Source organism: Epargyreus clarus, unplaced genomic scaffold (assembly GCF_041222505.1).
Source record: "Epargyreus clarus isolate Ecla_fem2 unplaced genomic scaffold, WU_Ecla_fem_2.2 ptg000019l, whole genome shotgun sequence".
Taxonomy (NCBI): Eukaryota; Metazoa; Arthropoda; class Insecta; order Lepidoptera; family Hesperiidae; genus Epargyreus; species Epargyreus clarus.
In genome coordinates this window covers 13,882,955-13,955,043 of record NW_027332227.1, presented here as the reverse complement: position 1 = coordinate 13,955,043, position 72,089 = coordinate 13,882,955, and the positions used below count along the sequence as shown (strand labels likewise).

Genomic DNA, 72,089 nt, shown 5'->3' with positions numbered 1-72,089 from the left:
GACTGCATGCTCGTCTGCTACTCCTATATTATAAAAAAAAAAACTAGATTTTAGAAGCTCAGTGGCGCGTGAGACATTAAGCGTTTCAGCAATTACTTTACCTTTACCTATTCTACCAGGCATTGTTCAAAATAAGGTTCAAATCCCAGGCACGCACCTCTGATTTTTCAAAGTTATGTGCGTATTAGAAATTAATTATCACTTGCTAAACGGTGAAGGAAAACATCGTGAGGAAACCTGCATACCTGGGAGAATTATAAAAAAAATAATAATGTGAAGTCTACCAATACGCACTTGACCAGCGTGGTTGACTATGGCCTATACCTTCTCATTATGAGAGGAGACCCGTGCCCAGCAGTGGGACAGTAATGGGTTGTTGATGATGATGATTGTTCAAAATAAAGTAAGAAAAACCGTTAAACACATGTTCCCATCTCTACCCGCTATCTGAGGCGCCGTATTGGAAGATATTGTTTGTTATTGCCTCCGAGACTGCTGGAATTCATCCTCTCAAATTGAACTTCTTTCGCTGTTTTAATACTTGATTGAGTTATTTTCTTACATGCCACAAAATAGAATTTTGTATGTTCAGGGAACAATGTATTACTTGTGATTATGAACCTGCATAGAGTGAAAAATGATATACTTCTAAACGTGGTGGTAAAAAGCATTTACAGTCTAGTGGTTAAGAAATTCTGCGTCTTTGATGGGTCCAAGGTTCAAGTCCCAGGCACAAATCTCTGATTTTTCAAATTTATGTGTGTATTAGAAAACCGCGAGGCAATCTGCATACGTGAGAAATGTTAAAAATAAAAGTTTGCAAAGGTATGTGAAGTCTACCAATACGTACTAAGCCAGCGCGGTGGACTATGGCCTAACCCTTCTCAATTTGACAGGGGGCTCGTAACCAGCAGTAGGATAGTAATAGGACGATGATGATTAAGAGTGGTAATACACACAGTAGACGAGTCGTCAGCGTGGGTTGTCGCTCATATATTAAAACCTTAAGCAGCAGCTAATTAGCACTAATTAAGAGATCTTATAAGCAAGCAATCAATGTAGAAATTACTCTACTTAAAAGCACTTTCTAAAACGTAATGCATATTTATTAAACCCCAAAATACAAAAAAAATAAACATTTTTTTAATTATTCATATTTGAAAACATTTTTGATTTAGCGATCAAAGATTGCCCCTTCGTATTTGGCTTTATCAAAACGAGTAAATAAGTTACATCTCATTTTTGTGATAGGCATCTACATGAAAAAACGTTGCTCGAACACGCGACTGTGGGTAAATAAGGCTGCACACACACTGGGCGGAGCTGACCGCAGTTAGGCGCTGGCTTTGGGATTAATGCAAAAATGTGTTGGGTACCTATCCATGGCTACCTAGCCATAATCACCTGAAGATATAAAGTAACTTAGGAGAGATTGTGAATTGAAAATAGAAATTTGAGGAGACAGCCTAAAATACGAATATTATAGCAGTGATTAGATAATAGCTGGTTGAAAGGCGTTCCAGCTTAGTCCTCAGCGGCGCATGTGTGGACGACATTTGGTAGGAATATAATCTTATCTGGGTCGATATACAGCAGTAGCCACTGACTATCAGGCAAGTTTGTCTGCTACTCCTATATTATAAAAAAGACGAGTTTCACTTTCCTAACAGTCGTTTCACCACGAGACGTTTAAGCAATAATTCTATAGCGACTCCTTGCACAGTATGAAACAGTCCCGCAGGACGGCGGTTAGTCAACCGCGGTAATCGCGACACGAAGATTTTGTGTTTACACGAACACAATAGACGCTATATTGGCGTGGAAGAGATCTTATCGGCATGATGATCGATTGTACGCTGAAAGGAATTGGTTGACGGAAGAACGAAAGGACAAAGTGTGGAGATTCATGCAGTAATGAGTTTATCGATGAGTTATTTCGTGGTATTGGAACTGCCTTGTGGAATAAAGTTTCGGTCTTCCAGAATATAGTGTTCTAGTTGCAGTGGTAAGCTGCAGAAAATAAAAAAAATACATTCTATAGATTTTAGAGAGTACTTTAAGGTGTATTAAAATATACTTCTTGTTCTGAGTGATGGGTATTAGAGTACAGAGCAGTGAGTCAGTTGGACAATTTACTTCTAATGTCGCCTAAATAATCGTCGTGATTGCCACATGCCTATGTAGGAAACGCGGTACTACGCTTGAAATGGATGTAACGGTGATATCTCTCTAGTTGTAATATTCTAGCTCTACATTTTTTTATACTTACATGTTTAGTACTTCTACTCGTTGTACTAAACATACAAAAAGTAACATGCACTATTACTTCAATCCATGTTTACTTTGTTCGATTTCATCACGGATTTTTTTATAGTTTAACCTAACGATGAGGCATATGTGCTACCTGATGGAAAATAGTCAACGCCGTCTATGTACATTTGCAACACCAGAGGAGTCACCAATGCATCGCCGGCTTTGTATGCGAGCTCTTTTTGCACCTTTTTTGAAGAGCCCTGTGTCATAGCGCTCCGGGAATACCTCAGGAGGAAGTTCATTCCACATCTTACACGTCCGCGACATCAGGTCAAATAGTTCCTCGGAACACCCATCATTATAAAGCCGGTAGAACACACAGAAGGAACCTATGTCCCTCCGCAAACTCAAAGGTTCTATCCGATCGGATATCATCGGGTCGTTTACCCACACTTGGATAAACACGACATAGCAACAAATCGTGTCCTAACTACTCATTACCACAATTCACTATTAGAAGTCCTTGAACACAACCCTCGCGTGTTGCTTCAAAATTGTTATTGATTCGAAATAATTACAGGCCACAAACCAAACATAACGTCCCCGGACTGTAAACTGAAACCGAATGAGCCAACAAATTACGTTAATCTACGTTCTAGTTTAGTTTTATTGATACAGTTCATACTTAGCTATTGTGAGCTCTGTACAATGTACATAGTTTTACGTTAGTAGTTTGCATTGAGTTATAATGGAATGGTATAATGCTGATGGGTTTAGAGTTGGTTTGGAATTTAAATATCTTGATGTATAAACTAGAGATCTTATTTCATTATTTTGACTTCTTTGGCATATTTGATATCGTATTCGTAATTCGTAAGCTTTTCTGTCACAATTTGTTGTTGTTCAGTGGACAAGATGCGATCTCTAATACAGACTTAGGAAATCTTACATACAATAACTTTTTTTTTATTTGTGTTTATTTTTTGTAAAATTTGAGGAGCAAACGACTATTATTTTTACGAAGATCATCACGTCCAAGTGTGGAACCACTGTATGGTAAGGTAAGTGATGGCTGTCACAAATCTGTGATTAACTTCAACGTAGATAAGAGTGAAACCTGAAGTTGGTCACAATTGCTTTGCTACCTTACACTACCGAGTCGGAACGCATCTTCTAAGGCTTTAGTTTATGATAAGTGTATTCATACAAACTACCTAGTCTAACCAGACGGCAAAACTAGTTCTAAATAATATATAACTTGAAAGATAAGGCCCGGAATTTGTACCTTGTTTTGGGACACGTGCAATAAATCTACGGCCGGCAGATCGAGTTAGCGCGCAACAAATTGCAGCGTCGGAGTTTTGCACCCCCGACTCACTCAATGTCCGACTTCTTCGGGAACAGCTTTTTCAAGTTTAGAATTTTTATCAACTGAAATAGACGAATCTTGACCATCTGTCAGGTTTAAAGCATGGATACTTAAAGTGTGTTTAGATCCAGATCGACGATAACTTGCAAGGGGTCCATGAAAAAGTAAAGAAATAGGGGGTCAGTGAGATGGGGACGGAGGTGGGGTAGTGAATTTCATTTCAGAAGGTTCTGACTTTAATAGTGAGGAAGGCCACCGAGGCTTTGTCAGTGCTGTAAAAACATTTCTAAGGTAAGGTGTAGGTTTGGTTTGAGTAGTACCCAAACCAAAAAAAAAATAGAGCTGTCCAAGTTAGTTTACTTATTATTGTTTAATAAATTAAAACGCTGTATGCTATGGGAATTCTGTTACATTGCATGTTACATTACTGCAGTCTGTACCCACCTTTAGAAATGTATACGAGGTATTCTAGTTTAGTCCTATGGTATAGAACCACCTGTAGCCGACTTATTACTTAATTCCAATATAAACTATAGAACTATTCTAAAAATGAATTCAAGGATATTTCATTTTTTAAACCCGTCAAGCCGTTTGGGCTGCAGGGCGTGGCAAAGAATGAAACATTGATACATAAGGTCAAAGAACATTAGGTACCAGTCGGCTAAATGTATTAAAAGGTAGAAAACTTCGCAAATACATACTCAAATCCGTCCGTTGAAAGCAATCGGATAGCCCTCTATCATCGCGAATTAAGAGATAAGACCGTCAGTTCCCCCGACGCGATAATCCTGCAGCTTTACGTTACGAGTAGATGCAACGATATAATGTGTTTGGAAACAATTGTATGGGATTAAGGTATTACTGAACTCGTCTTAAAGATGATTCAGGTAAAGACACCTATTTCCGCAGAAAGAGCCTCAGATGTTTCGATTATCATTTATCCATGTGGAAGTTTGTGTAGATGTAGATGTAATAACGAAATAATGTATTTGGAACCAATTCTATGATGTTAAGGTATTACTGAAATCATGTGTCTTGATGTGGTAGGTAAAACACCTATTTCTTCGTATTTCACAAAAGTAGACAGAGTGTCAGAAATTTGGTTTTTATCATTTATACAGTAGAAATATTGCGTATTTCATAATAACAGCAGTGTTAAGAGCTGTTGTATTCTGGTTTAAAGGGTGGGGTCAGGAGTATTTACAAGGGGCGCTCCCTTTGTTCTTAGAAATAGCAGTGTAGGTTGCTAGTCTCAGATAGGACTCGAGTTATAATTAAGATTTTTTAAAGTATTTATGCACGGGAGTGACCGATTGTCATCAGGTGGACTGTAAATACGTTTGCTATTCCAACCTTAATACGTTTAGTAACCCAAACTATCAGACTAATTTGCTGGCCGTACATCCTTCTAAACTACTACCCTTGTTACTGCTCTCCGCTATAGATATTTAGTCCCAACCAAACAGTGAATATAAGTTACGTAATAATCCCTCAGAGTGATCCCTCTGAGGAGATGAGTGCCGTTAATGGGGATTTTATGTGCACCGTTTGTCGGTTTGATGGGCATTTACCCTATAACGTATCTATAGTTATGACCGTCCGGGGATTGAATCCTGACACCTCTGATAATAACATAAGATATACATATTTTAGATGTTTCGTATGATTTATAGTTAAGAAAAAAGTAATTTGGTAGTGTCAGCTCTGTATAAAGAATGTGATGGTCATGGGTTCGGACCATAATACATATGTAATGTTTTGAAGTGACATGTATACAATGTATTTCTCACTTTCTTTAACTAATTTCCATTAAGCATAGCTAAAATGCTTAAGAACAAAATACATTGAGAAAATCACATGAGACTTTTTTCAAAAAAACTTGAAACTATCGTTCAAAAATACCATAGCGTAATCTAATCTAATCTCTACGGTAAATACAAATTTAAATATACTTTACCACTTATTTAACCCATGAATAAGTTTAAAACAGCGTAAAATAAGGGCATAAGTTCAATCTACACTGACGGTACACGCCTTGTATTGTAAGGTAAGAAGGTTAAGGGAATCGTGAGTAAGCAAGGTCGACACGCGATTTCTGTGTTATGACCATGGGTTGGTTTTTTGATGGATAATTAATTTTGGATTTACGTAGATATTATGACTTTTTGTTACCTGACTAATATTTATTATTAAATTATTTGTGAAATGTTAAAATAGGTATCGTGTGTAACCTCTTGAGTTATTTATATATTTTGTGATGTAAAAAATACTTATTGGTACATCGAATGCATGCATATAAATATTGCTTTTAATAACTTAATATGTGCATATAAAATAAGTCTAAGTTAATGATAGTGAAACTAAGTCTTGGTTTTTAAAACTCAAAAACATTATTTTTTTTGTTTAAACTAATTTAGAAACCTCTAAGGTATTTTTTAGATCTATTTTTACCGCAAAAATAATAAGGATCTTGTGCAATATGCGTCACACTTTGTAATTCAAGTATTAGCATGTAAGTTAATTAAACCGACTCCATTAAAGGGAAAGTCTCAAGAGAACCAATTTCATAGTCACCCTACACCTTGTCTCGCAACGCCTTGATTGATTGAGATGACTCAGCGCAGACGAGTTACCCTCCTGAAATAACAATTATGTGCACCCTACACTGTTATAAACCATTATACGAGTAACTTGTGGAAGTTTATATCCTGTGTTTTTTTATAATTCTTTCGTTTTGTTGTTTTGAAGTTACGAAGTTAGGTACTTGTTTAAATCATTGTTGTATTAGGTAACATTATTGTAGGATTTCATCTTATATATAAAATTCTCGTGTCACAATGTTAGTTACCGTACTCCTCCGAAACGGTTTTACCGATTTTCACCAAATTTTATGTCTATATTAAGTAGGTCTGAGAATCGGCTACTATCTATTTTTCATACCCCTAAGTGATAAGGCTTGTTCACCCTTGACATTTTTTTATTTATATGGCGACACAACGTTTGCCGGGTCAGCTAGTATATTATATTATTATAATATTATAGGTGTGTTGAAAGTGGTAGAATCCTAATTTTGCCTAATAACAGCAGTGTTAGACGCTACTGTGTTCTGGTTTGAAGGGTGTGGTAAGGAAGACATACTTACCCAAGGCAGTCCAACTTAGTCCTTAGGGGTAGTAACAGGTAATGCATCTGTGGTCAATCTCAGGTAGGAATCTAATCTTATCTGTCGATTACAGATCAGTTACTATACACTGTGCATTACAATATCTCAATTTACCTAAAAGTAACATTTTGTAAAATTTGCATTTTACAAGCTCCATGACTCCGTTGACACAGTTTTTATCTGCGGCTAAAATTTTCCAGTTTATCTTCAGTGGCTTTCGTTGAAAAAATATTATTTTTACATCCAACGGTTATTTTGTAACGAATATCTATATTAAATGTAAACAGATTTTTGATATACCGGATATACGGTGTTTGTTCATTCTAGATAAGCATTTTTTGTCTAAATGTGCCCTATGTAATTTAATTTAGTATGTTAAATCATATTTCTTTATTTTTGGGTTGAGTTTATTAAATATTTTCTATACTCTATACGGGTCCAAAGCAGGATATCAGTTATGGTAAAAACCTTTGTGAAAGAAATAAATACTATTAGATTTATTTATCAATAGGTATTTTAAAATAGAGTGTAAAGATATAATTTTATATATTACGTATTCAATGCCTGGTACATTGAACTAGTTACCTACCTTCTAGATAAATACTAGGTATATACATACATACCATTAAGTATACTTACCACCACTTACTTACTTTTTAGTATACCACTTACTTTTTAGTATACCATTAAGTATACTTTACACTATGCTGGTACTAGGAACTAAGTATTGGATACCAAGAACAGTACTAGGTACTCCTTTAGCTATTGTAACCTTCACAAAATTGGAGTTGAATAAACATCAAAGGCGATAATCGAGAGTACCTCATAAAAACGTCGCACGATAATTTTCGCGGCACGCAACTCGTAATCATTCTATCCACGCTACAATTTTTCTAACTTCATTAATTTACATAATATATTCCGAAGCCTATAAGGAAATGTGGTTAGCTTTATGTCGCGGTGAGCATGTTTAATCGGTCACTTTTCGTGTCGTTTCATGTGACATGCGTGTTGTTACACACTGACTCGGTGATTTTATTGTTAAACGTTACTGTTTTTTTCACAAGCTTGAAGTTGTAAAGCGGTGTGTAGTTCACGTGATGGTAATTGCTATATGACCGTGCACATCTGTAATTAACCCCAGATAGAATGAGTACTCTAATTGCGATCCGTCATTGATTATCAGCTTAGTAACTAAGGGCTAAGTTGGAACGCCTTAGATAAGTATGTTCCTCTTACTACAACACAGTAGCGCTTAATACTGCTGTACGGAGGAAATTGTTGTGGCTGTGGTTCCTCCAGAGTCAAACCGCAAACGAATTTACCGCCTTAAAATTATTCGAGACTTAATTATGATGCACCACCTCATTCTGCGGAGAAAAACAAGGGACTTATGTTGATGGTGACTATTCCGCTTTCAAAGGGAAGGAAATGTAATATTAAAACAGGGAACGGCAAAAACAAACAACCGTTAAGCTTAGCGCCGGTATATCACAGGAGTCTTTATTACAAGAACCACAGAGTAACGTGCTTTGATATTAAACTGAGGAGTTTAATGCTCGTACCGGCTGGGGCTCAGCTCTGATTAGATTTTTTAGGTCGTTCCCTCAGCTATCATTGCGCTATTACGAAAACACTGGCCGTAAAACTTTTTATTTGTTCACACGTGAGTATGTAGAGTAAAAACGTTACTGGATGTCGTAGGGCATAAAATGTTTGATATAAGGTAATAAACGTGAATAGAATTGCTAATGGGATTAGCTTCCCACGCTGTGGCCTGGGTGCAACACCCACGCATATGAGTTACTCAGTCACATATGTACTTACTACTTAAATATCTTTTCTACATTGTAAGAATCTCCTGTGAAAAGTTTCAAGATGCTGCAACTCAAAGCTTTGAGCCGTGCGTTGTTTGTTATCATGTCTGTCAGACAGTGTAAGGGTTTTATTACGTCGATGAGCATATTAAAATCCAATTATAATGTTCGGTATATACACATGCTAGAATCTTGCTTCACATGTTAGTGGCGAATAAAGTCTGCAAGGTGTACTTACTTTTTTATCAGTATGGTGAACTACAGTAAATACACAACTACAACAGCTTACGTATTTATCACTTTGAATTGATCCAGTTTCCAGAAGCATAATTAAGATCATGATGATTAACATAAATACAATTTAATATATTGTGTAAAATATGAATTTAACTATCTCTTAAAGTATACAATTTTAAATACGTTTTCTATTTGTACCGTCTTTTTTTCTATTACGTAAACCACAAAAGGATAGCGGGTTTTTGCGAATTACGAAAGAATTGTGGATCTAGATAAAAGCTTAGAACTTTAGATGGGTGCTATCATTAATCACTCAGCTCAGCTCAAGATGACGCGGCATTGCGGACAGCGCAGACCCTCAGGAATATACATCACACTGTCCAGATAACAAAGCTTTATAAGGAAAATTCAGTTTACGCCAGTGACTATGGGAAATTTCAAAATCAGGTAAATTATGAAAGATTGTCGTTGAAAAGGTACGCTTATTTAAGGTATACTTAAAGGTATGGTGTTACTGATTATTTCTTTAAAATTAAGACCATTACTAAAAAAAGTAAAAAGTCTTAACAAAGTTAGAAATAAAAGCTTAGAAACTTAGATGGATGCTGTCATTAATCACTCATCTCAGTTCAACATGATGCGGCATTGCGGGCAGCGTAGTCCGTTGAGAATATATATCACTCCGTCCAGCTTACAATGCACTTTAAAAGCAAAATTGAGTTAATACAAATTACTTTCAGGAGACATTTCATATTATTTTTCTCTAACTTTTATTAATCACTTCACTTACGTCAAAGTAATACAGATATTGTATTCGTCGAAAACAATAAAAATAATTATGTGTTAAAATATGAATACAAACTATGAGACGCAATGCAGTGGTATTTGACCAGTTAGTAAGTTATTAATAAATTACTTTAAATAAGAAAATCCATATGTAAACTTTAAAATAAAAGCTTAGAACTTTAGAAGGCTATTATCATTAATCACTCCGCTCAGCTCAAGATGACGCGGCGTTGCGGACAGCGCAGACCGTCGGGAATATACGTCACGCTGAGCTAACAATGCTATGTAAGCAAAATTTTACCAAAACCAAGAGAATTTGACGCATTAGAAATATAAAGTTGAATGGAAGATGTTTACATTTTTCAAAAAATATTTTTGTTAAAATTAAAAGTAAAATGTATGTTATGAGTAGATATAAAAATATACGGAAGATTAATAAATAATTCATAGGTAAGAGACGTATAAGCAATAAATAAAGCAAATAAGTAGGTTATTAGCAGTTTTACATAAATAGTAATTCTTAGTCAAATGAAGGATAATTTCCTGTAATCAAGGTTAGTAGTATTTTAATTTTTTATTGTTAGTGGGTTTTTCGGACTTATTTTTGGTTAAGACCTTAATTCACTTTACAGTGGAATAAAATATTTAATAATACAGCTTAAGATAAAATGACAATGCCAACAGTAATAACCGATGTTTACTTACGTTTTACTGTCTGTATAATAAAATAACTAATCTTACTTAGTCTAAGATTAAGTAGTAAAATACTCTTGTTACTGTACGAGAATTATTTATAAAATAATTTTGTCATCAAGCTATAACTGCCAGGCATGGGTCTCCTCTACGGGGTTATGTCATAGTCCACCACGCTGGCCAAGTGCGAATTGATAGATTTCCCACACAACTCTCAGGTGTGTAAGTTTTCTCACGATGTTTCCCTTCATTGTTATAGCTGGTGATTATTAGATGTACATAGAATTGAAAAGTTCCCTGATCATGACTTACTTTAACGATTGGATTATGTCTTCCCAGTAATCATTTTTGTATTCAACACGAATTTTTATTCAATATGAATTAGCATTCGACGGTTTAGAGGTTAATAACAAATACGTTGTTGTCCCTGAGGACCAAGTTAGAAGATTTCGCGTAAATGCTTTTGCCCCTAAATTAAAGACAGATATATGTATAGACATATATAGATATATGTATAAATGAAAGTTGTCCCTACAATTAAACCACGAACGATCATTTTTTGATAACCCAAATACATGGACCCAATCCTATGGATTTCTTAGACATAAAATGGATTCCTTCCGAAGCTTTTCGAGCGTATGAAATTCTTTAATGTTCTCATATAAAACAATATTTTAGTTATATCTGAAAATTTATTGATTACTCATAGGTCAAGTAATTATACATTTTAATTTTCAAAGTCATTAGTAAGTACGTTGAAATAGCCATTTGTTCGTAATAAAAAACCTACTAATTACTCGTCATGAGTTGCCTTTTGCTAATCACTTTTGTTGTAGGCAGCCTAAATTTATTTTCAGTTACATCACAGCCAAAAACAAAGCCTAGATGTCTTGGCGTTAGTTATTTTATGCAAATCACGATGAATTTCAAAATCTAGGATTATGTAGGTACACAAGATCCTCATTGTTTTATGAACAAAGCATCTTAGCATTCGGTGTAGACTCAGATTTGTCAAGGTAATTTCAGTAGTTATAATTTCAGCCACCTGTCTTAAATATGAGTTAAATTGTGTGATTAAGTCAGTAAAACTATGAGTCAAATATATATTCCCCTCTGTATCTAAGTATTTGTATATGCTTTTCCCCACATATGCGTATTATTGTCTGGTATTTTTATTATGTTAGGCCTTAGCATCTCTAATCTAGACCTCAGGGAATCTTAGTGCAAGGTTACTTGTGTAGCAAAGTTGCGTGAAGATCGTCTTTTTAACACTTTTTTTATGTAGGTATTCATTAATTGACAAACACTTTTCGTCAATTAATCAATACATATTTTTATAATACAATACATATCAATACATGTTTCGACTTCCTACGCACATACGCTCATTGTATTTCTGGTTAATAATAGTAGTATTAATAAGCAAGGTTCCTAACAACGAGGATGACTTCAAGATTAGTCCTCAAGGGTAGCAACACCGACCTTGAATAGCAATCCAAATCTATTTCAGTTGATATCTCACTAAAATGTGGACTACATACTCGTTGACTATTTCAATTTCATAAAAAATAGGACATTTAGAAGACGGACGTGATATTACGTCATTTCTTCCAGTGACCGTATATCGTGACACTTGTCAGTCAACATTAACTTGTTCGCTGGCCTCTCATCTGATAAATGTGCCTCTTACGGTCCCCTGACAACGGACATATTATGTGACGCAATGCAGAGAACATTTAAGAGGCGGTAGAATCCTGCCCAGTTGGCGGTAGCTCTGCCTTATAGCAGCAGTACCGCTTCGTGGTGGGTTGAGTGGTGTGGTAAGATTTAGTGGTTTCTTTTTCGGTCTTTTTTTTTAATATAGGAGTAGCAGACGAGCATGCAGTCCACCTCTGCCGCCCATGGACATCTGTAATCAACCCTAGATAGGATTCGATATTCCTACCTGAGGTCGGCCACAGATGCGCCGCTACCCCTGAGGACTAAGCTGGATCGCCTCGGAAAAGTCTGTCTCCCTTACCACACCCTTCAAAACGGAACACAGCAGTGCCTAACACTGCTGTTATTAGGTAGAAATAGGTGTGGCGGTGGTGCCGCCGGAGTCGAACCACAAAGGGTTCTACCACCTTCAAAAGTACCTTTCTTCATAATTTCATATTCTGATTTCATATCATCAGGTGGACTGCATGCTCGTCTGCTACTCTTATATTATAAAAAAATATATATAAATATGTTGTTATGGATACAGATATAATCGTATAATTTCTCGTACATGATGTCTCTGCATTTTCCTCTCTGATAAATGGTCAACCTTTTTCGAGACCCTTAGCGTAATGTCTTTATGAATGTAAACAACCCTAAATATTCAAACATGTTTTTACATGTGTATTGTGTATACGAGTACAACTGTTTGTGTTTTCATCACTACCAGGAATAATCCTTGAAACTGTTGAACAAATGTCGAAATTTTGACTTCATGAAATGAAGACAAAAAGGCTTGCAGAGTCATGATTGAAATTAATAAGCTTTAGAACAACAATATATGTCTCCCTTACCACACTCTTCAAACCGGAGTACAGCAGCGTAGAACACTGCTGTTATTGGGCACAAACAGCTGTGGAAATTGTACCTCCGGAGTTTAACTACGAAGAGATTTACCTCCTTCAATTTGAATTCCCAATCTAAATACGAATACAAATATGAATAAATAAAAACAAACAATCAACATAGGACGACACTTGTAAATCAGCTCACGCCATTTTCTAGAGCTGGTTTGTATTCAGAAAATATGTGTAAGAATAATTGGACGTTTTTATCTAGACTAGATGATTCCTTATAAGTAAAAGGAACACATGGATAATCATGTCACTATCTACTTGCTTTTTTTCTTGCTCCAATTTTCTTTATACGATTCCATAACGTAATAAATAGAACAGACATGAGAACTTTCTTTGTGGGTACAATATTTATAGATGTTAGTCAATATTTATGTATTCCGTATTATATGATCACAAGTATAATATGAGTAATACGTCAGTGCTGTTTTAGAGTGAGAAGGTCCTTCGCGCTATCTAAGTACAAATTGGTAGGCTTGAAACATTTTTTTTAAATTGCTAGATGTTCCCTCACAACGTTTACAACTTTCTTTCATAATTAAAGTGAGTGATAGTTAATTTCTAATGAGCACAAATGGACTTGTCTAAGATTTTGAAACTCGGACTTACTGAGGCGAGTTTTAAACCACTAGTCTATCGTCATCAATCCATTAACCCATTAACATTAACTGCTGGACACGGTTCTTCTCTTATAATGAGAAGGATTAGGCCAAGTGCGTATTGGTAGACTTTACATACTTTTGAGATTTGTTTTATAAATCTTTCAGATATGCAGGTTTCCTCACGATGTTTTCCTTCACCGCTTAGCAAGTGATAATTAATTTCTAATACGCACATAACTTTGAAAAATCAGAGGTGTGTGCATGGGATTTGAACCTCGAATCCCTCGATCGAGAGGCCGAGTTTCTTAACCACTAGGCTATCACTGTTTTTAAACTCTATTCATGATTGTACAAGACAGAAATATACAATATAAGTCATTTATCCAAAACAAGCTTTTGCACTTGCCACACATTTGATAAATGGTTTACCACGTTTTTGCCCAGCGACCCTATTATGTGTATCTTTATATCTAACATACATGATGAAGAGCACAAAGCTTGTCATACTTGTCACTCAGTATTAACTCGGCTTCTAATCTGATAAATTGCCTCCCCGGGTTGGGACAATATCTGTGAATCATCTAAAGACGTGTGTGGTTTCGGATTGGATTTAGGTCTTGAAGTTCTTGAGCTTTTCCAAAATGAGGGTGAAATAACACGAAAGTAATAAGATCAATAAATTAGTGATATTGTTACAAGTACAAGTAGAAGTATGGAAAGTACAAGTAGAACTACTAGAACTACACTTAGTACTACTTGTACCAAGTATGTTTTATGCTACAGACACATACAAAAAGCAGTGATGGCCTAGTCATTAAGAAAATCGGCATCTTGATCGACGGATCCGAGGTTCAAACTCAAGGCACGAACTTTTTCAAAGTTATGTGCATATTAGAAATTAATTATCACTAGCTTAACGGTGAAGAAAAAAATCGTGTGGAAACCTGAGAAATCTTTAAAAAAAGTTTTTAAAGGTATGTGAAGTTTACTAATTCACACTTGGATAGCACGGTGGACTATGGCCTAATCCTTCTCGTTCGGAGAGAATACCTGTGCCTAGCAGTGGAACAATGGTGGGTTGATGATGATGATGATGATGATAGATACATACATGCTTCATTAGATTGATATCGCAAGCACAGAGTAGGTATGCTTTTATATCGTTTTGTTTATATTACGTAAATACTGAGAATGTTACGGACATAAAATTTGTTTTTGGATATATGAAAAATATTACATATATCGACTTCGTATACGGTTACAAATATAAAATTATTTTGGAGTATCCGATACTTGTGGACAGTTTTAATTACGGTTGTAAAAGTAAATAAAACACAAAAAGGTCATGATTTGGTTATATTTACATAGAATATTTTTATATCGGGATCGGTCACGGTTTCGGATAAGTTTTTATTTCGTATATCCAATATTTTGGGTGGTATGGTATCGCCCTGTAACAACCCAGGTTTCATTTGAGAAGTATAAAAATTTAACTGGTTTTCACTAGAATTTATTTTTGTGTAGGTATAATGTGACGCCTATTATTACTCAGCCATAAAGCCATTTAGTCGAACAATGTACAAATAAAGCACCTAATTTATCCTAAATTAATACATGCAATTTAAATGCATGATGTAAATACCATTTTCATTAGTGTTGGAATAAAATATTCATTACAGAATGCATATGAGCTGAAATTTATTCATGAGTGAGTGGTAACTATAATTTTGGACAAGTGGCAATTGTTTTTGTGGAAACTAAATATATTTTGGCCAGACAAATCCTATTGGCAAGGGATTTTGTGTCGGGAACGATGCCAAAACATTAGCTTATCATATAAACCAGTGCTCCGGCTACATTTAAATTTAATCTCAATTATTAACGGGTAAGTTCTGTTATAATAATATATAGTTGTATAGATGATCGTTATCTTATCTATGTATGTTCCACTTGTGGACGCATACTAATGGGGTTAAGTTTCAAATATTTATTAATTCTCCGTAGGTAACATGATATTACGAGTATGTTAGCGCCACAGAACAGTTTCCCTGTACCGTGGTTAGTGCAGAAAGAAATTAAATATTACACGGTCCGCATTGAAGCCCAATTTTTTATACTTTTGTATACCTAAAGACACATACTGACATTTCTTTTAAGCGTTTTATTTTGATTAATGTAACGAGTCTTCTAGATTCTGTTATATATTGAACGCAATCAGTGTAGGGAATGGGCAGAATTTGATTAAAAGTTATAAGGCCGTATTTAGTGATAGCTAAAATTAGTTTATTTCGCGTCTCGACCGCCATTTAAATAGACAAATTCGAAAACACAATTGCAAAGTTGAAACTCATCTAAAATATCGGAAGCCCTCCATTATTAAGACTCCACAAAGTTTTAAGTGAGTTGTAAGCTACATTTAATAAGCATCGGGATTGCTCGAGCGGTATCAGTAAGCGGGCAGTAAAAACTATTACTGGATTAAAACCAAACGTTCGTTTTGTCTGCTGCATCTTTAATTAAAGTTGGAGTCGACGGATCGCTGAGAAAACTCTTGGCTTAAGAAAATATAGAAGTATTAATAATTAAAAATATTGTGTCGAAATTTAGAGCTTGAAATTTTCTTTAGAAAAAACAGGTAGCAAAGGTGTGTGAACTAATGTGCACTTGGCCAGCGCAGTGGACTAGTGCCTAACCACTATCCCGGAGACCCGTGCCCAGCAATGGAGCAATCATGGGTTGACAAATACTTATAATACTTCTTTAGTCAAATCGAATGTTGTATATTAAGCCTACAATCATGACCTATCACGTATTTGTTCGCGTAAAAATGTTATACTTTATAACCGGGTTAGAATATCAAAACAAACATTAATTAATACATAAAATAGCAACAGCAAAAAATACCTAGTTGTAAGTGTTTTTTCTTTAAATATGTTCAGACAAACATATTTTATCAATTTTATTTAAAATACTTTATCATTCTTAATTAATTTATTTAACAATGAAAACAAAACAAAGAAAATGTCTCACTCTTTAATCAGTATAAAATATTCTAAATTTCTTCTGCCGTGTCTATACCTTCATAGCCTTCATTCTCAGTACAGCGGGGTCTTAAGATAAAATCCGTCTCTTGGAGTCATTTAACTCGCTACAGCCGGTTATTCCTATTGACCTTACGTTTTTCTCTCATCCAGGCTTTGAGTGGTTCATTGAATTAAATTAATTAAATTTATTGGTTTATTTATCCACTGATTAGGGTCTAAGTTTGTCGATTGAAATTTCAATTGATTTGTGTTATGCGTATATTTTGTTTAGTAGAATTTTCTACGTTACATTTATGTAATAGGTAAAGTATATTAGTGTTTTATATTTATTTATTTATTTATTTAATAAGGTTTGCCAACAATTGTTACACGAAATATATTATAAATAATTACAAAACAATGGTCTTATGCTACGTGCACAACCTATTACAGGCAAACACAGCATGCACAACAATTTTAGATACATAAGTGCATTGGGTAATCTAGTAGTAAATTAAATTCGATTTTAACAATATTATAATAATATAATTTGATTCTTTTACTACATTATAAAAGAATACAAAAAAAACAGATGTAAAATACATAATAAATTAATTTATTGGGACAGAACTAACATGACAATTTTAACATAGTTTTGTTTCTGGTCTGTTGTCACTATAAACTTAACAATCTTTTTCGAAATTTAGACATGCTATCAAAGTTGATATCTACGTCACGTCATTAATGAAAATATTGAAAAGGATTGGCCCCAGATGGGATCCTTGCGGCACACCTGATGATATTTCATATAATTCCGAGTCATATCCACCTACAACAACATAGAAGTAACGTTTTTTGAGATATGATTCTAACCATTTCAGCAAATAACCCCCTATGCCGTAGTTTGAGAACTTTGATATTTGATATTTTTATTTGATATTTTTTTTGATATTTTTATATTTGATTTATATTTCAAATATAAGAAAAAAACAATGCGTTGCGTCCTCTCAAACGCGTTGTGCGTTGTGTGTGCGTCTCAAATATGAAATCTACAATGCGTTGTAGATTTTTTAAGGCGAGGGCACCACTGTCATACCTATTTCTGCCTTATCACAGTAGTGTTACGCGCTGCTGTGTTCTGGTTTGAAAGATGGGATTAGAGAAACTCTTATACAAACCATTCTAAATTAGCTCTCAGGGATAACAACGCGTGTCTAGTCGACCTCAGATCTTTAATCCAATCTGGGGTTGACTACATATGGCCATGGGATGTAAAAATACCATAGTCTGATAGTAGCTCACGAGTACGCAAGACACCTTGTACCCTTACCAGGAGTTTTTACGTTTCGACAAATATGACTGTTTTGGTATTTGCTTACGTATTTGCCCATACAAATTTTAATCAGCGCCCCTAGTGGATTGTGTCAGAACTAGGAAATCGTATGGGCCAATACGTAAACAAATACCAAAACAGTCATATTTGTTGAAACGTAAAATCTCCTGGTAAGGGTACTGTCTGGCACACTCGTGAGAAACTTTTATTTAATTCAAAATCAAATTATAATCAATTATATTTTTACTTTACAAACCCAAATCATTCACTGCCTTATGTAAATCTAAACTACCGTGAATTAAAATTGTTTATTGCCATCGTTAAATGTTAAAAAGTTATAGCACATAAATTTGGGGCATAATGAAATAACAGTTAATATCACGGAAAGCGTAAACTGTTATAACCTTTTTTCCCTTTTCTTCTTTAATTAACATTTACCAATGAAATAAATCGAATCACAAAGATTTTATGTGACTTTGACTTGTAGTTTCCCATTATATGCTAGAAATGCATTATCATTGTCGAACCTCGGACTTCTTGTAGGCTACAACACTACTTTCTAGCCTTATGATAAAAAGTAATGTAACACTTTTACTTATAACCCTACAGTAAGCTTTTATGAGTTATAAGATACATATAAAGGAAAAAAATGCTATATGTTATAAATAAGAGTAGGTGCAAAGTTGGTACCTCGCCCGTCGAACTACCTATTATATTTCTATAAAAAGTATATACTATACTTGAAATAAATGAATACCCGTGATAATGATCTTCTTCTTCTTCAACCATTGCTCTCCCAATGCTGGGTATAGGTCTTTTCATGGTGTATCCATGTGGCTCTATCACGTGCCATTTTTATCCAATGGCGGCTTCTTATTTTGACCAGGTCACTCGTGCCGGTTGCCTCCCAACGTTTCTTTTGCCTCGTCTTGGTCTCCAGTCGAAGACTTTTCGGGTCCATCTGCTATCATTTCTCCGGCAGATATGCCCCGCCCATTGCCATTTGCGGTGCGCTATGGTTCGAGCTATATCAGCCACCCACCAGTGATAGTTATAACTATGCCAAAATCAAACTATAGGTACATACTATTTTGTAAGCGTGAAACCTAATACACGTTATTAGAAGTTTAACTACTTGTCGTATGTATTCTAAGTTTGTTAATAGTTGTTTTGAAGGGATAATAGAGGAATTTGTAGTAACGATGTAGACCGTAGTTCTGAGCAAACATGTTCATAACTCATGTACCGTGTAACTAGTTAGCAATAAGAGTATTACAGACCGTTATTAAGGACGATCTTAGTAATTTATGTTATACGTATCATTAGAAACGTGGCGTATCTGAGTGAGGATTGCCCGGGCGGCAAGATTTGGGGGCGGCAAAATCTCGCAAACAGCTTTTAAGTTTATGTTTGAAGCAACATGTCAATACAAGTAATGACTAATAAGTTAGTAATTAAGATATTTAATCATTTTAAATATTTTAAATTTGTTTAAAATCATTTCGTTCATTAAATAATGATTACCTACTCATACATGAAGCCTACGGACTACACACTGGAAAATACAAATGCTAATACAAATTTAGTTTACATCCCAATCGGAAAATGCAGCTTACATTCCGGAGGCTTGCACGTCAAGTGGAACATGCCGGGTGGCAAATTTGCCCTCCCCCTCGGGCGGCAAATGCAGCCTACCCTTCGAGTCGTTTTGACCAGCGCCCCGGGCAGTCTAAATCCACGTTACCCCTCTGTGGCCGCTATAGTTTCAATAGGATGCCTTTGCTTACATGAGAAGTTATGTAGTAGTCTCGAATAGATTGCAACTGACCTTCAGTTTAAGTCACAATAATATTAATACGATTATTATTTTTTAACAAACGGATAGTTGTTTTATATTATCGTATTTGGTTAAGATAACGTCATTAAAAAGGTTTCTATATTTATATAAAAACAGGTAGGAGGTACCAAAACTTCAAAATTAGTATCCTTCCCAATTATACATTTTCAATTTAACCTTTGACTGTAAATAGCCCTTTTTTGAAGCCGGTTAATTAAAGCAAAGTTAAGAAAACCAATTTCCGTTTTTCATTTAATATTAACGAGCGAACAATGTGTTAACTTAACCATGTCAATTTTCTGTCTGTTATAGTTAATACGAGTATGTAATGAATGGCATATTTGCTTTCTACTGGTTCCAACATGACATTTTGACGTGAAAATTTTGTAAAGTTTAAATTGGTACCTTTAATATAATGTTTAGCTTTCAATAGTACCTACTACTATCTCTCTTGTATCTCACAGTATATCTGAATGGGGGTTCTAAGTTCGAACGTCGAACAGATTTTTTTAATAGAAATTTATTATAACTACACGTCTGGGAAATTGTATGGAAGAGTTCTTAAGGACGTGTGAATTCTACCAATTTACACTTGAATTATGGCCTGCTCCTCGTGCCCAACAGTGGGACAGTAAGAATATGCTTAGTATTGTAATGGCTATCTGTAACGTCTTAAAAAGTTATAATCTTTTAAGCCAGTGTAGCTTTTTAAACCAAAGCCTTATGTCTATGCTTACAAGCCAGTCCAATAATAGTTAATAGCTCGAGCTAGCAACAGGCAAGTCCAATAAATAAGGCCATCTGCGGTAGGCTAATTAAATAAAACAAGCCGCTAGTCGATCTATGAGCCTCAGGGGCGCTATCGTCTGGCAATGTAGAGACCACTTTTATACGATTAAACTTTTGCATAAGAAACTTATATAAAAAGTTCATACTTTTTACAGAAGTTTCATTAAATATCATTGATCATCTCAAATCATTGATCATTGATCATATCATCTCAAAATCTAAAAGATTTTGAGATTTTTGTAGACCTTTAGGGGCATAAGGACTTAAGGAGTTTCGTGTAGATAATTCATTTAGGGGAAGAAAATATAAAGTTTTATAATAGGTATTTATCACGCCTAATACTATAAAGTTGGAGTAACTCAATGAAGATTAAAGATGGGTTCAGTAGCGTTCCAGGGATACCCCCTGTCATTATTTGCTTGAAGCCTAATACTAAGCTTATAAAATTAGTTTTTAACAATAACTTAGTAAGAAGCTAGTGTTATGATGTTGGCCCTAATAAGCACCATTCGCTTTGTACCCTTGGATTTTATAGGAGCAACGAGATTAAAATCAGTTATCTTCCAAAACACTCAAATCCAAAAATGAGTCCCCTTTGAGATTAAATTCTGGACACATGCAGGATATATTTACAGGCCATATGCATTATACTCATTAGAGGTGTAGCAATAACACTGCGGAATCCATTGTTTAGATGAAAAATCCCTATTTTGAAACAAGTGTTGTTCTGGACCGTTAATTAAATTAAACAACCCTGCAGCCGATATGGGCCCCTTGGGAGCCATTGCCTCAATGTAAAAATACGTCACTTTCATTGTTATATTATTAAGTGGGCGTTAAAAAGTTAAGCTTTTACACAACATTGGGATTTGTTTGTTAAAATGTTTATCCAAATGTAAAAGGGTGGTAGAAATATTTGCGGTTTGATTGCGGCGACACCACAGTAACCTACAAAGTGTTAAGCGCTGCATTATTTGCTTTTGTAAGGTAAGGCAAAGAAAATTATGAGATGTTTAAACTTAGTCTTCACATTTGTGTATTGATTGGATAATAATTATACTAATTCGAAGCTTTTCAAATCAATAGTGGTCATGGGTACGATTTTTGCAATCGAAAGGTGTTGTAAGGAATTAGAGAATTTTAACTCCTAAGGGGCAGTAATGCATTTGTGATCGAGCTTAGTTAGGATCTCTTTTTAATTTGGGATAGGTTAGACTCTAGGTGGTAATGACCACTTCACATCGAGTGAACTACAAAATTCATATATATAAAATTCTCGTGTCATAATGTCAGTTACCGTACTCCTCCAAAACGGCTTAACCGATTTTCACCAAATTTTATATGCATATTCAGTAGGTCTGAGAATCGGCTACTATCTATTTTTCATACTTCTTAGTGATAAGGGGTTGTTCACCCTTAACATTTTTTTATTTATATGACAACACGACGTTTGCCGGGACAGCTAGTATTAATATATGTAATAGTATACATGCAGGTGAAGAGAAGACGCGTGAAAACACACGTTCAGTAAACTTCTGTTTTATCCAAACCTTAATTTAGTTATTTAGCGACAAAAAAGTTCTTAAATGGATTTGCTAAATTGCCTAGATATTTCAAACGACCCACCGCGGGCATTTCAAGCCGCGATAAATAATTTTATATAGTAGAATTTGTTACGGTTATGGCAGTAAAGGAATTCAAAAAATGTATTTTGTTTCATATAATAATATACTTACAACTAATTCTAACTAGTATTTTATTATTCTAGAAAATCTTTACAGAGATCATAATAATTAAGAAAAATGCCTGAGAGTTCAAATTTACATTGTCTGGACTAAATTGAATTTACGATAAGTGATTCTCAAGGGATAGATTTTTTTTTGTATTAACTGAAATTATATCCTAAATTGATTTAATTGCCATTAAATTTGAGAGTTCTCCCTGCCACTTTCGTTCTTATACGAATTGTTTAATCTTTTTTATAATATAGGATGGTAAGTAGCCACTTCTACCCATGAACATCCGTAATCAACCCCAGATAGGATTAGATATTCCTACCTGAAGTCGGTCAAACATGCGCCGCTACTCCTGAGGACTTGCGGGAACGCCTCGGAAAAGTATGTCTCCCTTACCACACCCTTCAACCCAGAACACAGCAGCGCTAACACTGCTGTTATAAGGCAGAAATAGGTGTGGCGGTGATGCCGCCGGTGTCAAACCACGAAGTGTTCTACCACCTTCATTCTCTTCTACCAATTCATCTATAATAAATCTTTTGTAAAAGGCTAGTGTTAACCGTGTTTATGCCCGTACACGTGTGAATGTATCGCATCGTTTACGCACACACTTACAGGTCGCTATCTTCACAAGCAGCGAGAATTCATGTGTGCTGTGCCCTTACCATGAGTTTTTACGTTTTGACAAATATGCCTGTTTTGGTATTTGTTTACGTATTGGCCCATACTATTTCCAAGTTCTGACACAAACCGCTAGGGGCGCTGAGGGGTGGGACACGCGTCAGGGCGTAATCGCGCGTTAGGAACGTAGCTTTTAGGTTTACCCTTTCATATTAATTTTGCTTTGTAATGTTCCAAGTTAATTTTCTAAGTAAAAACGGTACAAAATTATCACACGCTAGTAGCTGTGTACTGCCATGTACCCAAAAAAGCAATTTTCGTCAATTCAAAATGAACATAAAACTATTACGAGTTCTTGCCGCTTAAATAAAGATTTCCAAATTACTGTTATTAAAACACACACTTCGAAGATTAATTATGAGTTAGCCATGCAATGTTTCGTGTTAAGGCCGATGGTTTTATATACAAAGGATTATAAGCATTATTGCTTTGGTTTTACAGCCGATAATTCTGTGAACGATGTCTGCAGTTTCTCTTTCTCATCCCCGAAGAGTTGTAAGGAAATAACCTCAAGTAAAGTTGAGTGAAGTCCTCGAAAGCCTGAACAGGCTAATTAGCAAACTTGGTCATAAGTAACGGAGAGTTTTAAAGTATCGTAAAAGGCCATTGCAGTGGCCGTACAGCTGCGAAACTAGCTGACAAAGTTTTTGTAACAAACGAATTTGGTTTGTGTTTTGCTAATAAGCGAAAAGTATTAATTAGAGGTGATATGATATTCGATTTTTGTTTGAATTTAGTTTTCTGTAACGCTGTTTGAACGAGACATATAGTTATGTCGCTGAAGTATCAAACGTGCCAGTCCAATCGACGATAAATGGTCACTGCCATCGATGATAATTTATATATTTATATCAGATCATAATATATTTAAAAGTAATTTATTAAACAAATGTTATTACAGTTTAAATACGTTCTTAAGTGACAACAGTAGCCGTTCCGATTTGTAACGAAGTGCGTGGTTTTACTTTTAATCATTATTTAATTTACCTTGACGATATTCCCATTGCCATGTGACATTATAAATATTTTAATTTTTTGGAATTTATATTATGTTTACCTTTTTCACAAATAAACTGATTTGAATTTGAATTTGAATCATCTCCAGCCTCTAAGATCTAAGATATTAGCCTTGTATAAGGGACATACAAGGTAACCATCTTATTATATTTCAAATCAGATCATACTAGTACATACTTAAAATGTATTTGATATCTGTAGAAGTGCGTATTCATAGTAATGTTTTTGCAGCCTAACAGCTCTATCATTTATAAGAAGCATACGAGTATCTTCACTTGTGGTTAAGAAAAATATGACTTCACAGAAATAATCACAATGAACAATGCAAAGAAATAACAGCGTGAAGTTCACATTTATATATTTTTAATGTTCTTAAACAGTTTCGCGTGATTCACGTTTCGCACCGCAATTTCGTATTCCGAGCTCATTTCTGCTTTGTTGGGTGAATCGATCCTGTTTTTAGCATTCCGTATGGAACGTTGCATGTCGAATACCGATGTTGAGAGTGACGTTTTAATGCTTTTGTGTTATAGTCTAACAGTCAGACTATTAGTCTTCATGAAATACCAGGTCTATCAAAGTGAAAGTCAATATTCTCAAAGTCAGTCAGTCAAGTCTCTTATGTTTTCAACATTTCATATTACTATATAATGTATTATAATGTATTCATAAACTATTCTTATTTATAAAGAGTTAGAGATATGAAAGAGCGGAGCCTCCTGCTATAGACATTTAAAATGCTTACTAGGATGACACGAATCACTGCATAGATGTAAAGAAATATACAAATAAATGTTAGTGATAAGCATGTCTGAAATAAATTCATATTTGAATATTTATAAGATTGAAGTGAATGAGCACTGCATTCATCTGATGTTATGTGGTCACTGCCGCCCATGGACATCTGTGATTAACTTCATATAAAACAGGGATTCAATAGGCTTAACTATCGCAGATGCGTTGTCTTTGCTGAGTATTAAGATGGACGCTATACATGTAAGTCTGTCTACAATTACGCCCATTCAACGAAACAGTGGTATATTCCCGTAATACAGATAATACTACTCCTATCAGTTGTATGTACTGTTACCACTAATATGTATCTTCCTTCACCAAACCCCTTTTCAACAGCGCTATAAAGCATTATCCAGGCCCTGGATTGTATAGAGACCGTACATAACCCCAAAAAAGAGTTTTGGCTAATTTAACCCCGGAATATTTCGTGACTCTGTTAAAATTCGTACGCAACGGAACAAGGGTAAACAAATTAATGGCTGCCACGAAAATAAATCACATTTTTCTCACGGTGCAAAGAGAATGCAAAGGAAATATTTTTATCGTCGACATCAAGAGAAGCTGAGAGCAATCAAAGTGTAATTATCGGAGACTTAGGGTGACGTCATCAACTCCGCCCAGTTATTAAACTCGACGACCGTTCGAGATAATAAAATTTCGAAAAGAGCGTCCTGTGGATATTATTACAGTTTCTGTTATGACGAAATTGATGATGGACGTGAAATACGGTGTCTGGGTTATTATTAAACGGCGATGATGTTAAAGGTAAAATTACATTTTAAATTATGATATCATTTTAGAAAAGTGATAGAGTGAGTATTGTCGGTCGGGAAAATACCACTGCCACACCCATTTATAGTGTGTGTATGTGTGCTCTGTGTTTTGGTAGAAGGGTATAGATAACGGCTGACTTACTGCCGGATTTGTAAACCTTTAGCAAAAATAATTACAAATCTTTTTTTTTTTTAAATATGAACAATATTGGGGGCGCCTGCTTAAAAATACGCGACAAGAATAACGCCTTTAGACAAGGCATTTCCTTTTAATCTTCAGAGGAAGCGATGGATCTGTGACTACCGTTTTATAATACGAGTAGGAGTAGTAGTAGATAAAGTCTATCTACTATCTATCTATGTACTATCTATCGAAAGTCGGCCACAAATGCGCCACTACCTTTTGACAAACCCTTCACACAGGTGATCATCATTCCTAGGGTTAAGTGCACAATGTCTATTTGTGGCAGAGACAACTAACTATCCGGTGAACCATATTTTCCTGCAATTTCCTTAAAAACACGATTTGATAGGAAAGTTAAAATGAAACCCATTATATTTTTCTGTTCTTGCAATCATTGTAATTATCGGAGGCTTAGGCGACTTCACCAAGGCTCGTGGATATCCAACTCGGCGACAGATGACAGATAATAAAATTTAGATAAGGACCGCAAACGTTATTATAATGATTTTTATGATTAAGAACCTTCATTTGGTTCAATTTGAAAGGGATTTGTTCGAGATTTGATTTGAAATGGAATTTCAAGTGACTTCAGTTTAATTAAGCTTTTTATAAAGTTAGGCCTTTGTTAAATATTTGCTTCGATGTACCTACTCTATCCGTTTTCTATAGAAACATGTAAAGCTGATTATTTTTTTCTGCAATTTCAAAACAACGCCATTATTCTTATTAAAAGGTATGTTTATTTACGTGAACTATAATAAAATCCGCTTGTAAATAAAATTTCACATTTAAATTTCATAAAAAATTACCGTTATCTGTCTATAGTGCGTGTTCGTATGTGTTTTGGGGATTTCAGCCTTTTTTTATTCAGCTTGCGTTTAGCCGCAGTGTGTTCTCGGCCTTCGGTTCTAATCTTTTTAGTTACTAAGCTACGGAATTTTCATGCTAGGATTATATTATGTAGCATATCAATGCCAACTGCTTTAAACCATTAATAAATCAAATAATTATCGCTGCATGGATGCGGGAGTTGCGGGTGTAACATACAATAGGTAGGTATTACAAATAGTATCTGTAGTATAATTAGTACTTAATGTCGTCAGTATCTAAAATGTCTTTTTTTTATAATATGAAGTAGCAGACGAGCATGCAGTCCACCTGATGGTAAGTGGCTACTGCCGCCCATGGACATCTGTAATCAACCCCAGATAGGATTAGATATTCCTACCTGAGGTCGGCCACAGATGCGCCGCTACCCCTGAGGACTAAGCTGGAACGCCTCGGTCTGTCTCCCTTACCACACCGTTTAAAACGGAACACAGCAGCGCTTAACACTGCTGTTATTAGGGAGAAATAGGTTTGGCGGTGGTGCCGCCGGAGTCGAACCACAAAGGGTTCTGCTACCTTCAATACGTACGTCTTAAGTACGTAATACGAGTACATTCACTAACATTTATAGTACTGATTCCCTCAATGCTGAACGTAATTAGATTTGCAAGTCACTAGTACTAGTACTCATTGAAAATCAGATTTTTTTACAAGAATACGCATAAAAGGAAAAGTTTTTTCACTCACAACCATTGCTAGTTAAACGTGCGTTTATGAGTTTCCTTTTATGTGTGCTCCGGTCATTTTTTCTTTCAAACACTGCCCTACGTGGCTACCTTAACCCGACGTATTGAAGTCTACTTTCGTTTAACAGTAAGTCTTTGATAAAACTGCCTTTTTAACTGAGGCCCATTCTTGTTTTGTGATTATTGTAGGCAATGTTGGCACGGGAACAAGGGCTCTTGTAGTTATTGCTATCGTAAAGCAGGTTTTACGCTGCAACTTCTGTACATTCCGTTAGGACCGTAGGACTGAGTTATCGGGGTAGGCGTACTGGACCTCACCGTGAAAGTTAGAAGCGTTGAGCGTTTTAATGTATTCAGCTCTGTGGTATCAATACAAGACATGCGGCGAAAAGTGTCTTCACGAATTATTACCAAGGTAATAATTTGTTTTGAAATTCTAATGAATCCGAGATGGTGTCATTGTAAAGTGGGAAGAAAGTTTTTGTGTGAATTGGAAATATCGGCTCCGTTATAGCCCTATGTATATTATTTAATCTCTTTTTTGTGTGTAACTTATTTTGCGTGTACGAATGCTGTGTTTAAGTTTAAGTATGAGAAAACAAAGAGGTATAATATTATCACGTGACAATTTAATATCGACTTCGAGTCGTCGCCAACATATTACTAGCAATACTAGCCCACCTCTAGGCCTTCTGCAAGCTAGGGGGGTTATAACCACTGCACTGGCCAAGTGTGAATTGTTAGACTTCATACACACTTGTGAACCTTTTTTTTTTAACTCTCAGTGGAGTGAAGGAGTGAAGTGATAATTTGGTGGTGTTTTTATATCCACATTAGCTGACTCGGTTGTGTTGTCATATAAATAAAAAATGTTAAGGGTGAAAAACCCTTATCATTTAGGGACATAAAAAATAGATAGTAGTCGATTCTCAGACCTACTGACTATGCATATAAAACTAGGTGAAAATCGGTAAAGCCGTTTCGGAGGAGTACGGTAACTAACATTGTGACACGAGAATTTTATATATAAGTTAATTCTGGAAAATTCTTCCTTAAAGTAGAATTAAAAAAGTAAATAAAAACTTGTAAAAAAGTTTGTTTCAGATATTATGACTTGTACCATAAAAGTGCGTTAAGGTAAGTATGAAAACGTAGTACACTTTTCAAGTGTTTTTATCAACACTTTATAAAAGTTCATGGTTTATGAAGTGGTACTTGTTGAATGTTCATTATTCGTCTTGCTCTTTATTACTTATATAATATAGAAGTAGTACTAGCCTGCAGTCCACCTGATGGTAAATGGCCACTGGACCTCTGTAATAAACCACAGCTAAAATTAGAGTTTTACTTGTGGTCGGTGACAGATGCGTTGATGCTCCCAAAGAGTTGAAACGCTTCGGATAAATATTATCCTTCCCACACCTTTTTAACTATAAACAATTTCATTTTGAAGTTATACTTCTTTTTTGGCGTTATAAAAATAGGAGCGAATATTAACAATACAATACTAATTTACATTTACAATTTAACAATACAGATTAACTCTGTATTACAAAGTAAATAATTATTAAGATTCGCTAGTAAATATATTTTAGGTATACGATACTTACAGTTACGTGTGTCGTATTTTGTACACAGACGCTCTATTATTTGTTTTAAATTCAATGCATTAAACCTTCCATTCATTTCCATTCTTGCATTTCCATTCATTCCTTCCATTCGGTCCCCGGTCAGACATTTCAAATTCATATACATAGATACGCACAAACACACCTAGACCCAGAAATATAATTAGGTTTATATTTCTGAGTCCATAGCACCGACGATACAGGGAATCCTAATGTGGGGCTATGAGTGTAGAAAGTGTTTAAGCGTTAGAAAATGTTCCATTATTCTTTCTTATTATATTTATTGTTCGTAGCCACGAAAGTACCAGCTTTATTAAGAGCAAGCAAATATTAACACAACAATATTATCACGGTGTTAATTCTGCGTTAATTCTGCAATTCGCAGTACACTCGTAACTTTCGCTTTAGTTAACCGCAAGGGACAGTAGATAATTTTTAACTTTGCCACAGAATTATTTACCAAGCTAAGTCCTGTTAACCCTCATGTTTCCTTTTTAGGCGTTTATTACCTGGATGATAATATCATAGATCACGTTTAGTCGTCAGTATGCTGTTTTAAGTACTGGCATATGAGGCGTTCTGCAATAGCAAGAAAACCGTACCACCAGAGGTATGGCCGGTAGTATGGTGGGTCAGTTACGGATTGTTCCTTTAGTTCCGAGACTGAATCGGGCTACATTATTTCCTGCCAATCTTAAGAGTTTATAGGGAGCTTCCAGGGTTGCGGGCGGTAAGAGTCTGAGTTCAACTTTCCGGCCAGCAGGCCCGGGAAGGACAGCGGTATGTGTGGTCGTATTCCGTACTTGTTGGTACTTCGATCTTACAAATAACTCATTCTTAACAGTCCGCTAAAATGTTATTTTTGTTGTGATCCCAAGAATAAATAAAACGACATGAATAACTTGAACTTATTTATTAATCATTATAACATTATTTGACAAAAATGTTATATAATAATTGTATCACTTAAAAATATTTTACACACTGTTATAAAATAGTTGCTATTTATTTCACTGTACATAACATACTTACACGCTTATGTTCTTATTTTCTATCTTAAATATAATATATAAAATGCACCCTTAACAGGCTTGTTAGTGTAAAATTCATCTAATTATTTACTTAAGGGTTGAGATGCAATGTACTTATGGTAATTTGTACTTAGGTACATAACGTAAAACGTTATAAAAATACAGATTATGTTCAAAAACAGCAGCGATTTTAAAGTAATAATTATTTATCAACTCGTTATATTATTAATGTTATTTATTATTACTATAGTTTATTTCTAGAAAGTAGGTATTACGGAAATGGAGTAAGAAAGATAACCGTTATGACTAGTTTTCCTAGTTAAGGTTAAGTATTTAAGGTTTAGTAGACAAAAATTGAGATAGTTGTCTGCTCAAACTTCTGTTAAAACAAGCTTTAAACTCATATTTTATTATATAAATTAAATTATCAGTAATCAGTTACTTTTACAAGGTATCAGAATGTATCTTCAAGAAATGGTTCAATTATATTGAACCATACGAAAATGTTCTATTAAATATAACAGCTTGTTCACCGCAGTTTCTGTAGAAGTTTGTAGAAACAAATACTAAGAGTGGTGATTAAATAGGAAAAGTCAGGGAGTTTATTAGAACTACCGAGTCTTTTCGTCACGATAATCCCTTCCACTGTAAACGTGTATTTATTATCATAGCAGCCCTAGAAGTAAATTCGAACCGAAAGATAAATAGAAAAACAGCGCCGAAAAATAACGGTTTTTATTTTTAATGTTTGTTATTATAGCGGCCACCATTATAGATACTCTGTAAAACATCAAGTGTCTATCTACTATGGTTCAAGAGATAGAGCCCTGTGAGAGAGACAGAGACTTACTAACAGGGTTCCGTTTTAACCATGTAGGTACGGAAACCCTAAAAATCACTGTTTTGCGTATTTCGTTCAATGTCCGTGATTAACTTTAGTCACTTGGCAGATATTTGACTAGAAACTATCCCCAAATTTGGCAATCTCGTCACATGATGTATCCCATGTTATCGTATGGCCCGGTTTCCTGCGTCTCTATCGTTTCGATGGAGTTCGATCTTGGACTAATTGCTAGTTTGACTGCTGGCTTCCAATCCGGTGTTGGTCTGAACAGATCCCAGCCCCGCTGTAAGGAAAAGGTATATTTGAAAATAATTTTCACAGTTATTGACACTTATTTTTTCTTAATTCCCAGTTAATTGAAATGGAATAATAATGATAATAATTGAAATAGAATTAAAAAATTAAAATTTAGCCGCTTTTGTTATTATAACGAATAAATAAAACAAATAGAATAAATAAAACGTTTGACTCTTACGAAGGCAAATGTAAAGTTGATGTTTTCAATACAATTCTCTGCTTCTATTATTTATGTTTACGAAAATTTGTTTAAACAAATAAAAGGTTTGTTATGGATGCGTCTATGTGTAGACAACATTTTTGTCTAGGCACTTAAACTAAGAGCTAAATCAAGTCCTAAATAAGCAAGGCAAAATGGTGGCTATAGTATCGAAGAGATTTTTAATGAAATATATTTATATACCTTTTGAAGGTAGTAGAAGCTTGTTTTATAATAGAACTATAAAGTGATAGTTTGAAGGGTGTAGAAAGGCAGATAATATATTAAAATTACGTGTCACTCTAAGGTGATAACTATTATACTTTTTCAAGGGAGCCAATTTCTATCTGGTATCATTCTGCGCTTTTAATTTTAATGATCGATAAAGCTCTTTACAAGTTATCTCTATGTAAGATGCGTATTGATCACTGTAACTTTTGTAATTGATTCCAGGTAGGACTCCAATCTTATTTGGAGTTAGTTATAGTCCCTGAGGGTCAATGACCATTTTAGGTCAATTCAATTATTTTGTACTTACATAGCCGTTATATATCGCCCAGCCGAGGCCAACGGGGAATAGTACGAGGGTTGACAGTCCGACTGCCCATCCAAGGATATCAGCAAATAGTGGGAACACGTAGTCACCGTACGCTGGAGGTGACCATTCGATGAAGACGAAGATGAAGACACCCTGTAAAGATAAGTTGTTTTATTGTAGTGCTCAATGCACATAGTGCAGCTGTGTGGAATTCAATATCTACAAAAGCAAGCAAATGGGTCGCGGTGACTACAAACAACGCTAAACAACGCTAGTGACTTTTCATGTCTTCTGTCTTTCAGTCTTTAGGAGGTCACGTTAAGTGGTTAGTCCCGATTGGTAATCTACCATTGGGTGGTAGTCGTTAAATCTTATCGGTGGCCTTGTGGGTCTTACACTCAAAGTATTTTGGGTGAAGTTTTCAAAGTTTTCCACGGAGTATAGTTACCTGTATTAATGTAAAGCAATGGAAATAAGCTCGAGAAAATGTTTGTAAATAAATGTATAAGCATCTGTCACATGACGTCATGACATGAAGTCTGATTAAGCTCGTCAGAATTCTTTATCTATTTAATACTGATCATGTAGGACTGCAAATAGGATCCTAAGGCTACTAACCCAGGCGAGCCTCCTCGGTTTAAGAGATTTAATACTATTTATATACAACGATTACGATAAGTTTGTTTGAATACATTTAATTTATACGATTGTGCAAGATTATTATGGCGTTATCAATATAAAATACAATACTTAGTATGTAAGATAATTGAAACTTGGTATTATGTTAGTGATAGGGTTTATTTTGGTCGATGACGTAGGTACATTTATCAGGGATATAGATTCTATGACGTAGATGGTGTTAATAACGTGCTAACAGCTGCAAACACTAAAAATAATTGAGCACTTTGAGACTATATGTTTGCGAATTTGCCATAGGTTATTTAGTTATTTAGAAGAATCATAGACAATTAGATAGAGAAATAACAAATACAGTAAATTACTTTTTATAGTAGGGTTTATAAAAGTATTGGTTTAATAAAGCTAGTGACAAACTTGAATAAAGGTGAAGCTACATTTAAAAAACGAGAAAAGTACAATTTTCTCTGGTGCACACATACATTTAGGAAAATGCTATCAATTAATGGTATCACGAAGAAAAACCAGATTCCTAATCCGTGTGTGACTTTTAAGCTCACTTACACAAATATAACTATTTAATTTATATCTACAGACAGAGTGTGTCAGACATATTTCCAATCAGTTTTGATACAATCCGCTAGGGGCGCTGATTGGAAATATATAGGCAAATACGTAAACAAATATCAAAACAGTCATTTTTGTACAAACGTAAAAACTCATAGTAAGGGTACAGATAATTTTTCCTGCGCCGTTTCGTGTCTATACGACACTTCCTCTACATTTACAATGTTATAAATTCCCGTAAATAAATGTTCCGTTTATGAACATAAACGGAACATTTATTTACGGGACATTTACTGTGTTGTCTGTTGTACGAAGCAGTATTAAAACTTAAAGCAACAGTATACATTTGGTGACTATAACTCACCAGACTAGCGGCCGGGCCAGTGAAGGTCCACACAGCGCGCCAGTAGAAGTCCAGAACCTTGTTGAACTTCATTCCCATGCTGGCGAGGTCCTTCATGGCACGGTTGATGCCGTAACTCCAGGATACTGAGGTACACTGGAAAATAATATTCGAATTAGGTAATTTGTTTGACACGAGAAGTTTCTCTTTCATGGATTGAAAGTGGAGTCTTATTTTTTTATTTTTTGTGGGATAATTCCATATTTTTGTTGTGAAGAGGATTAACTTTTTACGATTTCAGAAATGTATAGCAAACCAACCAAAGCTTAGGTTTTAACCTTATCCTTACCCATTTAACCTATGTTTGTGGGAACTTGATTTTTTCGTAATTACAATTCATATAGCCATTCATCATTATATAACTTCTTCCAAATGTTTTTTTAAAGTTCATAATACCAATAATGGATGAAATTAATGAATGGAATGGATGGATGGAATAAATGTCAACAGAAATGTAAAAACGAATAACAATCTCTGTGGATTATACGAACATAATAGAAAATCAAATATACAGAGCAATAACTTCTGCATGAACTAGCTTTTACAAATGTTGATTAAAATCAACGAACAGAGCTTGCCAAATTTCAGATTTAATTGGCCCCAGTATAACAAAATGCATAAAATTGAGAGCGAGATAGGTACGTCGCGTTGCATAAAAAGTTTGAACAACAGTGGTTTACGGAGTGGAGATACTCGCTAGATAAAAGCATTTAATATTCATTGGAGTCCGCCCGAAAAGATTGGGGAACAACTCGACTAATTGAAAAAATGACGTTTGAGAGACAAACTCGCGCAATTACTTTGAGCGGTCTGCTGCAAATTGATAAAAACGGTTTATACTCGAAAGTTGGTACTCTTTGTGATTAAGCTTCACCCACTATAAGTACCTACTTTTTGTTACTGTTTTGCTGCTTTTCCGCTTGGAATAGTGAATTATGAAAGAGTTACCTGAAAAAAATATACTCAACTAAGGATTTCTGTTACTTAATTTCGATCTCCTAGTATTTGGAGTTATTTTTTGGATGCCTAACCATGAAGATCATATGAACTAGAAGATCGTTGACTTGTAGGACACCAACGTTAAAGTACAATCATTTGCTTAATCATGTGTTACATGATATGTAGGTCAGGCGGTATCAAAATCTTCGCCGAAAGGCGAAAACTGCTTCACAATAGAAAGGTGTGGTACTTTCCCAGTCAAACTATACAGGGGGGCTACTACCATATCTTAAAGCAATATTGTTGCTGGAAATTTAACTTTCTAAGCAAAATATGACAATTTCAGTTGGTTGTACAATGGATAAGCGAAAAATTAATAAGGGTTTAAGTTTGTTCAACTGTGTATGACGGAATATTTTACTGTTTTAAAGAGGAAATAAAACTTTTCTGAACTATGATGGTTAAACTATGATTTATAAAAGATGATGGAAGGCCCCCAGGTTCTATCACTTTTAAATTTGTTCCATTCGCACCTCAGCAATACCGATGAGCAAGATGGCCCACGATGCAGTATTCCAATCGAGCAATGTGAACAGGTAGACTCCGCCGCTGAAGCACATCGGTATACCGAGGATGAAGCAGGTGAAGCAAGTAAACGCAGTGACCTGTGAATGAGACATTCTTAGAAACAAAAGCAAAATATACAAAGTATTTGAAGAAATTTGGCATGTATTTTACTCAGCCAAAACAAACGTTACAGTCTTATGTAATTTGCCCAAGTCAACGATATTGTTTCATGTGATGAGTATTTCGTTTTTCTGGCTACAGCTATATGTCTTATAATGTAAAGGGCAATAATAATCGAGCAAGTACATTTATCTTTAGTCCACTCATTGTAGCCATGGAAAATCTATAACGCGCAATATTCTAAACAAAATGGAGTCCTATCTGGGGGTCAGACACAAATATTTTATAGGAATTAATTTTCGAATAGAATTTATCTCATCAAAAAAATGTAAAGTTCGTACCATCCAATATCTCTTCCTGAACTGAGGCCACTGGTCCACAATAGCGGTATTGATGGCCTCAATTCCAGCGAACTGGCATCCGAGACCCAGGATGAACAGCATGAAGAAGAACATGATGGACCACATCTGTGGTATAGGCATCTGGAGCAGAGCTTCGGGGTAGGCCACGAAAGCTAAGCCAGGCCCCTGTTCAGCGACATCTGGTAACAAGTTATTGATATAAGGTCACGGTAAAAGGATTTGGGACTGGAGGAATTTTCTGGACCAGGCTAAGGTATAAGGTATAAGGCTGTAGCGCCTTAGATGATGATGATGATAATGAATCTTTGGTTGGTTGATTGGTTGGCTCTTCGTTCTTTCTGACAATTCGTTCTAATAAGGAAATGACAATTATGAAATATTATACTTATGTATTTATTTACAATTTAAAAATGTTTGAACTTTGAACAATTTTCCTTAGTCGTAAGTTACTATCAGCACTTGTACCTGTGCCGACTAGGTCCCGCCTGGCAACGCCACATCGACTTTATAGCTAGGTCAACTGAACAACTATGTATGTTACATCTTTGTTACACAGGCATAGTCTTCTGTTACGATTACAAACGATTCCTGCTTTAGTTGTACTCAAATAATTTTTACAATTTCGTTTTCAATTTTAATCCATTTAATGACCCCTACGATTTACAGGGCATGGCATCCAACTCAGAAAACAGTAGCGGTACAATGCTTATTAAATATCACTATAACCGGTAAATAAGGTAGAAATATACTTTTGAGACAATACTGAGATCGAGTTGTGATTTCAATTTTAATGACAAAGCTCTTTTCATATCAGATCGATATAATGAGCTCTGTTCGCCCGTCACAACCTTAGTCCTGTACCCTTAGTATGAGTTTGTACGTTTTTACAGAAAAAACTCTTTTTGTAGTATTTGCCCATACGTTTCCAATCAGCGCCCTAAGCGGACTGCATCGGAACTGATTGGAAATGTATGGGAAATACGTAAACAATTAAAAAAACAGTATTTTTTGTAAAAACGTAATAACTCACTAAGGGTAGGTGCTGAATACATACCATTCTCATGAACAGTGTTTTGGGTATATGAAGTTAGTACAAGTGTTATTAAAACAGGCGATTATGTGTGATCAATATGAGGTTTATCGCTTGATAATATAATTGATATCCGGTGTTAATATCATGGTGGCCATAGGAGGTAATAACAATGTTATCGATGGAAAACAGCTATTAAAAGATAGACTTGTTTTTGACAAGGTCTAGGCAAATTAATATCTAATACGCACATAACTTTGTTAAATTTAACACTACATAAATTTATTCCTAAAAAGAAGTCGTATTAACGTAATAATTATTTTGATTGAATTACACCATCTACTATCATATCTCAGAAGCTGAAATTTTCAATTACTGGTATAAGTTTTACGGTCCAGGTAAGGCTTACAATTCGAGGAGCGTTTCCGAGCGCTTTTGTTTTATTTAAAAAAAACGCTCACCGTTGAATGTGAAAATAAAGATAAAAGATAGTTGTCATCTTCAAAGCAAATAAGCTAAAAAAGCATAGCTACTCCACAGCGAGTATAGGCGAAAGAAAAATTTTCCATGAGATCTCATTAATGACTGTACAATTCAACTTTAGATGCATTTAATTATTAATATAATTATCCCTCTTAGCTATTATACTGCTTTCGACCTCAAATGAAGCTTGTCGACTCAGGTACTTACTACGTTATAAAACTAGATTAACATAAACTTAATGTAACTCTCTCAATGTCAGCAGATTAGATAAAATTATTTTAATTCCTTTTAGGGCTCTGCGTCAAACTTGTATAACTTGATGGAAAGAGGTAAATAAACCAGCGCTTATTAAATATCACTATAACTGGTTGGACATGCAAGGTTCCTGGTTCAGACCTAGCCATGTAAATGAACTTAGATTTATTTTCTGGATGTGGTTTCGAATATAGTAGAACCCTATGCGGTCCGACTCCTCCATACCATCTTCAAACGTATTTCTGCCTCATAACAGTGTTAAGCGCTGCTGTATTCCAGGTTGAAGGGCTATATGGGAGACATAGGTTCTTTTCCGAAGAGTTCGTATCTACTCCTTAGGAGTAATGACGAATCTGTGACCGACCTTAGGTTTTTTGAGATAATTCACACATGCTCATTGCTCATTACCACTTATCGTCAGATGGACTTCATTATTTTTTGTTATTTCCCTAAAAAATTGGACCCACCACACAGAATAAACGTTTTAGTGCATAACTGCTCGAAATAACTACTATTTGTATTGTAATATTCAAAACATAGCAGATATGAACCACTTTTATAAATCAGAAATATCTCTATTTCCATGCCATATTTCATCAAATAAAGTTGATTGTTAAAATAAAAATTCCAAAACAGAAAGCTTTTGCGTCAATCAAACGAACGTATAAGGTGCAATTTTACACAAACAAATACAAAACCATCGAACCGGTCACGCAGTCATGAACTGAATTAGACAGGTTGTTCAATGTTTATTGTTTAATTAATACATTACCTTGCATCCGAAACGAACAAACGTTACAGGGAATCAACAGGAATCGAGTTCTCGCGTATCATTGCCGATTGCGTAGCGCACTGTATCGTATTCAAACGCGTATAGTGCGACTACGCTTCTAGGTGCATTTAATTTAGTGTACGAATTAAGTTAGGTTAAGTTAAGTTAAGAAACACAGCTTCTTCAATTTATTTTCCTCTATTTTGAATAGTTCCTTACTCACTTCTTATTTTTGTACCCACGAATGGCATTGATCACGATTGACTAACTATAAAATACCCATCGATATACTACTAATTAAGTATAAAATGTCATTGAAAATACCCTAATTTTTATGTGTACAGTGACACTAGTCAGTCATTCTCAATTTTATTTAAATCGAATTATGACAACTGTTGGCAAGTTGACAACAACAAATCGTGCGTGTCATATGATATCTAAGATAATAACAAATCTTTATTCGAGTTTATTAAATCATTATTTTGTTTGCCTGTCTTAGTAATGCTGTCATAAACTATTGGGAATCCAGTATTATCTTGATAATCATTGGTAAGTATATTATATAGCTAAGTATAACCAAATTGGTAGACTTTATGCCTTATTTAAGACCATAAATTAGAGGTATGTATAGCATATAAGTCTTTTCTCAATATTACCTCTATCCTTAAAATTATTTATCAAATACATCAATAGTTCTTTAATCAATAGTAGCATTTTACTTTACTATCAAATATATTCTTCCAGCTACATTAACCCAACACTCGTATTTTGTTTACCACCGCCCGCGGCTGCATACAGCACTCGGCTTGGATTAATCTGCTTATGGCATTTAGGTAAATCTTTTCTCAATATTACCTCTACCCTTAAAATTATTTATCAAATATATTAATAGTTCTTTAATCGATAGTAGCATTTTATTCCACTATCAAATATATAGTTCCAGCTACATTAACCCAACACTCGTACCTTGTTTACTCCCGCCCGCGGCTGCATGCAGCACTCGGCTTGGATTAATCAACTTGAGCAAATCGTCAATATGCACTTTTTTGCTTTTTAATATGCATACGGGTATTCTATTTGCCTGCACCCAAACATTCCTTGTTTGTGTTGTATTGTTTGACTTTACAGAAAGGGTTGATAATATTCTTTAAATGATTAGGATTTTTTTAATATTTTGAACTGATTGTGGAGGACAATTTTTTTCGAGTGTGTCTTTTATAATTTGATAAGTTCTATAGCCCAAACAACTATTACTAAGTCTCCGTTCTCTGTCTGTCCGTCTGTCACTTGGCTCTATCTCTTGAACCGTAATAGATTGACACTTAAATTTCTTTTTGTAATAATGGATAGTTTTTAAATTTTGATTCATTATACTCAATTGTAAGTAAGTCGATTTAAAAATCATCACTGTTAATTCGATTGTATGAATCATTGAGAGTTGTTGTAATTTGCTGAATAATATAACTGTTATTAACACAAGCAATGTCGATTGTCACAAAGAATCATATAAAAAAAAAGGAATTCCAAACGACCTTATAGGACAATGAAGTACAACTTTGGATTACGGTAGTGAACGGAGAAACAACTATCTCGTGAATAACTTACTGGAAGCATTTCAAGGCGACCGTGTTTTGACAGAATTTTGTGTTTGTTGTATTTGTATAGAATTTGTTTGTACATTACCCACCTCTCATACTACCTTCATTTTTAGAGCACTGGGACATGGTCCTTTAAGACAAGATATAAGGATGAATGTTGACGAATACTCGTATATATCTAAACAAAATAATATACGCTTTCTACACTTCAAACCTTTTACACAGATGATATGTGTGGATGCCATGGACACATAGAGATGGGTACGCAGACATCTAGATCAGAATCTAGATTTATCGTTGTGATATCTGCCTGACCAGAGATCTAACTCAGAACCTTTTGTATGACAAACCGATATAGTGATGATTGAATTAAGACGATACAGAAAATAAACTTACCATCAACACTAACACCCATCTTCATCGCCTGGAAACCAAGTACGGAGAATATGGCGAAGCCGGCGTAGATCGACGTGAGGAAGTTGGTGAAACTGACAAAGACGGCGTCGAAGTGACAGTTGTTAGTGAAGTTGTTGTAAGAAGCCAACGTCACCAGAGATCCGCAGGCCACACCGAAAGAGTAGAACGTCTGTTGATAGACAAACAAGTCAGAAATACAGAGATAAACAAACAGCTTAGAGGTTGATACTTGGCTCTTCGCTCGAGGCGTTCGGGGTCAAATCCCAAGCACACACCTGAGTTTTCGAAGTTATGTGCATATTAGAAATTAATTATCAGTTGCTTTAACACTATACAATGTTTACCTTGAACTACTGTAATCAAATTCATGTATACAACACGCAAATAGACGATGTTTTAAAAGATTTGTCGGATTTTTATTGTAGCGTGTAACAGTGTGCTTAGGATTTAATCAAATACACGATTTATCGTATGAAAACACTACTGCATTATGTTTTCTGTTAGATAAGGCCATTTTTGGTATCTCAGTACAAAATTGTCAATGTCACGACTCAAATTGCATATTTACTATTCGCTTAGAGCTAACTACCCACATGAGTTGATTTATCTGTACATGTGTGCTTAAATCGTGAAGTAATAAGTTTTATTATTTTTATCACAGATAAGAGAGAGACTTGACTTAGGATCAGGCTGCCTCATTTTTCTATTGTTATGGTTTATGATTTTTATGATGGCTTTGAATGAGACATAGGTAAGGATTACATGGGTTTATATTGTTAATAGTCATGGCCATAATATCATTATATTATTGTACCATATCTTAGGAGTGAAAAATCATGCCACACGTGCACACCTGCGTTTGTAATGTTTATTTATTTACATACGCATTTATAGCCTAGTGGTTAAGAACCACGGCCGCTTGATCGAGGGGGCAGAGGTCACACCTCTGATTTTAAAAGTTATATGCGTATTAGAAATTAAGTATCACTTGCTTAAACGGTGAAGGAAAACATCGTGAGGAAATTAATAAAAAGTTTTCAAAGGTATGTGAAGGCCAATTCGCAATGGGCCAGCGCGGTGGGAGCCTAATCCTTTACATTGTTTCTATATCCAATATTTTTTTTACTTAACATGCATTACATCAAGTATAGCTTTATATACATTAAGCGGCTTCGGACATTTTATGGCAAACTACTGCAAATTTTTAAATAGAATAAGTAATGCAACATTTTTTGTTTTTAGTTTGACGACCCGCATGGCGGAGCGATCACCATGCCGTTCTGACGCGCAGAGGGCCCCTTCCCGGGTTCGATCCCCGGCCAGACAGATTTCTAAATGATGAATTTAGGTTTCTGTTTCTGGGTCTGGGTGTTTGTGTATTTGTCTCTGTGTGTGTCCATAGCACCCACGAAACAGGGAATCCTAGTGTGGGGCTGTGAGTGTAGAAAGCGTTTTTTTTTTTTGACACTTACAGTACGAAAAGTATGTTAATAGCTCCAATGATCCACTTAAGCAACACGGCCAAGTAGTTCCATTTAAATGAGGTTATTTGGAAAGCGCTTAGAGGTTATACTCGGAAAGTTTTAAACGAAAACAGTATAATGGCGATTAAAAAGTTTTTTCTTATTAAACTCGTCTTTAAAGTAATTAGATGTTTATTCGGAGGGAACATTAAAGAGGATTGTTTCCAATGAATTGATTACAGTAATATGTTGAAGGATTTGTATTTGGTTCTACTGTAAAAGGGTAACGAAAAGAGATACTACGAGAAATCGAATTACAGTTTTTTTAATAAATAAAAGCAGCGTCTGAACATGTAGCATTCTTGATGTTATGTGATCAAAGCTGTCCGGTCCATTGTTGAATAGGAGTTTTACTTGAAATCGAACTCATGATGTTTATAATCACTGAGAGATCTCCGACCATATCATAACGAATAATAACCGGAACCGATTTAGGCCCATCTGTTTAACACCGTTCGAAGCACGTTAGCACAAATTTAGTCACTAGCGGTAACCCATCCAATTCCCACCCGCGCACCACATTGTTTGAGTCGGTATTGTATGGATCGGTTGTTATCTACATAAGCCGTGGAGCTATATATTTTTATTTTAATGTTGTTTTGATTACACATTGAATCAAAAATCATTTGAATGATAGAGTAGTATGGTAATCTTTATCGCTCATCGCTTATTCGTTCACGATACGTTAAGTCAGTGTTGTTCATAATAGAGTTGAAAAGTTTGATGATGGACTAAATAGCTTTTGAACTCAGACCAAAGAATACAGATAAAGCTTTTTGAATGAAATATTGAAGCGTATGAAATTCTTAATAACTTTCTTAACCTTTGACGAGCCGCGTGGCGGAGCGGTCACCATGCCGGTCTGACGCGCAAAGGGTCCCGGGGTCGATCCCCGGCCAGACAGATATCTAAATGATGAATTTAGATTTCTGTTTGGCCGGTCTGGGTGTTTGTGTATTTGTCTATGTGTGTGTTCATGGCACCCACGACACAGAGAATCCTAGTGTGGGGCTGTGAGTGTAGAAAGAGTTTATAATAAAGAGTATTTAAGAGCATTATATTTATGAGGCATCACCGCTTTTACTACATATGTTTCCGCTCAGCTCATCTTTAACATCTCTTTGTCGATACTGGCATTAAGAATTAAGCAGAATCTCAGATAATACACATTATTAAATTATATAAAATACGTGAAAAAATATGAATTACAAATATAATTTGCGATTCACATAATCTTCCATGGTGCATAAACATAATCGTATGTGAAAGATGTGCTTCAATGCAATGTTCCGCAAGGCTTTGTCTAACTATTTTGGTCTGCGTTCTGGATGAAACAATTCAAAGTGTGCTTTATTTTACACTTTATTAAACAGAGTGACTTCATAAACCATTAAATGTTCCGAATTTCTTCCAAAAACCGCTTTAAAAATGTCATTTTCGCTTTTTGTTAACAGTACGGTGTTTTATAGTTTTGGTAATAGTATTTGAATGACTGGATTTGGTTTTGAATATTTAAATAAATAAATAAATAAAACGCTTTCTACATTCACAGCCCCACACTAGGATTCCCTGTGTCGTGGGTGCCATGGACACACACATAGACAAATACACCTTCGGATTTCATGCGGAATTTTATGTAGTTCCCTTGAAGTAACATGGCTAGCAAACATCGACTCATGTTTAATCATATTGCGTTTTCGTTTTAAGAATAAGATAGAGGAACTTGTAATAGGCATTGTAACTTACACTTCAAGTAAGTTCCAGTCCTAACTGGGGTTGATTATAAATATTCATACGGCAGTGGCCACTTAGTATGAAGTAGACTACATGTTTATTTCCTATTTCTATTATATAAACTAGATTATTACCTGGGACGCAGCATCTCCCCACACTTTAGCCTCCAGTAGCGTACTCCAGTCAGGATTTAAGTAGAACAGGATGCCGTCAGCAGCGCCGTCCAGAGTCACTCCTCGGATCAGCAAAGCGGTCAGCATGACGTAAGGGAAGAGGGCAGTGAAGTATACTACCTTCCCTGCTGATTGTACACCCTGTGGAATGAGATTATTTTAGTTTCTTAACGTGGTAGAATTCTTTGTGGCACGAATGACGATGCCACTGCAACATCTATTTCGTATTAATGCGTTAAGAGCTACTGTTCTGGTTTAAAGGGTAAGACAGATATACTTCTCCGAAGCTTTCCAATTTAGTCTTCAGAGGTACTATCGTATCGTATAATGATTATTTTAAATAGGAAGAGCTTTGAAACTCAATATGCGCTCTTGGACGGAATGTTTAGGGGGCTAAATACAATAAAAATATTTTATTTTCGCTAGAAACTTGCAGACGGGTTAATGTGATCCTAGACTTCTCATACACTGTTTATTACGGACGATATTTTTTCCCAACTGCCAAGGAAGGGTTATGTTTTTTCCTGAATATTTCGTTATAAGGCGGTGTCAAAAGGTGGCGGAAATCCGTAGAACGAAAATTACCGCCATAGTTCTGATAACAAACTAAAGTGGTCATGGCCACATGATTAAAATTTGTAGGATCACGTTTGGGGTGACGGAATGTATATTGCCCTTCGATGATTTTCGTGAGCGACTGTGATACACTTACATTAGGTCGACTACACTCTACTTCAATTTCATAGAAAAATATATAATTTATCTTTACTACATTTTTGAATAATGATAAAATCATTCCCAATAATTAGAATGTTATCACTAGATATGTTGTATAATGTAGATTGATTGTCGTATTAAATATAGTATGACTTTTCCTTATTTAAATAAGTGTCACCCACACAGACACACATTTGAAAGTATACACATGTATGCGTAAGGCATACACCATTCACAAACCTATCAAATCGAGTAAAGTTTGTTTCGCTATGTGATATCAAGATGCAAATAATATCGTATATATATATTTTATTAAGTATCTATAAAAATAAACAGAATTCAATTGTATCTAAATAATACCGTCTATTATCAATAATATATAATAGTTCAATATTATAGAGCCCGATAGATCTTTTTTTTCTTTTAGAGGTGGAAACCTTCAAAAGATAACCGACGACGTGGGAGCTACGCCGGGTTATGTGGGATTTGTACCGCACTAAAACCCCCCCGGTGGCCATCCTCAACGCTTGTTGGAGAACTCCGGGATCTCCGACGGAACGCAACCGGAGTCCTCCAAACGCGATGCCCGGATCGGGCTCTGTCCTGGGGCAGCGTTCGCTCCTCCCACAACATCTGGTGATTACGAAGGTATGCGACCACACATACCGCCGTCTTTCTCGGGGTAGCTTACTGGACGGTTCGAGCTCCCACTCCTGCCGCCCGCAACCCCGGAAGCCCCCTTTTAGTCGCCTCTTACGACAGGCAGGGGATACTCTAGCCCTATTCTAGTTCCGGAACTACAGGGACAATGCCTCCGATAGACCTAGGAATACCTAGCATTTTGTAATTTTAAAGTTTTAAGAAGTAAGAGTATGATGATTATTTTTAAATAATTCTGAAAATGGGCACGTAATACACCAGACTTGGTTACATGCTCACTTTCATGTATGAGGGTAAAATAATATCATCGATTCCGCTTATCATCAAGGTATGGTAATGGTGAACCTTTTCGGAGGCCTTATCGATGAGTTATATATACGTTCGAATGTGGTTAACCGCTAACTCTTACTTCCTTACTTATCAGCACATAAGCAATGATGTTGTATGCTACAGACCTCCTCCAGGCTTTGAAAGAGACACATGACCAGCAGTGGGACTTAAAAGCGGATTCCAGCTACTCAAAACACTTATTATTTAATCTTCTAGTGATATGCCTTACCTTGATGACACAGAGGAAAGCAATGAACCAGCAGCCGAAAAGGCAACCGACGAGGTGCCACTGAATAGTGCCCCAGTTCTCCCAAGTAGCGTCTCCTCTTCCCAGCACTCGTTCACTGTAGAAGAAGATTATTTTTAGAGAGGTTTCAGGCGGTAGAGCTATTGTAGTTTCACGGGTGATACCACCGCCACTCTTGTGTGAAGTAGTTTTCCATTTTAGAGGAAAGGTGTGGATGCCGGTTAACTGGTATATAAGGATTATCTTAGTCCTCAGAAGTAGCGACAGATGTCTATGGGCAGCAATTTGCACTTTCCATCAGATACACGTTAAGCTTGTTTGCTATTTTCGTATTGGTAAATTTCATATTGGTAATTTAAATATTGGCAAAGGTGGTAGAACCCTCTGTGGTTCGACTCCGGCAGCACCACCGCCACACCTATTTCTGCTTTATAACAAGTGTAAAGCGCTGCTGTGTTCAGTTTTGAAGGGTGTGGTACATACTTTTCCGAGGCGTTCCAGCTTAGTCCTCAGGGGTAGCGGCGCATCTGTTGCTGACCTCAGATAGGAATATCTAGTCCTATCTGGGGTTGATTACGGATGTCCATGGGCGGCAGTAGCAACTTACCATCAGGTGGACTGCATGCTCGTCTGCTACTCCTAAATTATAATATATATACACGAACCCAAGTAATATACAATAACACAGACAAAACACATTACTTAAATACGGTTCAATTATTTACATTACAACATGTGTTTCTACAAGAAAAGAATATAATTGCCTATAATTACGTGCGACAAGAATGATAACAATTGATGACGTAGAAGATACATACTAACAAACCGCGGAAGGAAAATCGTTACCAGCAAAATATGGCAATTTATTTAGCACATAAATGCCTCTATGTTTAGAAATGGAAATCATAGTTTCATATATTTTTATCGAAGTTGTTCATTAATTTTGTATATTATTTGGGTTATCAGGGAAAAGTGGACAGTAAATGTTTATGACAATGATAAAGCAACATTGTATATTGAAAGTAGGTAGACAGAAGAGACGTCGGGTACAGACTAGGGAAGGTGGCGGCGTAAAACAAATGAATAGATAATGTTTCGAAAACGTACTGCGGGAAATATTAACATTTTTTTTAAGTATTCATATAATGAATTAAATTTCGATTCAAGTTTCGCAAATTTGTTTAGAAATTAACCAAATAACGAAAAATTTACAATCTTTAGAATTGAATATCAGTAAAATTGCAAAAAAAGTCTGAAAATATTTCAATCTCCGTCTCCACAAGAGATTTCACTAATGATATCTTAGGAACAATGGATTTTTCTAAGTTCCCACTGTTTCAATAAATTAATGACTAAGATTTTTTTATGAGTCAGTAATAAAATGTAAATTTAATGCCGAGAAAAGCCGCTTAGACGACCTGGCCATTGACCCACGAAGGCTTGTAGATAACATAGCCTGTAGATTGCTACGGAATTTAATCAGATAAAGAAGCTTAAAGAATTTCAGCCATGCGAAAAAATAATGATCAATAAACACTAATAGATCGTGATTGTCAAATGATTATTATTGAACATTGTATATAATGTGCAAGTAAAATGAAATATTTTTGGTATTGATAAGAGATATTTTATAAGATTAGCTGCCCATAGTTTCCTCCGCGTTTAAAAAAAATACAATAACTTACCTATGTATAACTGGAACTTTATACTATCAACATTTTAAGCGAATTTTTTTTTAAATAGGGCTTTGATAGCAAATGATGTTAGCATATTCAATACAAAAAGCTAAAGTTATCTTTACGTAAACTTTAAAATTCTGAACAGAGCTAAGACGAATTGCGCGCCACCCTTTTTGCTTTATAAGGCACAGATGAGTTCTACGTGGAGTACCTCGTTCTCCTCTTGAAACTCCTAGTCTTGAAAACTGGTTAAAAGAAGGCAAGGTCTGTCTTCTAGAAAAGTCTTCTAGATTAGAAATTTCTCGGTCAACACGACATATAAAGCTTGGAAAAATACTCACTTATAATACTCCTCTGCAGCAAGAGTACGTGTGACATTCTTGTACCACGGTATCTTCTCTCCATCGCGCAAGCAATGCAGGCCGTCGTACCGGTCGAAGCCGGTCATTTCGCAGATGTCTCCAATACTCATACATTGTCGAAGGAAGAATGTCAGATCATCTGCAGTACCAGTGTTGTTTTCTCTGCATGCTGCGTCGTATGATCCACTGTAGCAAACTGCAAGAAAAGAAGAATTTAATGGGAGCTCAAAGTTAATATGTTGGAGTCTTTGAGAGACATAGAATGTCGATATTTAATATAATGTCGTGAATATAATGTGAGAACCGATGGCATTGATAGCGTGGCTCTAACATTCGACTAAGCGGATGAATTTTGTCTGCTGAAAATAGAACACACAAAGCTAAGTTTGATAGCGCATGACTGACATACGAGTATAAGTATAAAATCCTAGGATCTTTTTCAGAAACAGAAATTTAAGTTAAAAAATTTATTTGTATGTCATTGGATTTCCTTGGGCAGAAAGTTTAAATGACTAGTATGTGACAGTTAATCCCATAAACAAGTATGAATTTTGATATTATGAACATTGAATTAATACTTGTAAATGAACTAAGCCACTTAGGGTAAATAAACTCCGTGTATTTACATCATAAACTTTACGGGATCAATGAAGATGTATATCAAAAAGACAGTTAAATATGTCCTTATTTTCATATATTTTATTATCTCGATAGATACTGCAACCTTTACGGGTGTGGGTGTGCGCCACTCGTAAAATTTATATGACAATTCGTATCGTAACCGGTGATTTACGATTTTCAATTTCAAATTCGAGGACGTGATCTTTTCAGATAACAATTTCAATTCACATCATAGGAAAATATTAAATTTTGGTTATATTTTTGGTGAACAAAAAGTAATTCGTGGGAGTGATTGGTGTCATTATTCCAAAATAATTTGTTTGTCTCTTAAAATCTGTAACACAATGCTTACTTGTAAATTACTTAACAATATAATAATATGTCGAAATAGTCTAGATATAGTATTATACATAGAAGTTAGAAGTCCATAGCTAGAAGAGTCATGTGGTCTTTAAAACCCTGCAAATAATAACATGAGAAGAAAAATAAGGAAGGATGTAGGGTAGGGGCACATAGACATAGACATTGTAAAACAATAAATTATGGATTTACAATAAATCTAAAAACATTGCTCAATTAGTAGGCTATGCGCACGGTAATGTTTAGGACAATAAAGGAAATATTTTTTTTATTAACTCTTGATTACGGATTACTTGAGTTTACATAATTATTATGCTACTTTAATCATATACGGAAAAGCGATAATTAAAAACATTATCATGACATAATACTCGTAAATGAACGTTAAGCATTACAGTCATATCATTAAGCAATCAGTTGCAACTTTAGATACCAATCTTTGCAATGGTGGATATATTGATAAGAACGTGAGTTCAGTCAGACAAGGATTATGAGGAACATAATAAGATTAACACAAGATTAATACTTACAATCTGTGTTGAATGCGTTATCGCATGAGCCCCAATCTAAGTTTCCGGCGATTGATACAATTGTGTAGAATAAGGTCCAGGCAACGATGATCATGTAGTAGATGGATATGATGGAAATGACCACTAGCGTGCAGTAGCCGAGACCACTGAAGAACGGTGATATAGAACTGAAAGCTTTCAGTGGACCCAATCCAGTAAATTGGCCCACGTACAACTCCAAGTAAAACAGTGGAAGACCAATTAGCAGTACCATCAAGAAGAATGGTATAAGAAAAGCACCTGAAACAAAAATACAAATTTTAGTAATTCCTTTCTTTCATCAGCAAAAAATATAGACATCAACTCGTATACGTATACGTTTTTACAACCAAAATAATTGTATGTACTTTTAAGTGTATACTTTGAAAGGGTCAAGAGTATTTCAAGGAATAGCGTAATTATTTAAAGCCTTTCATAAGATCACACTAATAAGCTGTAACGACTAACTAATACTCTCTATGGAAACCGCTTTCCGCAAAATATACGTGAATCCATATTTACGATGTATTAACACAATCACGTTAATCATTATAAGTTACTAAAAGTGTAGAGTGTAAAGCTAACTAAGAATTTATTAGACACAATAAAGATTCTAGGATTTGCATTCTGCAGTTCGTTGAGCACATGGATCCTAAATTAGACAAATGCTATGATAACGATTAGATAAGGTAAGCAAGAACACATGTGGCAAAGTGACTTCGATGATTAGAAAAAGATATGTATTGTTCTTTATCTTAATGGAGTTATGAGTGGCCGTAAATCTAATGTTGCTTATACGTATATCTGAAATTCTTCTGTTTGTTGAAAATATAAGAAAAGATTAGGGTACGTTGCATGGAATGCTCCATTTGATACAATTATTATTGCTAATTGATTATGTTCTATAGATAAATCTTATTAATTACTTGTACGTGGTATGAAACACATACTATCTTAAAACCTACAATACTTCTGACCTATCTTACTGTAAACTGCTCTGGTAACATTATTACTTAGAGATATCTTCGTTTATTTTATAAACCGAGACAAAATAATTCGTATGAATATACCACGATATTTATTGTATTCACTTGGATCTTGCTATGTTAAGGTAAATGCACTTTGGGTCTAATCGTATCTGCAGCTGCTGATATTATTTCACATTTACATACAAATTGCTCCACAAATTTACAAAAACAAGAACCCTTTACATTAGTTAGTGCGGATTAGTTACTGCTGTCGAAAGTCTACAAAATAAAAGTATTAAAGTATACTTAATAACTGGAATCGACTGTTTCGTGTCCGATAAAGAGTACAGAAACGGTAATAAAAATTTGCACGTGTTTTGTGTTGGTTAACCAACTTAGCATATTATCAACAGTACCAGCAGTTAGTATGTGTTATGAGTGTCATGACTCCAATCTTAGATAGAAAACTATTTTTACGTTGCTTCGATTATGTTTATGGGTGGCAAGAATGAAATATGTATCGTATGCTCGATAAATTAGTCAATTGTATAAACAATATTTTTTATCGACTTACCTCCTCCATTCCTATAACACAAATACGGGAACCTCCAGACATTTCCCAAGCCGACGGCATATCCAAGACATGCCAGGATAAACTCCAGGGGCCTCCCCCATTTCGCTCGGCTCGGGTTCTCTGATACATTGTCTTTCTCCACTGGCGGTTTGCCGTTCACTTGCGTCTGTAACAAAATGTAAGTGTTAGTGCTAAGATATAAGTTATACATATAAAATATAATTTATAAGTTACTAGTAATAACAAGTACTCTGTTAACCGAACGATAGTCGTAGGTCGTCGCCAACAACCGGCGACAACAGTCACTGACGATTAAGCGGCAACAGTCGTCCGCGGGGATTGTGGCTTGGGTTTTAGTTTACACTCGCTCGTATGACCTTCCCTAAGGGAACTAATACATGGAATAGTTCATGCTATCATCGTCGCTGTCGCGGACTGTTGCCAGCTGCCATCACGGACCGATTGTCGGTGTTGTCGCTATTGTGTCATTGTCAAAATTTAAGTTTTGATATTGATATTAATATTAATGCAATAAATGACGATCTCTACACTCATATCCTCACAGTAAGATTTCCTGCGTCTTGTGTGCCATGGACAGTTGGACACATATAAAGACGAAAACATAAATAATTAGACACAAAAATAAATATTAAAATTCATCATTTATACATCTATCTGACGGGGCATCGAACTTGAATCCCATGTTTCCCTTAAGGTTTAATTTAAGGTACGACTTACTTAGTCGATTGTAGAATTGTATAGTAGCAAATAAGTTGTAAACTTAATTTCTAGGTATTTTTATGAAAACACGCACCATCCATGAAACTGCTGGTTAGCATTGTCATCACAATTAGAATGCGTAATGTGTCTATTCCTATTATGAATTCCGATTTATTGGTAGATCAATTTAATGCACGAATGTACGTAGATAAAATATATAGAGCTACTATGCAATCAGTCAGTCAGTCAACTGGGACGTCATACCCACCGGGACTCTCATATGCTAAGGCTATGTTAACATAAGGGCGGTGGGCATGGAATTTCGGGTCTCGAGGATACTCTCTGTGCCCGGGCAGATTCTCAGATGGTAAATACCCCCCGGATTTTTTTTTATTTATTCATAATAATATAATGTTATTTAAAGCATTATAGAATAATGAAAAAATATATCATCCCACTATTGAGTGGGTGATTCGGTACTTATGCGTCGTTACCGAGCGGACGGTCGGCCTCCTGATGGTCGGAGGTCGCCAGTCCAGGGAGTTCCCGCGGGAGCGGGCGCCCCCCAGGTGGTCGATCGTGTACGGGCGCGAACCCCTTTAAATGGGAGTATGGTCCGGCCTCCGCCCGCTCATACATTGAGCGTGCGAGGCGGACCACAAACTCCTCGACCGTCTACTATGCAATCCCAACTATCCTAACTTATATTATAAATGCGAATGTGAGTTTGTTGGCTTGTTTGTTTGCTACACCTTAACTACATAACCGATCATCATGAAATTATGTACAAACATTGATAGGGCTTCAGAAAAGGACATAGTGCACCTTTACCCTGGAAAAAGTACCGTTAAGTAGAAGCTAGTAACCCTACTAAGTGTGAATTAGTTAAAAATTAGAAATAGCACACTTTTTAATGCAGATATTTATACTCTTTGAGGGAGACTTATTAAAGATTTACAAGATGCATGTGTGCGATAAGGACCCGTTAATTTACCTATTTTTTATGAATAAAACAATAATTCTAATGTGAATAATGATTACAAATATATAAATGTAAATAAACATATTTGTATATGTAGGTCGACTGATTAATAGAATATTAATATTCTCATAGCGTATCCATATATTTTAAGTAATAGGTTAACTTCGTGTAATGCAAGATAAATTAATACGGACATACATTATTAATACTTGTCACGATATAAAATAATAGTGACTTAAACATATGACACACCTTGGTAATTGGTTTCAAAGATATATTATTACCAATCATTACCAAGGTAGGTACTTGTATTTACATAATTAAGTCATTTAGTCCAATGGCTTTGAATAATACATAAAAAATAATCGTATCTAAGTGGTATACATTTTTCTTTGTATTTATAATTAAAAATGTGAATATTGAAAGTGCATAATAGGTTAAATGTAAATAATAATTCAAGTAATTTATATACTCATGTGATAAATGTGTGAATTCCGGATAACCTACATATTTATTTATTTTATTTATATATTTATTTATTCAGGACTACCAACATAAGATACAGCAGTGACCTTAATATACAGTACAATTATATCTATTATGTTAGTGAGGAACTGTACCCTTACCAGGAGTTTTTACGTTTTGACAAATATCACTGGTTTGGTATTTGTTTACGTATTTGCCCATACAATTTCCAATCAGCGCCCCTAGTGGATTATGTCACAACTTGGAAATAGTATGGGCCAATACGTAAACAAATACCAAAACAGTCATATTTGTCAAAACGTAAAAACTCCTGGTAAGGGTACTGTTCTTACTATTACAAGTAATCACAACATGCATTGAATGTACATTGTACATACTTAAAATATATAATTATAAAAGATTATGAGTTTGCGGCGCTTGCAACTGAGACGTTGGGTCCGTGGTTTTTCATGTAAGAAAAATTTTTCATGAAAGAGTTGTCCCATCGGCTTATCCTCGCTTCGGGTGACCAGAGGGCTGGCAGTTATTTTGCCCAAAAAATTAGCCTCGCCATACAGCTAGGCAACGCTGCAAGCGTTCTGGGCACTATGCCACAAGTTGGAGTTTTGGACGACATCTTTATCTTATAAGTTTAATTTATTTTTTAATATTAGTTAATTTTTAATTTAATTAGTTTCATATTTTTATTATTATTATATAGATTATTTAGTATATTTCATACTTAAAATTGAAAAATTAACATATGAGGCGACCATCTTTGTTCTCAGGAGTGGCAATGCATCTGTGATGGGCTTCAGGATGAAATCTTGTTATATGGAGTAGGTTACAGATGGCCATGGGCGGCAGAGACCAATCATTCATCAGGAGGACCGAATATTTCAATCGAAGATAAAATGCCATCCACCATTGATTAAAAACTGGTAATAACTTGTTCTCATACAAGTGGCGTTTGCCATAAACCTCTACAAAGTTTGGCTTGAATAAAAAACTACAGTACAATCGTTTGCACACATACACAAAGCAAGTCAAACGTTCTATCCATACGCTTGAAATTGTGACGGTTTGGCAAGGGTGCCGATGGAGTTTTGCCACTTTACCTATTGACTTTCATAAGGGCAACTAGATACTTATTGGTATTAAATAAAGTTAGCTCAAATGCAGTAATTTAATGTTACCAACCAACAAGTAGCTTGCCTAAGGACACTACACATCAGCTTGATCATTATTAATGTATTAGAATTATTTACGTCATAGTCGTGTTTATTTGTTATTGCGTAAATTACATATTTAGTTTTATATTATTTATTAATTATTTATGTCTTTAAAATTGTTATTAATTAATTTATGTCATTTTATAAATGCCTAATCATTTTTCAATTTATGGAATGTTTTACCGGAAATCTGTGTTACTAAACGTTTGTTAAATTATAAGTGTAAAGGAGGTAGTGCAAAATTATAAAATCATATTTAAGTAGAAGCTCTGCATTGACATGATGTATTCTAATATGTGATTACAGATCAGAGGAAACTCTGCCCGAGGATATAGTCAAGTTATTTAGCGACTACTTTTATTTTAAGTCTATTCCAGCTGCAGTTACATTAAAACTAAAGCGTTCTGACATAGTAACATATCCAAACAAACGTAATCTGAGAGTTAATTTGCCTCTACAACACGCACGAAATTAACCCACGGCATATCTTATCGGGCCTTAAGAAATAATTGTCTGGCTTTATACTTCCAATCTTTATTGTAATTGAACGTTAATGAGTCACCTTTAATGTAAATTACGATGAAATGAGGAGATAAATCGAAGTTTCTTATGATTATAGATTTTAATTATAGTATAGGAGTAGCAGAAAAGCATGCAGTCCATCTGATGGTAAGTGACAATTGTTACCTATGGACATCTGTAATCTACCTCAGACAAGTCTAGATCCCTACCTGATGCGACAGGTGCTCTGTTAGCCCAGGCCACTAAATTAGAATACCTCGAAAAATTATGTCACCCTTTCCACACTCCTCAAACCAGAACACAGCACTGCTGTTATTAGGCAGAAATAAATGTGGCGGTGGTGACGCAGGTGTCGAATCACATAGGATTCTACCACCTTCAATTAAATTACCAATAAAATTTGGTATTATAAAAACGCTTACCACCACCAATATTACGATTTTATATTAAAACTCACAATTAAGGATTTCGGAGATTAAACAGTCACAAAAAAGAATATTAGACTCTGGACTGCATTTGATTTTTATTTTTTTTTGTGTTTTATTTATAAGTCCTAATAGTAACTGGTGTGCCAGTAATAAATATAAAATTATTTTATTTAAAAATATAAATAAATATTAATTTCCTACCGCTCGAGTAAAAAAAAAAGTTTTCAATAAATACTACAGCAAATTAAACGTAAAATGTAATTCGTGAATGGCAGTTTTTTTATTGTTTACGAGCGTTAAAATGCGATAAGTCCAGTTTTATAGGTTTCGCATTTCGTATTCACGAACGATCTACTTATATTTTATTTTTAAAAAAGATATGAGGATAATTTTAAAAATCAATGATATACTGTAGGTTATGTGACAGTTGTAAGTAGAATTTGTATTTTCTTTATAATTTACTTTTTACAGCGTAAATAAAGAAATCATTCCTGAACTAAGGATTGTTGGTAATGAAAGGAACGTGATACCAACTTTTACGTCTCTATGTTTGATATTTCTATTATAATTTGTACTATTTCCCCTGCATATATTTTATTTTCACCCTCTTAAAAAAATAATTAAAGATGGAAAAAAAATACATAAAGTACTAGAAAATTTCATACTATTTTTTAAATTCATTTTTACATTTGTCCTCTCCGTCCTTATAGGTTTACCATGAAAAATATTTTCTTCTATTTTTTTAAGTCTTCTCTAAATTCTCAGCTTTGGATGTGTTAGAAATTATTTATATTATTTCGTGTATACCTGTAACTCATATTTTTTGTTGATTTCCATCTACGAAAATTTCTTTTGAACCACTTATAAAATATACTACTATCACAGCAATATTATAACTTATTTAATTCAATAGGATATTCTATACATGTGTATGAAAATTATTCAAAGCGTTCGTATCTAATTTTTCGTATACACTGTCTTTGCTTAACACACACTTAATGTTCTCCATATCACTATTAAGATTGCATGCGTTTCGACGTTTTTGCACACGATATGCGCACGCGCCGATTCTTACTGTACAAGCGTACAACTAGCCACGGTTGTTCCACGATAACGTCCCTCTCACCTCGTGTTGCATCATTTACAACGTAAATAAAGCCTTTTGCATATATTAGTGTATTATTTACTATTTGATTATGTTACTCATGTTGAATTTACTTTATAATAATTTGTATTTATGTTATCCGGGGATTCCCCCGTTCCTGTCATTGCTATCTATGATTTTGTTTTTTCCTTAATAAATTTTAAGTTATTCGCATTTGCGACCACACATACTGCCGTCCTTCCCGGGCGGTTTGAGCTCCCACTCTTGGCGTCCGCAACCCCGAAAGCCCCTTTTACTCGCCTCTTACGACAGGCAGGTCTGATCCCGGAACTACAGGGACAGAGCATCGTGTCAGAGAGTACAGAGTGTCGTGTCGTGACATTTTCCTTAAGTTATGTAATTTTTTTTCTTCCGTATTTTTATAAAAATGATAATTACGGAGAAGCTATAAAAACTACGTTACTACGTTTGTTACTATATAGCACCTTATAATATTAAATTTCTTTTCAGTACATAAATTTTATCAAGGTTTTACATTTTCAATTATTTTAGAGCAATCGTGATTTTTATACAAATATTCCATTGTAATCTTAAAACTACTGAAGTACTATTATGATATCACTCCTCCAAACTATTGTCATAATTGTGTCATATACCGACTATGTAGTTAGCAGCGAGACAAGCCCTTGAGCCCGTAGCTCCATCACTAATGATCTCGAGAAACTCGGAACTGTTCCCGTAAAACAGGTGCATCGCCCCGCATATGTTTATAGAAATCGGTGCAAAGTTTCACTCAACTCTATCTGGCACGCCATAAGGAGATTTCGAATACATGAACAACAAATGTGTGGAGTCGAAATACTATCTTAATCATGGTTATAATTTTTGGTTTTTAATTGAACATTTCCGTATTTTTTGCTACAATAAATTATTCATCTTTTGATTTTTTTCTATTTATATATAACCAATGATAATAGTTACAAATTTTATACATAGAATAAAATAAGTTTGTATCGTCATAAAACATTTTTGCGAGGACATTTTAAAAAAAATATTAATTGATTTGATTTCATTCCAATGAATTTTTTTATAAGAGCTAATAAAATTACATTTAAATTTAGTCGATAATAATCGGTTTGATAATATTAAGTATGATGTAAAATGACCATTACAAGATCGATCTTCCCAATTAGAGATAACATAATAAGCTTAGCATTTCCCAGATTTATATTATTCAAATTGCGATTTGAATTATAAATTAAAATGCAGTATTTCTCTTTATTAGTATGCTTATCAAACAAAATACATTATCAACAATACAGCGAACTCTATGCCGCGTTCACATGCTTGGTGTTTGCTGCAAACTTCGAACCTCTATAAACTTCGTTGGTCTTCTTTAAAACGTTATTGCTTACATTAAAGTCTATTTACATAAAAAATACAACATAGTCCTCTCTTTACCTTCCGAAACCTAGTCCGTTGAACATAAAGTATGTGGGTAAGAAGTTACCCGAAGTTCTGTGACTCGAAGAACTCTGTACAATATTATTTGAATAACGTAAAGACGAGTCAAGGAAGTTCCCTGCCTGAGCCCGTTTCCATTGAAGATGAATTTGCATGCAAATTGGACGATTAATTTGCTGTTTGGTCGAATTAAGTTTGAGCTCATTGTTATCGAATTTAAGTATCTACTGTACCCTTACCATGAGTTTTTACGTTTTGACAAATATTACTGTTTTGATATTTGTTTACGTATTTGCCCATACAATCAGCGCCCCTAGCGGATTGTATCAGAACTATAGTGTCAGTAACGTAACATCAATGTCTAAATAATGTCTCGTGTAATGTCTAAATTGACGAATGGCGCTTAATGTTTTGTCTGTCTTTTTTGCGAACATGTGAGGTAGACAAAAAGACTTGAGCACTTACTTATTGTTACGTTTACTCAGTCTACTAAGCAAACGGAACAGAATAATGGTTTGAGTAAACGTAACGTAAAATTGTAGGTTTTGAAAACTCATGGTAAGGATACTGGGTAGAGACATGCTATACATGATATTGAGAGTATTTAGCTTAAATTGAGGTTATTACTAACTTTTTAGGAACAGACGGGAAATTTATTAGTACCTATCTCCTGTTTAGAAATATCGCATTACTTGAAATTGTATTCAGATGGACACATCAGTTACCAATCATTACATTTATAAGTATTTTTACTGAATCCGGCACCTAACTTAAAGTTGACAATAATTAGTACTCTTGGGCTGTTAAATATATCTATGTATGAAAGTATCTATGTAAAAACATTACAATTTGAATTATATTAAATCAAACCCATATCTACTTCAGTATCAAAATACAAACAGTTTCATGTTTCGAAAAGCAGCAATGCACTCTACTGTATTAGGTATTTTTGAATGACTTTGAATACTACTGACGTTACAAGTACATCAAAAAATACAACAGTGATAGCCTAGTCGTTAAGAAACTCGGCCTCTAGATCGAGGGGTCCGAGGTTCAAATCCCAGGCACGCACCTCTGATTTTCAAAGTTATGTATGTGCGTATCAGAAATTAATTATTTATCACTTGCTAAACGGTGAAGGAAAACATCGCGAGGAAACCTGCATACCTGAGAAATTATTCCTTCTCATTATGAGAGGAGACCTATGCCCAGCAGTGGCACAGTAATGAGTTGATGATGATTACAATTAAATCAATTCATATCTGCTTCGTTACTTAAATAAAACGCATTAATAAAAATATTACTCATTACTCATTATATATTATAATTTATAATAAAAGAGTTCAATTATAAAATAATTCGCTCACTTACCATTACAATAGTTTAGCGACGGCTAATCGTGCCTATTAACTAGATTAGCAATAATAAGTCGATTAGACGTGTAGAAACAGATTTGTTACGTTTACCGATTACTCATTAGACGATTTTTATCATAATTAATGATAATAACCATTTTGATGGAGATTGCTACTGCGTAGTAATGGTTATCGTGTAAGCAGTCGACCTTTGGTCAGCTAAATATTATTACAATGATTTTTCAGATTGGAAGTTGATATAGTAGATAGTGGGTATGCAACTTTTTCAAGCCAAGGCAAGGGCTTTTAAGGGCATTTTTTAAGGGCAAGTAGCCCTTAGGGAACTTGTCATGTCACGCGTGATACGCAGGCACACGCGTCCCGCCCGCATGCGTGCTACTTTCATCCTACAGTCCACACATCATACACATCATATCCTTATTTCACAATCACGGGTTTTGGTTGGGGACGTGCGTTTAAGTCTAAACAGGCGCGACAGGAAAAGGGCCTTTAGCATTTTATCATGGTGGTATGAAGGCGGTAGGTTCCACTCCGGGTTGTCCCTGTAGTTCCGGGACTAGAATAGGACTACGGTATCCCCTGCCTGTCGTAAGAGGCGACGAAAAGGGGGCTTCCGGGGTTGCCGGCGGCAAGAGTGGGAGCTCGAACAGTTCGGAGAGCAACCCCGGGAAGAACGGCGGCATGTGTGGTCGCGTGCCGTCGTAAATACCAGGTGTGCGGGAGGAGCGTAAAGTGCTCCCCCCAGGGCAGAGCCCGACCGGGGCATCGCGCTCGGAGGACTCCGGATGTGTTCCATTGGAGATCCCGGAGTTCTCCACCAAGCGCTGAGGACGGCCAGCAGGGTGGTTTTAGTTCAGTAAAAATCCCACATAACCCGGCGTCGCTCCCACGTCGTCGGGTACCTTTTGAAGGTTTCCCCCTCGAAAACAAAAAAAAAAGGTTCCACTCCGGGTGCATTTCTGCAACACCTATTTCAATTTAAGCAGCAGTTAAGCGCTGCTGTGTTCTAGAAGTAAGGACGACATATCTTTATCTGGGATTCATTACAGAAGTCCATTGGCGGCATACCATACCATCAGGTGGACTGTATTCTTGTCTGGTACAACTTAAAATGCGATAGGAGTCCAAATTGTCAATGTTAAAATGGTAGGCGGAATAAAAACCAAAACACTGAATAAAAACAAAGAAATTTTGGTATTTGCGACATTATCTTATTTCATTTTACGATTGTCTAGATTCAAGGAGATAATTTTGATTTCGATTCAAAACAACAATTAATTTCTTTTATCATAGAATGTAATGTAACGTAAGCAAATCTTTGCGATATGCGACAAGCGTTTAATTCCGCTCATTAAGAAACAATTATTGATTAATAAAAAGCATTTAAAAATATTTGTCCATGTGCAAGTTGAACACGCATACGGAGGGTTCCGTACTACTAAAATTTTCATTTTTAGGGTACGGAACCCTAAAAATGAACCGAAAGGATAAAAACGGAACCCTATTACTAAGACTTCGCTTTCTGTCCGTCGGTCCGTTTATCCGTCTGTCACAGGGATATATCTCCGGAACCGTAATAGATAGACACATGAAATTTTTACAGAGACTATATAATGGTGGCCGCTATAACAACAATTACTAAAAATAAAACAAAGTTGAATATTAAAGGGGGTCTCCATACAACAAACCGGTTTTTTCGGCATTTTTCGATGTAACTGTTAAACCTAGGAATACTGGAAAGACGGTTGAAATTTTTACAATCCGTTTACTAATAACTGGTATTATGATAAATACCAATAAGAACCATAAACTTAATTTAATTTCATTATACGTTGCTTACGTCATTCATCATTACCCCAACGCGATCTATTGTGTCATAAAACTAAGTATTGTTGAAAATAATAAAATGATTAAAAATAAGTAAAAAAAAATTTTAACAAAAAAATAAAACCGCCTTCTATGTGTCACTACAAAGTAAAAAATAATTGAAATAAATGTTGGTTTAGTACATATTTCTGAAGTTGGCGCTCAATATATTTCGTTTGATAACGGCGTAAACAGCGTGTCCAATATGAGCGCCGACTTCAGAAATATGTACTAAACCAAGACAAAACACACACAAAAGAAAATTGAAATTAGTTAAGAAATACTCGACTTATTGAAGTTTATATGAAATCGGGTTTTTCCAATTTTCCGGAAAAACTGGAGGAAATTTTCAAATTTCCTCGAAATGGGACCCCCTGTGAAACTAGCCGCATACAATGGTGTATGAATCATATAGAACGGTCGCGGCATCGTGAAAAAATCGCTGAACAAACATAAAAAAAAAACAAAAAAACATATATACGGTCGAATTGAGTAACCTCCTCCTTTTTTGAAGTCGGTTAAAAAGTAATGAACATTTGGTGGTACGGAAGACTCCATGTGTGAGTTCGACTCGTACTTGGTGAATTATTTATTTTAGTATTTGTTATTGTAGCAGATATTGACCTAAATTCATTGTAAAAATTTGGGGTCTCTACTTATTACAGCTCAATAGATAATGTGAAAAACGTCGAAAAATAGCGGTTCCTTGTACGTATCCCCATTTATTTTCATTTTTTTTATTTATAGTATTTGTTGTTATAGCGGTCATCCGAGTACGTCTAAGTACCCTGTAAAATTTCAAGTGCCCATTTATTACTGTGACAAACGGACAGACAGCTTAGGAATACCGTTTTTACCCTTCGGGTAAGGAACCGTAATTATATACCTAAAACTTGTTTGTATGTATATTTAATTATTGTAATTCAATATAACTTTTAATAGTAAATATATGTAGTGTTTTTAAGCGCCCAGCTAATTTACTCGTACATACATATTACATGGCCAAAATTTTAGTTTTTAGGAATGGAAATGTGTCTGTGATCGACTTTAGGTAGAATCCTCGTGCAACCTTTTGTTTATGAGGGGGGAACCTTCATAAGATACCCCATGCCGTAAGAGCGACATAAGGTTGTGTGGGATTCTTACCGCACTAAAACCCCCCCGGTGGCCGTTCGCGGCGCTGCGTAGAGGCGCTGCGTGATCTCGAACGGAACGCAACCGGAGTCCTCTCGCGCGTTGCCCCATCGGGCTCCGTCCGGTTGGTGCGTACGACGGTATGCCACCACACATACAGCCGTCCTTCCCGGGGTCGCTTACCAGGCCGTTCGAGCTCCGACTCTTGCCCGGAAGCCCCCTTTTAGTCGCCTCTTACGACAGGCAGGAGATACCGTAGTCCTATTCTACTCCCGAAACTACAGGGACGATCCTCGTGTTACCTAACTTGCCTGTATCGATTTGGTCGTAGATGTCCACAGGCGGCAGCTAGGACTGCGTGCTTGTTTGCTGCTCAAATTTAATAAGAAAGTGTAAATAGATGAAAACATTGTGAGAAAATCTTTTAAGTATACATATATGTACGAATGTATGCACAATTGCACATGTAAAATTGTATATTTGGGAGATTTTCATAAAAAAAATCAAATATGTGGCAAATGTAAAATCTATAGTTTTATGTACCTAACTGTGTTTTATGTTATAGTCTAAATTCCAACAGGATTAACGTAGAGGGCTGGGGATGTAATTTGATTATTTTTATCTCATGTAACACTGTTTAAAGAAAGGATTAAGTCTTTGAATTATCCTGAAAAATATGTAGGACTATTCTATACTTATTATTCATCACACGAGTGCGTCAATGTGACGTGATCAGTGCAAAGTGTTTTGTTAAGTGGCCGGATTAACTTATTTAACAGAAGTCACCGGAGGTCTAGTTAGCGGTTATATCAATTGAAGCATTTTCGGCTTCCCTTTGAATAAGTAATCCCTTTAAAAGTAATCGCTTCTCTTTTGGAGTACTTTTGCTAAGTGCTCGTATGAGTATCAAGTGTTAATATTTATAAACAGGTTAATAATTAATATCATAAAACACTTGAGCCTACGATTATAGTGTGGTTCAAGTGCACGGCTTCAATACTTTTTAAATTCTAGTTATTACCAATTCTACTTTTAAACAATGACTATAAATAACTTTAATCACCAGCGCCACACCTATATTTGCTGCGTGGTGGTTTGAATGGTGGTTGTACTAAGTTCACATGAATATAAAATTATTCCCTGTAGAAAAGAAAATACGATATAAGTGGCTACTGCAGCCCATGGACAGCTGTAATTAACCCCAGATAAATTAGATTCCTACCCAAGGTTGAACAAAGATGCGCCGCTACCCGTAAGAACTAAGCCGGAATGCCTCGAAAAAGAATGTCTCCCTTACCAAACTCTTTAAACCACAACACAACAGCGTATAACACTGCTGTTATTAGGCAGAAATAGGTGTGGTGGTGGTGCCGCTGGACCAGTTGTTTTACCATCTTTAACATTATTTTTATTTTTTAATCGATATTTGACTGATTATTTTAAATGAATAGTGTCGCGGAAATAACATATTTTAATATGCAGTGTATTCATGATACCTGTTGCATAATAAATACATTATATTGGTCCAATGTATTTATAAATATGTATAAAACGTAGCGTAAGTGCTTGTTACATATTAAAATGTAATATTTCTAACTTCTGAGAATACAACAAGTTGACATTATATTGCAAATGGACTATATGCATTACTAAATAAAATTAATAATAATGTATAAAATGTATAATACAGACTTAAAACTCCTATTTTTCCTCCTTACAGTTAAATTTTCAAAAACAATTTAAATTTAATTTTCATTATTATATATTACCAGAAAGCTTAGTTTTGTAAAGCTTGCATCAAATTTGATGGAATTTCTTCAGAATAACTATCAAAATCCTAAGTGAGTGTCTACGTCATAAAGGAAACCTATCGAACAACTTTTACGTTTATACATAGTTCAAAAGATCACGGTCTGCAAGTATGATCCAATTAGTTAGCCAAGACAAGTATTTATATAAGTATAGATTTATTTTTGGTGAGCGGACACCTCGTTGCCTATTTGCATAGGTGACCTTTTTAAGGCCAGACAATACAAAGTAAAGATCCCAATACAATATATGAAAAAGAACGTGACAAAATGGTAACATTTATCACAGAAACCTACTAATCGCATTCTTTGTAAGATTTGTTCTAATTGATAAATTGTAATTCTATGCTCCGAGTATATCAGTAGGTAATATTCTAGGAATGCGAACGTGTTAATAGAGTTATTTCAACGTGTTTATATTCGAAGCGAACTCATTTATGTAATCAATGAGTATTTTTATCTGATTTTGTGTAGCAATTCAGCACTCAGAAAAAAAGTAATTTACACGATAAGAAGTATTAATAAAGCGATACAGGTAGATAAATATAATTTATGAACCTTCAAAATATTATCGACTTTCGAGTGTTTTACGAAAATATTGTGTGGGTTAATACACTGGTGAACAAATGAATAATGCTTGTAGGGGGTAATAAACGTTTAATTATATTTACAAAATGTTTTATAACATAGTAGTATTTTGAAGGGCTGGATCTACAATGATTTTGAATCAAATATTTAAAGAGACGAGTAGAGAAATTACTTCTCGATGTTGTGATCATGATTGAAGACAGAAGCCTGGGACGAGGAAGTATAAAACCATACCAGGTATCTATCTGTCGATATAGCTAGGTCACGAAAATGGACCTTCGAAGACGACGCTGTACATTTAAGATAAGATTCAATAATGTGCGCTTCAAATTAGTTCAATAGTTATTTTGATAAGAAGTAAAATATGGCCTTATCACCTTTTAACACAATAAAAACAAAAATTGATTGGAAATCCTTTTTAGATGTCGATCAATAGTTCTGATTTATTTGTTATAATGTTTGCGAAAAGAAATTGATTTTAATTGAATACGAGCTGTGGGCCTTATTTGAAATATCTAAGTTCTTGTCTATGTCTGCATTGCTTGAATTTATGTAAAATATTGTTCATATCATGCATGAACAAAATTTTTGAAGCCTGGCATATAACAAATTAAATAGAACTTATATTTTACTTACAGTTTAATATTTACTTACAATTAAGTATAACAAAGGGAAACATATACATAGGCACACATGCATGTATATGAATGAGGAAACCTCCGTGACATCTACAAAGATAATAGCAGAGAGGCATGCAGGTTATCTAGTAGGTGGTCCATTGAATTTACTGAACATACGTTGTTTCCTTTGAGGACTAACCCTTCGTAGAATAGCTTTTACCTTACCTCCCACGCCTTAACACAAGACAAAGTATTGCCTAATCAAGCCAAGCTAATAAGGTACACATACCTGATAAATGGATCATATTAGATTTTATCAAAACAAATTCAAATTGTAAATAAATAATCAGAACCAGAAGAAAATTATATAAAACAAACTGACCACGTGTAATTATTTGATCTGGTTTATGAATTATTCATTCACTCTATTAATTGAAACGCAGAAAATGTCTTTTATATAGCTTGATAGAGTATTTATTCGATTAAAGATAAATACATCGACAGGTACACTGTTTTAAGAAATACATGCCTTGTGAAATACCTGCTCCAATTTGATTAATGAAATAGTATACAAAAGTAAATATGTCATATATGTAATTAAAAACAATGCTCGAAATGTGATACGCATTCCATTTTAAAATGCAAAGTAAAAAATCAAATTGTTAAGTTTAATAAGCTGCTAAAAGTATTTTGTATTCATACACTAAATAAATCTTTTATAACAAAACAAACTTACTACAAATAGTGAAAGAAAGTTAAAGAATAAAACAATTGAAGTGAGAAAGAAGAGATACACAAAAGTATAATCAGTACTGACCTCGTTCATAGCGTAATTTCCACCAGCCATGTCAAGTAGCAAGATTCCGATTCGTCGTACAGCAAACTGCTACGCTTGTGACAAAACATAGGCCCAGATACCCTAGCGGCGGCAGCAGAGAATGCACAGATACCTTCAACACCGGAGGAGCTACTGAACCGTGAGCCGAAATAACTCACCTTATCACTAATTTATGAACTAGATAAAGGTTTTCCGACCGATACACAAATTTTAACAGACCTGACTCTTTATCAGACTAATCCATGATTTATGTAACGTGGACATGCTGTGGATATAATATAGGTGATATAGAAATGGACGAAGCATGACTGATGAGACATATTTGGTTTTCTACGAAATTAATTCTGATAAGACATCTAGGTATAGACACAGACTAATACTTTTATGGTAATATGGAGGAGGCAAACACTAATGGGACAAATGGATGTAACAGCGCACACCTATTGATTAGAAGATTTCCACTTAAATTAAGTAAATGTTATGGGTACCAGCCATTAGTATTTACTGTACCAAAGATGATAAATGTTGATTAAATAAGAATAACTGACAGAGATAAAACCTTTTCAACCATATAGGTCATTGGAAAATACGTGCCGTTGTTCATGTTATCTAAGGTGTTAAGATCGATATATGTCAGATTTCTTTATCTTTAGTTCGCTAGTACTATTACTTCTTAGTTAATATGCATTCGTTATTGAGTATTTTTTACTGAAACTTAATATTTCATTTAACTACATTTGACGATAGAGGAAATTATCAATTATATAACGTTATCAAATCTGTATAATTCCATGTGGATTATTTACAAATTTGATGACCAATAATTTGACAGTTTATAAATTCCTTCATAAAATTTTTCACTTCTCACCGCTATCGAAGTACCGTTATCATTTGATACGTAATTATCATTTTACAAGAAAATTAGTGGATTTCGTAATGCATTATTAGGATTTGGGCATAATGATAGCTTATCTAAAACAAAACTCACTTGCAGACTGTGCGTTTCAGCTACCTACATGCTTGATTACACAGACATTTTGCATGTACAATTGAACGCGTGTTATTGTACATGCAAAATGTCAATGTAATTAATAATTTTATACATGAATTTATTGTTCGATGATGATTTTACTTCTTCAACTATCTCTTACGCCTAGAAAGATAAGATATTATCGTTAGCAACTATTTTCTTGATACCGGATACTGGTTTGGTAATAGGCGATATTTAACATATGTGGGTACATTCTTGATTGTATGCTATAGAACGTGATATTCTTGCCAAGTTATCACAGCGTCTGTCTGGGACGTTAATGTGTCCGCAGGGAAATCGTCGCGTGTACGCGTCGGGTCCACTGCGTGGGTTTAGGTCTTTACAACTAGATTAGTGACGCTAAAATTATATCTGTGAAGAGGCGAGTAGCGAAAACAACACGCGTAAAATATTCACTAAACGCTGCGGTAACGTCACGAAATCGTTACAAAATCGCCTTTCGCAGCAATTACTTTAATGTATTATCTCATTGCGGGCTAGTGAAGAGTATGGCAAGTTGTAGGCATTAATCCCAAATGGGATTTTAATCCTGTTTGAAATCGATTATGTATGTCCATGCTTTTTTTTTATTGACGAAGGGGAAACCTTCAAAAGGTACCGACGCCATGGGAGTGACGCCGGGTTATGTGGAATTTTTACCGCACTAAAACCCCCCGGTGACCGTCCTCAGCGTTTGGTGGAGTACTCCGGGATCTCCAACGGAACACAACCGGAGTCCTCCTAACGCGATGTCCTTCTATCGGGCTCTGCCCTGGGGGGAGCAATTTACGCTCCTCTCACATCCCCTGGTGTTTACAGCGATATGCGAGCACACAAACCGCTGTCCTTCCCGGGGCCGCTTTAGTCGCCTCTTACGACAGGCAGGGGATACCGTAGCCCTATTCTGGTCCCTGGTCTAGGAATTTATTTTAAAGTTCCTAAAAGTATGTCTATTTACATCATAATAATATGACGAAACGTTATGATGATGCAATCCTATCATAATGTTTCAACGTAACGTATATCACGTAATCTTAAAAAAAATGAATTGAATTGATTATATCTACTCAGTTATTAATAAAAATAGTTTTTCACATAACGTTTGTGATTCAGACGGCAACAGATTACGTATCGATAAATGATGCTATAATATCTAAAAGATGATCTAAACTGATACCAGATAAGGTATGGGTATTTCCACCAGACCAGGCAATCCTAAACAAGATAAAGCTCGAAGAACTGTAATACACGGCAAAATTAATGATATTCCACAAGAAGCAGTCTGGTTTTATTTTAAAAGGACGATATTAAATTGCTGCCATTTCTCAGTCGACCTTAGCAACAACGGGGAGGAACAAACGTAAAAATACATCCGGTCATTAGCATGGGGCGCATAGTGGTCTCCGGACAAATTGGAAATGATCCTGTTTGCAAATTACAAATAATTCTTTGTACCAACGGCTAATGGGGATGGATAAAAGATGTTTTTTCATTTGCATAATGAGAGCCACTTTCGTTTCTTTCTCTTCATTTTTCTCGATGACTCCGACCGCCTCGCTCGGGAGCTTGAGTGGGATCTGATTCAATGGGTTCAAGCCTCGTGTCGCGAATATAATCGTAAAATTCCGCTTTTATTTGCGCCTACAACGGGTACATTTGACATGAATTTGGGTGTTTCTTTTTAGCATCTTGCTTAATTTAATCCGGGATATTCGGGGATTTTGTAGGGAGGCAAAACAATTCTGTACTGTAAGATGTTATTTTAAGTCCGATGGGTAGAGTACCTATTTAGACATTATCTTGAATATGTAATTATGAGATGACTTATTGCTATTGTTTGTAATGTGTTTTGACATGGACGTCGTCGTTTATGGTTAAATCTATTTGAGCAGGTAGAAATTTTGCCACTGCCGCATTTTGGATTAAAAGACGTACAGCATCGGTATGGCTTTGGCATTTGATATTAGATGTTCTAACTTGCTTCAGGTACAGCAAAATTCGAAGTAAACGATGTCAAAGGGAACTAAATTTTAATATTTTATCAGGGCAAATACGAGTATCCCGTCTACATGCCATCAAATATACATTGTAGCGTATTACATATAGATATTATACGATGACAAAAATATTATCATTGATGTATATCTTTATCAGTGTTATGGATGAGTCAAAGCTTAATTAACATTTAAATTTCAGGATTTAATAAAGATAACGTTATATTTATCAGCGTTTAGTAAGTATCCATATCCGTTTTTCCAATTGAAACCAACAAGTTTGGAGTTGTAGTAAGTCGGATTATTAATGTGATTCTGACATCATTGTTATCCATTCAGACCATATCAGTTTATCAAACTATCATGAGTATATCAAACACATAGTTCAAAGACAAAAAAGGTCTATGGTACAGTTATTTTATAAGCTGATGGTGCCAGAATTTATAAAGTTAAGGATTTCTTGTCGCGTGAATAGAGCGACGCAGAATCTAAGGTGTTTGAGCTGATTCTAATGTTTTTATGTACACTTATAGAACTTTGTTATAATTTTGCATCGGTATGCACTTCTAATGCGTGTAAGGTTGAAGTAACGACAGTTTCGTAATATGATGATTATGCGAATGTCAATTACAATATGTAGGTACGAAGTATTCCTGCGCATGTTTGTTTACGTTTCAACGACCAACTTTGCGGTCTAGCGCTGATCTCATAATTGACATCCATTAGATCAACCTTGAATGTAACGTTTACATTGAACTAGTTTCGCACTTCTGCGTCGGAATTCTTTGCGCAATTCTCAAATTACTCAAGAAACCGAAACATTTATTTTTGAAGCAAAAAATTAACATGCATTAACTTTTCTGAAAAGTTTCTACGTATTTGCGCAGTTTTTTTCGGAATTTAGTAGGTTCCAAATGTGTAGGTTCAAAAATATCTACAGACAGACATTTTGACTTAATTATTTGTATTAGAAGTGACACTTTGATTTACGCTCCACTTTGTATCTTTTATAGACAAGAATAGATGTCTTTATAGATATTCTCTTCCTTATATACTCGTAGTATGAAGCCTTTCTGTCTTTCTGTCAGTCTGTACGTTTAAAACTTAAAAGCCATTGGTTTCATATGAAGGATTCATATTCATGAGAAAATTGTCATTACAGGTCTTTACTACATAGTAAATAATGGTGGTAATATATGGTTTTAACCATTTTAGTTTAAGTCGGAAGAAAAATCGCAGCGTGGTGCTGGCACCTTACAAAATGGTAACAATGCATGGTGGTATACCAGTAAGTGAGAAAAAGAGGTAGAAGATACTCTATACGAACCAAGTCACGGTTAGAGCTTCTTCTAAATAACCTCAATCTTCCATTGCAGTGCGAACATAAATTGAATAATCCAAAAATACTCCAGTACCTTTAGACATGTGTCGGTTAATCCAAAAATGTTCGATGCGGAATGACACGTGAAAAACAGAGCCAGTCAGTGCTTCGCATCCGTGTACGGGATCCACGCCAGAGGATTTGCAAAATCAGAGTGGACGTGATTTGTTTGTTCCACGACCATTGACGTGTCATGTTGTTCTTTTGCTTTGGCTTTGTCCTTCTAAATAAGATTACCTAGTGTGTAACGGATTATTAATGTGTGGGACGTGTATCAACGGATTGTGAAAATGTGAAAGAATTTTGAGTTGTGGAATTTTGGGACTTGTATTCGTGTTTCACTGATTACCATTGTCGTTGCGAATATTATTCAAAGTAAAGTTTATTTGATATAGTCATAAAAATTTGATTGTAAAGAATGTGTCAGATAAGTGTAAATGTTCATGTTTGAAATAAATAATTGTAAAAGATCTAAAATCGTATTTCGTATAAGCAATAATAAAACTCCATGATACTTTAACACAACGGCAATAATGGCAATAAGACTGAGAAGAGTTTGATTGACGCAATATTGATCCATTTGTAGTTAATGTATTAATAGACCAGTGCCGAAGCCTTTAAAAATGGTAAAAAATGAAAAAAAATCACAATAGAATGAAACCCATTGGAAAAGAAGGGGAATATGATCAAAATGAAAGGAAAAATAAATTACGGTCGATCCGAGTTCGGGAAGTGGGAGGGGTGAGTTTTTAAGGGTAAAAAATAGTTTATCTTTATTTCCGGCTAATCTACACGTCCTATGCGAAAAAGTTCAATGGCAAAGTTGTAGGTAATAAAAAGATCTACAACTTTTGTATTTGCAATTTTTTCACATAACCTCAAAATTTGGGTGAAAAATTCAAAAAACCAAGTTTTTGGTTTTTTATTTATATCTTTTACAAAATATTTTTTTTTTGTACGAAATTTGGTGAAAACTTACCTTTTTATGTCCCAAATACACTGTAATTTATTTGATTAAAAATATTTATTTTTTCGCCTTATTTTCACTTAATATCAAAAAAGCATCCTAATTTTGAATCGAAAATTCTGACGTCAAAATATCAGCTGTTTTCAAAAAGTTTGGGGGCTTTTTGTTCGTTGAAATATCTACTTTCTGATGGTGTAAAAAGAATATACATTACTATAGGAAATGTTCTCAGCAAATGCAAAAAATTGCAACGTAATGTCCGAAAATAGACAAGATCAGAAGAAAGTTAGTGGGCTGAACCAACCAACAGCAGACATAGCGGAGTATGAGGAGCTAATATTCCGTCACTAAATAAGCAATAGATATACACAAAACATATTTACATGTATGTAGCGCTACAAATGTGTGTTAACACCACAGTATTTATTTTTACTTAAGTTTGCTATTGCAATTTGCAATACCATACTTGCGTTTTGCTTATTAATTTTCATCTTAGCTAACATTCAATTTTGTAAGTTGAGTAAAATTTGGCTCTTATTTCTTACCGCTTAGTTGTTAGGTCAACATCTAGGTTAGGTTAAGATTCTAGATAATCGTACTAGTAATCGTATTGTAATTATACATGATTCAACCGCGTGATTTCCGTGAACATGTTGTCAATTAATAATTTGCATGTTATATGTTATAGGTGTATTGTAAAAATATGTATACCTAGTTTTATAGTTAATCCAGTATGTTTCGTCAAGTATTCCTAAATAAAAATGTATTTTATTTCGAATTTTGATTTTAAAATCTTGTATTCGGACTCCAGGCGGACTGTGCACCATTTGCTATTTTTATATGAAATCAAAGAACGTTTTCTATATGTACGAGATTCGTGGCATTACCCGCTAATCAAAAGCTAAAAAAAACATTTATTTTGTCATAGTATTTTTAAATAAACAAGCTTAGACAATAGCAGTTATTTTTGAAATCGCAGTCAGACACTCCAATATTTTATTCATTGTATACATTTTCAGAAGTGCTACATACAATGTGCCAACCATATCGTAGTTCGCTCCAGTGCATTCATTTTAGAGTATAGCTACTCGTATGTTTTTATCTTTTTGT

At 35.1% G+C, this 72,089-nt stretch overlaps 1 protein-coding gene across 2 annotated transcripts; it reads right to left on the bottom strand.

The window, feature by feature from the left end:
* Positions 1-30,640: 30,640 nt before the first annotated feature.
* LOC140750281 (sodium- and chloride-dependent glycine transporter 1) lies at positions 30,641-65,631 on the bottom strand. Of its 2 annotated transcripts, none has more exons than XM_073083726.1 (12): positions 65,587-65,631; positions 50,460-50,625; positions 48,900-49,178; positions 47,368-47,584; positions 45,330-45,444; positions 43,355-43,534; positions 39,943-40,132; positions 35,388-35,587; positions 34,893-35,024; positions 33,382-33,516; positions 31,815-31,967; positions 30,641-31,063 (listed from the first exon to the last, which is right to left on the bottom strand). In XM_073083726.1, exons 1-12 carry the CDS (start codon positions 65,614-65,616, stop codon positions 30,926-30,928), a joined length of 1,935 nt encoding a protein of 644 aa, XP_072939827.1. In that variant the 5' UTR covers positions 65,617-65,631; the 3' UTR covers positions 30,641-30,925. The 2 variants fall into 2 exon arrangements, with proteins under 2 accessions (XP_072939827.1, XP_072939826.1); XM_073083725.1 differs by lacking the exon at positions 65,587-65,631 and adding an exon at positions 55,616-55,918.
* Positions 65,632-72,089: the final 6,458 nt, after the last annotated feature.

What these genes read in the sequence shown, in the direction of transcription:
- LOC140750281 (XM_073083726.1), bottom strand. Translation starts at nt 65,616, where the DNA reads ATGGCTGGTGGAAATTACGCTATGAACGAG. An exon ending in GTGTTATAGGAATGGAGGAG is followed by an intron (nt 49,179 to 50,459) that starts GTAAGTCGATAA and finishes TTTTTGTTTCAG; the next exon opens with GTGCTTTTCTTATACCATTC. An exon ending in GCTGCAGAGGAGTATTATAA is followed by an intron (nt 45,445 to 47,367) that starts GTGAGTATTTTT and finishes CTTCTTCTACAG; the next exon opens with TGAACGAGTGCTGGGAAGAG.